Raw genomic sequence first — 72,089 nt, 5'->3', positions numbered from 1 at the left:
AGAAAGAACAACATTAAGCCTACCTAAATAAAAAAGCAAGCAATCAGCTTAAAAAGTAAACTATATTATTTTCATTTTTAACATTATCATCAAAACTTACCAAGAATTTATTCTACACAGAATATATTACTTGACAAAGTTACAAATATAAAATACATAAAGCATATTATCTATGCAGCCATAAAAATGAATGAGATGATGTCCTTTGCAGGAACATGGATGGAGCTGGAGGCCATTATCCTTAGCCGACTAATGCAGAAACAGAAATCCAAATATTGCATGTTCTCACTGATAAGTAGGAGCTAAATGAGGAGAACACATGGACACAAAGAAGAGAACAACAGACACCGAGGCCTACCTGAGGGTAAAGGGTGAGAAGAGGGAGAGGATCAGAAAAAAGTAACTATTGAGTACTAGGTTTAGTACCTGGGTGAGAAAATAATCTGCATAGCAAACACTCGTGACTTGAGTATACCTATAGAACAAACCAGCACACCTATCCCTGAACCTAATATAAAAGTTTTTTTTAAAAAACAGAGTATATGAACATTGACATTTCTAATATCAAAGTAAAACATATATATATATACACACATATATACACACACACACACATACACACACACACATATATATATTTTTTTGCTATTAATTAGTTTTACCTGATGTCAAGGCAGGAGACAATATAAGTTACCTCTCTGTGGCTACCTCCTTACAACCATGATGGATGTCCATTACTGGTCCAGTTTTTTTCGGCATAAAGTTCTCCTATCCCTCTCTATAACCTAAAGAAAGGGAAGCAATTGCAGAGTCAGGGGCTTAAAGATTTCTGAGACCAAAGAGGAAGCTTAGAGGGAAGGGCTCCAGTTTGGGATAAAAGAAATCTTATGATTCTTGAGCAGGCATAAAGGATGATGACATGTGGAAATGGGAAATATGGGCTATACAAGAAGAAATGTTATATGGGCAGTCAAGTTTTGACAGTTGGAAAAAAATACACACACACACACCAAGTTAAATGCCTGGACAATCTCACCAGTTTTCACGTGGATGGAGCTGGAGGCCATTATCCTTAGCAAACTAATGCAGAAAAAGAAATCCAAATATTGCATGTTCTCACTGATAAGTAGGAGCTAAATGAGGAGAACATATGGACACAAAGAGGAGAACAACAGACACTGAGGCCTACTTGAGGGTAAAGGGTGGGAAGAGGGAGAGGATCAGAAAAAGTATCAGAGCCCAGTAAAATATCTGTGATCTCTTCATTAATGATGATGTGAGGAGAAAGAATTTGACCTACTGAACTGATGTAGCTAGTTAAAAATATAACTAATTCCCCTCAATTCAGTCACTGTGTCCAAGAAAATGTACAAAATATACAAAAAGTAAAATTTAAATTAGTGTAATAAATGTTGAAGTATGTAACATATTGGACAATAGTTTTATTAGTAATAAAAGTGAATCATTGATAGTTAGAACATTTGAACATACCAGGCAGAAGTTAATTTACATAAAAAAATTAAAAATTTAAATTTTAGAATTAGAAAATAAAATATCAGAAAAGATTACATAATGTGCTCAATATTAGTAGTAAGAGGATCAAAGCCAGACTTTATAATTCTAAGAAAACAATTTACAGCTCCTAAGATGGTTGCCATACCTTTACATATTTGTTCAGTATAATGTATTGAGTGCCTATAATGTATCAAGTTCTGTTCTAGCTGCTAGAGATAAAGCAGAAAGCAAAACAAAGCAGTGAACAAAAATAAAGTCCCTCCGTTTGTGGAGTATATATACTAAAGGAAGGTTGCAAGATAGTATATAAGTGATAGTGGCAGGAGACAGACAAATTCCTAGGGAGACAGGGGCAGGTCCCCAGTGAAACCTGACCTTCAAACCAAAGACAATTTAAAACCTGAAAACGGAGCTGCCAGTTCTGGATAGAGTCCATGATCAGAATGAGAACTTTTATTCCTGTTTGCCTACTGTTTCCCAATTGGTTCTTTCTGAATGATGCCTTTTAACTAATTGAACGTTGCGTTTTCCAAGGCTATCCACAGTCCATGCCTCTTCATTCCAAACCTATAAAAACTTCTGGACTCAGCCACACAGACGGCTACCCCCTTTCAGTCCCCTGTCACACAGAAGACTACCCACTTTGGGTCCCTTCTTGTTGTCAAGAGCTTTTCTGTAACTCAATATTCTTCTCTGCTTTGCTCACTCTTCGGTGTCTGCATACTTCATTCTTCTTGGAGGGCCGTAACGCTCTCCAGGCCAGCTTGCCGAGTGGTGGGCAGCATGAATGAAAAGAGCTGTGACACGCTCCTGTTCGCCGGACTAGGGAGTGAAGAGCTGTGACCATTTTGGGGACCCAGACCTTGGGACTCCCTGAGCCAGAGCTTTAATATGCCCCTGTTCACCAAGCCGTGGGCTGCAGGAACAAACGAGTTATGTAACACATCCTCCCCATTGGCAAAGCTGCAAGTGACAGGAATGAGAGAGAAAACTGTGGCATTCAGACCTCGAGACTCCCCAAGCAGAAGCTGTGACACCCTCTTGGGGGCTCCGTGGTTGCTGGTTTCTCTAGGTTTACAGGTGTCACCATGTCCTCCTCATACTGACACTGGTGCCCAAGGCGGAAGGTGGTCGCAGCACACCCAGATCAGCCACGGGCTGAACGCAAATCTGTGGTGGGTGCCGTATCCCGGCTGGTGGCAAGAGTTGCGCACAGCCTGCTGGACTGAGTGGACAGAGCGAGACCGGGGGCTCCAGGAAAGCCCAGGCAGTGGTTCCACCAGCTGTGGAGACTTTCAGCTGTTGAAACAGCACGAAAAGGATCCTGTGTCAGAAGCATGTATTTAAAACATGTATTGTTATATAAATTAACTTCTGCCTGATAATGTTCAAATGTTCCAACTATTAATGATTCACTTTAATTACTACTACAACTACTCTTCAATATGTTACATACATATTTTATTACAAACATAAAATAAATATGTATAGTACAATGTCATATAATGCTGTAAGAGAATTAGAAAGGGTTCGAAGACAGGAAAAAATAGTGAAACATACTTTTAGACAGCGTGTCTAGGGAAGATGTCTCTGGAGAGTTAACGTTTAAGATTTATTTTAAATGAGATTTTAGACAGGGATAAGTGGGTATGGAAACTCCAAAGTGGAAATATGTGAAGCATGAGATATTAATGGCCAAGAGGTCAGTGTAGCTAGAGAAGGAAAAGCCAGGGAAAATCATTAGATTTGTTCAAGAAGTCTAGACATTTTAGGTAAACATATATAATATATTTATTATATTATGTCTAGACTTCAATAAATCTAATGATTTATATATATATATATAAGCATATAAATATATAAAATGTGTCATTATTGTTTAGAGAACCTCTCAATGCTTATTCCACATCCTCACAATTTCAATTTATGTTTTTTGACCCTGGTCACATTTCTGTGATACCTTCCTAACCTTGCTAAATAGCAAGCATGCCCCTCTATTTTTTCTTTCTACTGAAAGATATATTGATAAATTGATGGATAAACAAATGGTTGTATCAGTTAGCTGTTCTCATAGAAAAGGGTATTCTGTAACTTAGTGGTTTATGCCAATAAGCTTAATGACAGAAGTTTTTTCTAAATATTGAAAGACACAAATAACCAATGCTTACTCAGGAAGGAATAGTCCAAATACTCCTACATCTATGAAGACATTGCATTAATAGTTAAAACTTTCAACTAGAAAAACTGATTCAAATGGCTTTACCAATTAATTCTACACAATATTAAAGGGAAAAATACCAATCCTACAAAAAAACTTATACAAAATAGAAGACAGAGTACATCCTAACTCTTTTTATTTGGCCAGCATTACAGTGATACCAAAACTAGACAGTGATATTATAAGAAAAGAAAATTACAGACCAATTTCACTCATAAATATAGAAATAAAAATCATTTAAAATTACTGGCAAATTAATCCAGCATATTTAAATTGGTAATACAAGTGAGATTTATTTTGGAAATGCAAGATTAATATAACCTTCAAATATCAATCAATATAATTCACTTAGACAAAAAGTTTTAGTTCATTTATCAAATATTTTAAGAGGAAGGGTCCCACTCTGTCACTCAGGTGAGATTGCAGTGGTGGAAGCATAGTACAATACAGCCTCAAATTCCTGGGCTCAAGCAATCCTCTTACCTCAGCCTCAAATTCCTGGGATCAAGCAATCCTTTCCCCTCAGCATCCTAAGCACCTGTGACTACAGGCATACACTAGGCTAATTTTTATAGACAAGTTCTTTCTATATTGCCCAGGCTGGTATCAATCTCATGGCCTCAAGCGATTCTCCTATCTCAGCCTTCCCAGTGGCTAGGATCACATGTGTGAGCCACTATGCCCAGCTACACCAATGTTTTAAAAAAGAAAAGAAAATAACTTTGTCTTTTCATCTAATACATGCCTGAAAAACATTTGACAAACTTCAATATACATTTATGACAAAATCTCTCCTCAAGCTATGAACGAAATTTAAAATTTTCAATCTTAAGAAGGATATTGATTGAGAACTACAGGTAACATCATATTCTATTGTTAAACACTAATTTTTTTTTTTTCTTATGAGTAGAGTCAAAAGAAAAATATCCACTTGCACAACTCATCCTACAGCATACATGCCAGTGCTATAAGACAAGGAAGAAAACATAAGTGATAAAGTTTGGAAAGTAAGAAATAAAACTGTCTTTACTCAGAGGCAATGAATGTTTACACATGAAAGTTCCAAATAATTTACCAAAATTAATGAGTTTTACAGGTTACAGAAAACAAGCTTATCCTATAAAAACTGTTATCTTTAAATATACTAGCAATAAACAGTTGGATATTGAAATGTTAAAAATATTATTTGCAATTGCACTAAAATGTTAATTAGGAGTAAATCTAAATAACATGGACATGGTTTGTTTATTAAAAACATACATTTTGAGAACTATTAAAGAAGATATAAGTAAATGGAGAATTATATCATATTCATTGAGTAGAAGACTCAAAATTTTCAAGACATACATTCTTCTAAAATTGATCTATAGATTGTGCACAATTTAAAAGAATCCTGTATGGCCTTTGAAGAAGCCTACAAGCTGATTTTAACTTTATATGAAAAAGCAAGAGGCCTCATATCTCCAAAATCATTTTTAAAATGAAAAAGTTAGGAGACTCAGTACCCAATTTTAAGATGTTCTATGAATCCACAGTTATCAAGATAGTATGGCACTGGTAATACAAGTGTCACATGTAAGTTGAACAGAATAAAACACACAGAAATAAGCCAACCTGTATATGAGCAAATCACTTCTGATGAAGTTGGCAATGTGATTCAACAGAGAAAGTATAATTACCCAACCAATAGTTCTGAAACACATATCCCATGTGCATGGAAAACAGTAGTCTTAAAGTAAAACCTGAAATTGAAAACTTCTGTCTAGAAGAAAACATAACAGAAAAATCTCTGTGATCTGAGATAAGGCAGTCACTTTTTAGATAGGATTCAAAAGGTCTTTGCTTTTTAAAGAATAGTGTTTAAAAATAGAAGGCAAACCATAGCTTCAGGGCAAATATTTGCAAAAAACACTTAATAAAATAATGGTAACCAAAATAATAATGAAATACAAAAAAAATACTAATAAGAAAAATTAAAAATGGGTAAAATATATTTTAAAAAATTACTACATAAGAGATATGGATTTAAAACAAGGCCAAGTAACAATGCTCACTATCATTAGGCACCAGGAAAATGCAAATTAAAACTACAGTGAGACATCACAACATACCTCATCAAATGTCCAACAAACAAACAAAAACATGACAATAGTAAATGCTTATAAGCAGGCAAAGCAACTGGAACTTGAATAGATAGCTGTTGGGAATGTGACGTGGTATAGCCAATCTGGAAAACTGTTTGGTAGTTTTTTATAAAGCTATGTGTATATGAATATATAACATGGAAAGTAAATTAAGTTATGTTCACACAAGAGCCTGTATACTAATGTTTACAGCAGTTTTAGTCATAACCACCAAAACTGGGGGACATTCTAAATGTCCACTAACTACTTAAAGAACAAAGAAATCATTGTATATCCATATAATAGAATACTACTCAGAATAAAAAGGAATGAGCTATTATTTACACTATGACATGGATAAAATGCAAAAGCAATATCCTAAGAGAACTTAGACTCAAAAGACTACATTCTATATGATTCCATGTATGAAACATTTTAGGAAAGGCTAAACTATAGAGACATAAGTCAAATCAATAGCTGCCAGAATCTAAAGCAGTGATGATGTTTGGGGATTTGATTACAAATGAACACAAGGAAATCTTTCAGCATGATGGAAATAATCGTCTATACAATCGTTGTGATGGTGGTTAGGTTATTATATAGGCTTGTCAAGTGCATGGTCCTCCACACCCAAAATGGGTGGGTTTTATTCTTCATACATGCTACTTCATTAAATCTGAAATATTACAAAATTTAGCCAATTGCTTGAAGAAAATAGTCATTAATTATTAGTCATATTCCTATATGTTGTTGAAATGGGAGTTCCATTGACCCCATTGTGGGGCTGGAGAAGGGGTTGGCTCATTTACTCAGCCCACAGCTGTCAAACTCTCATGGGAGGGGTGGCACGCAGATGAGTGGGTGCAGGGTCTAGGTCGAGTACTTCTGGGCACTGGCAGAAGTAGCATTTTATGCAGCCCTGTGGCAGTGTCTAGGGAGTACCCGTGACCCCCAGAACCCCAGAAGGTGTGTGTTACAGTGTGTTCTTTTAGCTTTGCTGTCCACAGATGGCTTAAGTGTTTAACAGCTCAGTGGAGGGTCAGGGTGACAGCGTTTTGCGCCTGCCCTCTTGGTATCTGAGTTGTTGTCTGGCATCCAGGGAGAACCAGGTTGCATGAACAAATTGAAGGGTGGTGAATCTGGAGGATTTTATTCAGTGGTGGAAGTGACTCCTAGTGGGAAGGGGAGCTGGAAAGGGGTGGAGCGGGAAGGTGGTCTTCCACCTGGAGTTCAGCTGTCCCAAGCTGACCTCTTCTCTGAAGTCCCACTGTCAAGCTGTCCCTCTGAAGTCAAGTTGCTTCTCTCCGACATTCAGCTGCTTCTCTTCTCTCCTTCTCTGCCACTCTGCCCATGGAGCCTGGGGTTTTTATGCGAACAGAAGGCAGGTGGGGCAGACAAAAAGCAACACTGGAGTGGGAAAACAGGAACGCATGTCCTCACTTTGGGCCACGGGTCCAGGCTTAAGAGTGGGGCTGTGCCAGGGAATCCTACCCTTTTCTGCCTAGTATTTCCCAGTCTCCTGTCTGTATCATTATGTAGAACTTTCTTTAGGGATTGGCTGCACTAGGTTAATCTTGGGTAGCCTTATGTGTCCAAGGTCAGCATGTGTATATATATGGGGGCAGGCAGAGCTAACTGGTCTATGTGACCTTGCCTAAGATGGCTCTTTGACATGTGTTTTCTCATTCATACCAATATGTTTCACTTGATAATCTCAGGGTTTCCAGAGAGAGTAGAAAAGTCTTGGGTCTAGCTTTTGATCTTACACAGCATAAATCCTGCTTGATTTTATAGGGCATAGTAAATTGTAAGGATGAACACCAATTCAACAGGAAGAGATATACTGCCTTGTTATAGGAAATGAAATTATTTTGAAGTCTACGTAGTGAGTGAATAAATATGTCATCATCCTGTATCCTATCACCTAAATTTCTAATGTTTCCTGCCATTTTCTTCATATACTATAATAATATGTATATATTCTTCATATATATAATATATATTTACACACACATACATATATACACACACAATCAATCTTGACAAGTTATAATTCAAAGGCTATAGACTAAACTCTAAAACTTGGGTTTTAGAGTTTATGTAGTAAACTTAGTGTTGACAACTAACTTGTGTAATTAGTCTAAATTAAGAGCTTTTACTTACATTTTCTGAGGTATTGCAAAAAGAAAAAGGTGTTTTGTACAAAATGCTTTAGATTGCGAATAAATTGTTTTAGCATCACAATAAATTTTAAGAAAAAGTTGTTTTATGAAAGTTAGTTAGCCTGAAAAATATATGGAGTAGCATTTATACTAAGTGAAAAAAATCATAAAAAGCACCTTTGCCATAAGCAATTTGTGTGACCACGGATATTTCTAAAATATAAAGTTATATTTTGATTAGATAACATGTAACAGGTAAAATAAAATCACATGCTTATATGGTGCTCACTGTAGGCTAAAAAATACCCTAAGTAATTTACATATGTTATATATTTTACTCTTTATAACACTGTTATTGGTAGGTCTAATAATCTCTATTTTACATATAAGAATACAGTGGCACAGAGATGTTAATATTTCTTCAAGGTAACTTATATTATGAGATAGAGCCAGGATTTGAACTCAGGCAATCTAGCTCCAGAGTAAAAGCCTGTTTTGGCAGAGACTGAGATGAAGCTTTACTTGGGAATATTGTCCAGGGAACAAAATTGTGCTAGGGTACTGAGGCTAGAATTCTACCAGTATTTTGGTAGGTCACTGGCTTTGATAGGATAAAAAAATCAGGTATTCCTTCCTTTAGGGAAAGGCATTTTATTCATTGTCCTGTCTCCCAACTCTCATCAGTCAAGGGTAGCCTGAAGGATGTTAAAGCCCTTACACTTCTGGATGGCTCATGAATGTATCTCAGTCCTTTTATTTAGGCATCACAAATATTACATGTACATGAAATGGTCCCTAACAAGACAAGATGAGGTTGCATTTAAGTCAGACTAAAACCTATGTTCATCTACTTAACTTTTCTAGACAGTAGGGCCTTGAAATGAGGCATAGACGGAAACAAGGCTCTAAATTGCCTTTAAATTTAGAACATAAAAAAAGTGATCTAAAATAATGGCTATCTTGTCAATATATTTTCATGAGATTCATTTAAAATAAGAGCTACGAGATGTGTTGAATGCATAAATCATATTGAATATTAAATGTAAATAAAGGTACGTAGTTATTTTCTCCTAGTCTTTTCTGAATCTCTTATTCAATATGCAAATAACTTGGGACTAAAACTAATCATGAAATATATTACTTTCCTTATGAGAACTATAAATCAAAGAGGGCAGACTGCTCCTTATCAAAAAAAAAGGTGCATGGAGGGAGGATATACTGCCTTTAGACTAAGTGGTTCAGACTCCAGAAATGTACTACGCCATACGTTATCTCTAGTTAGAGATAAGAGATATTTTAATATCCAAAGCCTTATTGTTTTTTATTACTTTCTAAAATGCAAATAGATAAAGGTTATTATAAAATAAAATAAAGTTGACTGCATCCTCCTCTTCTACATAGAAGGAGAACATTTTGTGGAGAAGGTGTAGAGATTAATTAGACATATAAAGGGTTACTCTCTCTTCCAGCATACAGACATACGTTATATAAGAGAAATATATTCTATCAAAGGAAAGAGGCTAGGTTTTCTGTCCTTCAGAATGTACTAAGTGTTTGGAGGAACAGATCTGAACAGACCTGAACAATAGCTAAGATAGACAACCTTCTTCAATAACTCAAGCTGCTTCCACAATGGATTCAAAGTGCCTTCAACTTCAGGCACATTAAACATGCCTGGATGCAACAGCCTGTTTTAAAGAAGGCAGGAATTTTTAAATTGTGGTTTGGCTTTCCCTCAAATTAAGTTAGTGAATCTTAGAAGAATGAGAATAAAATACCAGGCTTTCTTTCTAGGTCAAAGTGAAGCTGTTAGAAAAATAGTAGCTATGCTTTAAAAATGTTCTCTTTCTGCTTGATTGATACTGCCTGGAAAATAATTGCTTGAAGAAGAGGAAAAACATTTAAAAGATAATCAAACTATTCATGAAAACTCCTTTTGTTTTTAAAAAGGACAAATAACAATATAAGAGAATGGGCTTCATTAAATTTATCAATCAACAAGCTAAAAGCCCAGCTGTGTTCCTTGCACTGCATGCCAAAAGGCATTCAAAAGCATCAAATGACATTATGTTTTCAGTATTAGTGTAAGCTGAATTTAGTCCTAGCTACATTCATTTGAGATAGTGTTCCCATGTATCCTTACATACTTTTTTCTTTCTCTCTAATTATCTTTTCAGGTTTTTGTTTAGAGGGGAATATATTTCTGATAAAAATTAATTTTCAACAATAAAATTTCATGTGTGCATTTTTGTTTTCAAATTTAACGTAAATAAACTCACTAAAAAAGAAAAAAAGATTTTGAAATTCGCTGTGTTTTCCTCAAATTAAGCTTCAGTTAAAACCATCGCTCCATTTGGGAGTATGTTATTAACAATAAATGAAATTGATAGAAATGCCCTGTTCTGTCATGAGCCTTCTGCTTAGGGTTGTTAGCTTTTCAATACATTTGTATTTAGAAACAATCTTTAAATATTGTGCTTCAAATAGTACAAATGTGCTATAAGACTTTAGCAATAAATGGTGAGTTTAAATGTTGGAAACAATGTGTATCTTTAACTGTCATGAAGGAATTATGGGAATATCATAATTACATGATTGCTTATAACACTTTTAAGGACATCTGAAGATCTAATATTTATTTTCCAAACATTTTGTAGTGAAAATATTTAACCCTTTAAAAAGTGGAGAGTAGTATAATTAACCCTTATAAAGCCATCACCCAAGCTCAAAATTAACCAACTTGTGGTGAATCATTTAAAATCTATACTCCACCAACTTCGACTTCTGTATTATTTTGAAATAAAATTGATACATATTATATCACTCATAATTATTATAGTCCATAATATAATTTTAAATGTCATCTCTTTCATAGACTTTGAGAATTCCAACAGAATTGATAGAATTTTCCAGGCAAACTATTTAATGAATATAAATATCTGGAATAATTTCTGGTATATAGTAAAAGATTAAAATATTTTTAAATTGAGCAAGGTTATCAATGAGTATCTTTAATATGTTAATAATACAGAATTATGTTATGTACATAATCAAAACATTATAATTGGTTGATTCACAAATATAAGTTGCTTTGACAAAGAAGAGATATATTACATTTATATTATAACTTCTGCTCAAGATGTCAGACAAAACCCATATAAGACATCATTCTTGATTCTCACACACAGAAGTGCTGTATTAAATATATTGAACATAGATATTTTAGGATTTAAGAACCTATGTTGGGAGTAATTGAATGTAGTCAGTGCTCTCCTTAGTGAAATACTCTAATTTTCTTTTTTTTTTTTGCATAAATCAGAAAGTATGGACAAAAATAATCTAGAAAAAGGAGACAAACAAAAGTGAGTTAACAATCCCAAGTCCGACTGGCAAAAAAATGTTACTTAACAAAAATGAGAAAACCAGGTATTATACATGAAGATGTACTGGGACCCACATGAACTGATAGGGGCAGTAGACAGAGAAGTTCTAGGCAGAAAAGGGCAGGGTCCATGGTGAGGGTCCCCACCCTCAAGCCTGGAACTGTAGCCCAAAGTGAAAATTTTATATCCCTGTTTTCCAATCGAATGTTGCCTTTTCCAAAAATCACCCTGACCCACTCCATCCCCTATCCTGTACCCATAGAAACCCCAGGCTCCACTGGCAGACAGCAGAGAAGAAGAGAAGAGAAGCAGCAGCTGGACAGTGGAGAGAAGCACCTTGACTTCAGAGAGATAGCTTGATGGCGAGACTTTGGAGAAGAAAGAGCCTGTCCAGGGATGGCTGGACTTCAGGGGAAGAACACCTTCCTGTTCCATCCTCTTTCCAGCTCCTCTTCCCACCAAGAGCCACTTCCATCTGCAAAAAAATCCCCTGCATTTACTATCCTTCATTTTGTTTGTGCAACTTGATTTTTCCTGTATGCTGGACAAGAGCTTGAGATACAGAAGGCTGTCACATTGACCCTCTTTCTTCACTAAAAGGCAGGGGTCCACTGAACTGTTAAACACTTAAGCTGTCTGCGGATGGCAAAACTAGAACAACACTGCCTGTAATACTCCTATTGGTGTTTTGGGGAATCATATGTACTCCCATAGATGCTGCCACGGGGCCTGCGTGAAGTTTTGCTCCTGCTGTCACCCAGAATCACTCGCCCCGGCTCCTGCACCCACTCAGCTGCGTTCACCCTCCTGAGAGGAGTAGAGTGCAGTGGGTCTGAGCTAGTGAAGCCAGCTGAAGCAACTGGCTAGCTCCAGTTCCTTCATTTCAGTTTCTGTCTGCAAAGCAGTCAGGAAAATTGTCCTGTTTCAAAACTAAACATACAGATATTAAACCCAGACTGAGAGAACTCGATGTGACTGGCTAAAAAAACAAAAACAAAAACAAAAAACTATTATTTAAAGATAATTGCTTAATCTAGATCAAAGGCATATCTGAGATTTTCATGAATGAAAACTCCCACTGATTTGATATCTATAGGCAATTTTTTTTAAAACATGTGACACAATTCACCTATGTGTTGTAACATAAACTATGAGAAAACAGCTGAAAATGCAAAGATTATGAAGACTTTATTCTTAAAACATGTGAAATAAAAAAAAATAAAAAAGAAAAGAAATTGGACTACATGAGCTGATACTCACGTAGTTGGTGCTGGAACATCAGTTGTGAACTATCAGTTGTGAACAATAATTTTGTGTAGCATTTGGGGAAAGCTCCACTGGAAAAATCTCAACACACTTCCTTAGGTTTACAAAGAAAGTCCATGACATCTACAGAGAAGAATTATATACCATTTGAAAACCAATTCCTGAATTTCTATTAGACTCTGATAAAGATGGAGTAGCTAAGCATTAGACACTAGTTGCCCATGTATCCAGAACTGCTCATTATGACCTCAGCACTTTCAGAACCTCAAAGACTTAGTGCTCAGGGGATGAAAAAATAATGCATTGTATGCTGGAAGGGATAAATCTGGGACTGAGTACAAGCAAAACAAGAAGACCAAAGGAAGTTAGCTGAGCAGGTATCCCAGATATTCATGTCATCCACCAAGGTTGTATCAGTGGCCCTTTCTCTGTGACACATCCATCCATTGGAAACTTTGTACAACTAGCTGAAGGAAGAGAAACATCCTATTTTATGGTATGTGGTTGTAGAGCAGAAGCAACTTAGAAAAACAGTAGAGAGGGAACATTGTCCCAGAGGGCAGAGCTTCTGGCAGGGTACTTGGTTGTTCACTTTGTGTGAAAAGAAATATAGCCCCAAATTAGAATATATATGGACAAATTGACAGAAGTAAATGGCCTGGCCACTTGTTAAGAGGACTGGAAAAGAAGCATTCGGAAAATCTGGGACAACGAGGGTTATAGTAGGAGGATGTGCATGGTCATACTTGAGTTGGTATGAAGCGTGAAGATTTTTGTATTACAGGTAAATTTCTACCAAAACATGTCCACTATGGTAGAGTCCCACACATCACTCACACACACACACACACACACACACACACACACAAATAAGTGTACTTAGTTGATGTTAGCCAGACTTTGTCATTGGCAACCCCAGTGTGGAACGATAGTCACATAAATGAAGAGGCTACAGTAGCAGAGATGGAGGCTATGCATGGGCACTATAGCAAGGACTCCCTTTGAGAAATCCTGTCCCAGTTGATTCCACTTCTGAGTAACAAACTTAGCAGCAACAAAAAACAAATGACATTAATTTGTTCTGCTCCTCAAGGGGAACAACTGAATACTTCTCAAGTTGACTACATTGGATTCCTTTCAGCTGGGAAGGTCTAATGGTTTGTTTCCACAGGAATAGATATATAGTTAAGGGGTATGTTTGTATTTTATACCTGTAAGATCTCAATCAGCAGTAGTGTCTGAGGGCTCACAAAGTATTACATCCGCTAAAGGGGATACTTTATGACCTTATAACAGACCAGAGGACATATTTTACACTAAAGGATGTTTGAGAGTGGATGTTGGGAAAAACCAATGTTTAAGTCCTTATTCATTGAACAAAAAACAAAAGAGTCCATTTGTTGGGTAAATAGGGCTCTATTAGAGCATTGGAATGGCCAGTTAAATGCAGAACTGAAACACCAGCTCAGTGGCATTACCTTGCCAGGACGGAGCATCATCAAGACACAGTGTACACATTGAATTAACATTTTTTATACAAAATGGTGCCCTCTATGAGAAGATTACATAGGTTCAAGAACCAAAGAGTGGAAATGTGAACATTGTTGCTTACCATCACTTCCAGTGGTCCATTTTGAGAATTTGTACGTCCTCTTTCCACAATTCTGGAATCAGCAGGGATAAAAGTTCTGTTTTTTAAAGGGGGCATACTGCCCCTTGGTAATACAGGAAGGGTCATATTGAATCCTATGGGGCAATTAACACCTAGACATTTGGTGCTTCTATGTCCACAAACCAATAGGCCAGAACCACAGTCAACATCCTGGCAGAGTTATATCCTTTGATCTATATAGCACATATAGCATCTATTTTCATTGTGTCTTTAGATGAACAGAAGTTTGTGTGTGTGTGTGTGTGTGTGTGTGTGTGTGTGTGTGCTTCCTTATGTGTCAATAATAAAATTGCAAACAATCCAATTCAAAAATACAAGCAAACAACCTGAACAACCCAATTAAAAAACAAACTTGAATAGGTACTTTACGAATGAAGATTTGGGAATGGCGAACAAACCCAAAAAACTAGTCAATATTATTCAATCACAAACTAATGTAGATTAAGTAAAACTGCATTCTTACTGAAATAGATGAAATTTTAAAAACTGAGGATATAAACTGCTGGATTAAATAAGAAAAATCTGGAACTTTCATACATTGCTGGTGTGGTTGTAAAAAGGTACAATTACTTTGGAAATAAGTTTTAATTTTTCTGACAAGTTAAACATATACCTAACCTAGAATCCACAACTCCAATTCTAGGAATTAATCCAAGAGGAAAAAAAATGTACATATATAAAACTTGAACAATAATATTTGTAACAGCTTTACTCATAATAGTTAGAAACTAAGAACAACCAAAATGTTCATCTACACCAAATGGCCAAAAAATTCAATGAAATAATTCTCAGCAATATAAAGGAATAAACTACCAATACATGCAAAATGAATGAATCTCAAAAACATAATGCTAATTGGAAGAAACCAGACAGAAAAGAGGATGTATTATATTTTTCAGTTAGGATGATGTTCTAAAACAAGCAAGACTATGGATGGTAAATGAAACCAGAACTGTGGCTACCTGGAGATGAGCATGAATTGACTGGGAAGTGACCTAAGGGATATTGCTGATGAAAATATTCTATACTTAGACTGATGTTTGGATTATATTAGTGTATGCAATTGTGAATACTCATGGAACTTTACTCTTAACATATGTACCTTTCACTTTAGGTACATTAAACATATTTTATTTAAAAATGTTATCACTGAGTATTATTTGCTAGACTATGTTAAGTAGAGTAAAAGTATACATTTCTGAAAAGAAGGATAGAAATTGTTTAGCAGATTCATCCTCCTCCACAAAGCATATTAGAATGTTGACTTTTTAAAAGTAAACTCTTAAAAGAACAATAATTATTTCAAAAATAAATGTGGAAGCAACAATTCACTTTAACAAGATTGAAATGTTTTTATTGAGTACAGATAAGTAATCATCTTGCCAAAATGCAAAGTTTCATATTTCTTTTTCAATGTCCCGGGAGGCGCTCCTCATTTTAATTGTTTAATTGAGGTCATAAGGAAAATAACATCTTTCAATGTAATTTGCAGAGGTGTTCCAATAAAAAACACAAGCTCTCTCAACATCAGTAAATTTAAAGGCTAAAATTTCTGATTTCTCATCAATAGCTTATGTACCAACAATGCTGCCTCCACCACCATTTAAAATATATTTAGGCTGACAACTGCTAGTATGAGAAAACAGTCAGTATGATTTCATTCATCTCTCTATTTTTAACAAAACATTGAGGAACTCCAAAGACCATTTTTATTCCTTTGATATTTATTAATTCTCTGAAAATCTGTTTCTCCTACCTCCTTTAAGTTGCTATTTTTGACAAATGATTTTTCATTTTTTCCTATCTTCAGAGATCTGTTCACACTCTTCCTTTATTTATGGTGCTTAGGAAAATGAGGAAATTTTTGTATTGCAAAAGAAATACTGTCTTGAAATATTTCACTGGAGTGGAAACTGTTAAAATACTAATACATCTAGTATATGTTAAAATACAAACAATAAAGAATAGAAAATTTCAGAATAATATCTCCATCACTCTTATTCCTACCATTTATCCTATCTGTCAGTGCTGACTACTAATAATGCATCTTTCTAAATGACATATGATAGACACTTTAGATATATTGAGGGACTGACAAAACATTTAAGAAGAATATTTGACTAAGCCATTATTCTTAGAAAAGTAGGCATGGCATTGTCCATATGAAAGTTTAATGGACTTTAAAAAAACCTCATGCTGAAGTAATGAAAAAATAGCACTGTGTGTACCAAAAGATACAAGTTAAAAATCTGGATGATTTCTTTTAAAAATAGCACAGAGGACACAATTCCATTATTCTGTGCTCAGTTACTTTGCTTTTTAAATGCAGATGATAAATCAACATGGCAACAGAAAGCAAAATGTAGAATTTAATAGCCAGAAAAGATACAAGCTCAACTACAGCATGAAGTAGCCTCTAAAAGTTTACACTACAATTTTGTAGAGTCAAACCTTCATGTCTATGTAATTAAAACAAGACGGTGTACTAATTCAGTCCTTTGTGTTATACTGCATTTTAAAAAGGTTATTTGAAATTATTATGAGAATATATTCAGCAAATAAAAAATGCTCCTAAAATGTGTTTTAGTAAATACATAGAAAAATTATATGAATATAATTTGCTATGCAAATAAATCATTGTGTAAAAGCCATAGAAAATTTTTAGAAAGATTATATTCTATGTGCATCATGATTTCATGAATGTTAGCTTGCCCACTGTAGTGAAACCTTCATGTAGGAAAGTGTATAAACTCATAAGTTGCACATCATCTACTCAACATTAATTTGATCAAATGACTATAATAGAGAACTAAGAGAAAAAATATAGCACTAATGGTAGCCATAAATATGACTGGTTTCCAATCCTGTGGAATTTATGGGCATGTTTTCCATGTGATGTGAAAGTGAGGGCATGAACCCTAAGCGCATACATAACTAGAATACAGGAGCTCAATCAAACGTACACAGTCTTTCAGGAAGATGCCTCATTTGTCCACTCACAAGAAAAGCTTATCTGGAATTAAGCACTTATATTGTGACAGTATTAGGCAATGGAGTTGGTTAAACATTATATTTTAATTTATTTTAGTAAGTAAAAATTTTAAATACAAGATAAATATAAATTAGGTAAGATACTTCAGTAGTATAAAAGGGAGAGTAATTAAATGAGTCTGAGAGAAATGAGAAAAAATAAAACTTCATATGTTAGTGATATCTACCATACTACATTATTTCTAAGAGAGTATACATAGACTATCATTAAGTCCATCAACTGGTCAAACACTAAACTTAGCAGTTATTATGCTAATATATACTTGTCAGTCAGAAAGGTGCGCAAAATAACATTATAAAGCAATCAAGTAGTGATCAACAAGCATAGGAAGACAGAACCAGAAAAAGTTTTAAAAATGTATTAATAGTAGTATATAAAAAATAACTAAAACTGAAGCCTCATACTGCTTCTGCTACTAATTGTATAGCAGAATAACAATGTAGAATACATTATTATATGACAAGTGAGTTAAACTTAGCCAAAACCTTACTGTTGTAAGTCCTCACTAAAAATCATCGATGGTTCTTAGAAACAGCAACTTCAAGCAAAATAAAGTACAGGGAAACCAGTTTCACCATAGTCTAAGTGATATAAACAAGAGTTAAGTTCCTACAGCACAATTCTGGTCACAGAAACATCACCAATATTCTAAATAAAGACTCAAAACACTTTAATGTAAAACACTGAAGTAAATAAGAACTATATATATGTTTAAGAAAGATTAACAAAAAAAAGTAAGATAATTATTTACCCAATATTTTGGAAATCAATGAGAAACTTCACACTTTTTTTAACTGGGACCTGTTAGACATGTGCACAGCTTATACACAATCTAACGGACACGGTCTTGGGATGTTTGAGGAAACCAGGGTACCAAGAGTAAACTCATGCACACATGAGGAAAACATGCAAACTCCATACAGACAGTAGCCTCAGCCAGTAATTGACTTTTCTCATCAACGTATAACCAAAAGACAATGAAACAAAGTTATTCGAAGACCTGCTGTATCTATACCTATCAAATAAATACATTGAGTCATATCATCTCTGGATCTTCTTTTTCTCTAAAAAAAACTTGATCTACAATCAACATATTTAGATACAGACAGAATGGCCCATGCTAGAGATGTTTGGTTAAGAAAATCACCTTTTGGTGTAATTTTGTGAGAAATTTTGAAGAAAATTAGAAAAAGGAGCACATTGTTTAGCCTTGAAAAGAGCAATGGAGAGCCATACTTATTACAGAAAAAAATTCTAAATTGGTTGATTGGGATGGAACACCCAGAAAGTGGATGAAGGAAATGCAATTATTGTTGCTGAATTATAGAATATAAAGTATAAAAAGATGAAAATAAGAGTAATTAGAGGGGAAAAACATATAAATAAAAGCTTTAATTGAGATGAAATTAAAACATCACAAGCTTCTGTGAAGTTATCTCCCAAAATGTTGTAGACTAACATTTGGAACATTATTCACTACAACTACCATCTCAGAAAATATATCTAGCCCCTTGATATTTACACCAAATTAGTAGAAAAGCAAGCCAACTTTAAGTTTTAATATGTTTAGGTTTTGAGTATTTTTCTCTTCCAAGCAATAAAACAATCACTAGAGAGAGTGTAGCAATTTTAAAGCTTCTCAGCAAAGGTCATGTCATTTTTAATTTATTCTATTGTCATCACAAACGTGTTATGCATTTAACTACCTTATATTAAAGATGACATTTACACATTGCAATCTTACAATATATTGCCTCTACCTTCATCCCCCAGAATGGTAAATCTGAGTCAATAAAATTGTTTCTTTCAAGGAAGAACATCCTTCTTTGGAGATTAAGAGATATATGTATATTTGATTATGAAAAGGAGGCCTCTGGGAGAAAACTTGAAACAACTGAGACTGAATGAACTGTTCTTCATCAGGAATTTGAAAATAAGGGGCAAACTGACAACGGAGGGAGTCTAGAAACATGGGAGAACAGGAATCCAAGTAAAAAACAGATCAAATTCCCTCAGGATCGCAGGGTCAAAGGATACTTTTTAGAGATACATCTACTCCTCTTTTCATGTTGCCTGCTTTTTTGCACTACCCCAATTAATTCAAATAATTCCAAAAACCAGAAGTGTCATAAATGTAGTATCTAAGAGTAAGAAAGGCAGTCCAAAGGTAGGAGACAATAAACATACAGGGAAATTGACATTCGGTTCAAAAGTGACAACTGAACCAGCGATGATTAAGCAGAAGTTCCCCAAGCTTCTGTAGAAAGAGGAGGAAGGTTTCTGTTTACCTTTGAAGACAAATTGGGTGTGTGTCACTTGTCCATTGCTGTGTTGCAACTCACTACAAATTTAGAAGCTTAAAACAACACACATGTATTAATATTTCACGATTTCTGTGTCCGTAATCTGGCATAGCATGGTTGCTCTGACTATGGTTTCAAAAGTTTGAAATCAAAGTGTCAGCCAGGCTGCTATCTCATCTGAGACTTCATTGTCTTCAAAGCTCATTCAAGTCATGGCAGAATTCAGTTCCTTGAGGTTATAGGACTAACGTCACTATTTTCTTGTATGGCTATTGATTCTAGGCCACTCTCAACTCCTAAAGCCTGCCTCTTGTTGCTTTGAATCACTGATTTTCTCTCTGTCTGACTTCTAGACCCAGATTTAAAAGGCTCATGTGATTAAGTCAGCTCACCCAGATAATCTTCTTTTCTTAAAACCGACTGTGCCATATAACATAATCTAATCATCAGAGTGAAATCTCATTATATTCACTGATCTTGTCCAGTTTAAAAGAAAAAGAATTATACAGGGCATGAACACCAGGGTGGGAAATATTTTGTACATCTTCAAATTTTCTTACCACAGGTATTCAATCCATTTTTACTTTAGTTTTACATGTCTGGACGACTTCCTGGAAACTGCAACACTTGGGACTACCCAAGGATTGAGACTTCTATTATGTGTAAGTAATTTATTCAATTTTTCTAATACAATCTTTCCATAATGGTTCAAATATTCTGGCTTCTGTTTCTTATTATATTAATATATAACTCAAACTTGAAATGTATTTTAAAGAAAAATATTCAATACGTATTATGGTTTTCCAAGCGCAGAATTTTGAAAAAGAAGTTTGTCTGTGACTTTTAACATAATTTTAAGTTTCCCTAGAAAAGATAGATATGAAAGAATAAATACCCTCAATTTTGTAAGAAGCAAGAGAGTGACACAAACTTACGGTAAAGAATTGAAGTTGTGAAAACACCTTGATCTTAAAGATATGCTTTAGTAGGAATCAGAAAACTTTTTTTTCTTTTCCATAAAGGGCAGGTAGTAAATATTTCAGGCTTGGAAAGCCAAGAGGTAAAATCAAGGGTATAAGTAGATGCTTAAATGACAAAAAAGTTTCCACACAATTTTTAATTGATGAAATTCAAATTTCATTTCTGAACACTAAAATTTAAATTTTACATAAGTCATCATGTGCCACAAAATATTTTTTTTGCCTCTTTTAAAACAATTTAAAGAGGTAAAAAAATTGTAGTACATTAGTTATATAAAAACAGACAGTAGCCCAAACTTCATTTGTGGGCCTATATATATATATATATACATATATATATATATATTCCTTATTTCTGTAGTTTTACTGAATGCTGCTCTAGAGTTCTTTTACAGAAGTCACTTTTGGCCCCATTAATAGCTAAATCCTTATTTTTTTTCTTACTCTTTTAAGGCCTCTCTCTTTCTCTGTATATACATATATATGTATGTGTACATACAAATATACATACATACATATATATACACAATTATAGTCAGATTTTTCTTGTTTCTATTAACTACCATTTGAACTTATAAATTCTCCCACTTATTTCCACAGTCATTACCTCATTTAATTTCATGTAACTAGATTTAGACAAAAGAAATCATTATAATGTAGATAGAATACATCCCCAATGATTTTTTTTTGTTCCAAAGGGACTTGGTTCTATTATGTCTTACAATTAAATGTATTATACTATGTATCAGTAATAATAGTCTCTAAAATTTATGATGTTCTTAATTTGTATGCTTTCTGTAACTAACACATAAAGATTTGTAAAGAGAAAAATGGTATTTTGTTGATGTAATGTTTGAAATCCAGTTCTTGGAATTTTAACAGTAGTAGTCTGTGTTCTGCAAAGCCAGAAGTTAGGTGACTGGAATTTACACATTGTGCATTTTGGACTGTTAGAGAGAATATGTGCTAAAAGTCCTTGATAGTCTAGGTAGCCCATAATCTAAAATCATTTTTTTGCTCTAAAAATTTTTTACAAAATGATTTATTCAAAAATTGATGGCTATTGTACTGAAAGGGTATTTTTAAGTTCATATTCAATAACGTTTTAAAAGATTAAATTATGGTCGGTATACCTGGAACCCATGTGGGTTGTTAAATACCTTTCTTGGAAAGTAAACATCAATGTTTGATGGAACCTTCTAACGTTAAAACCAGATGAAAAACAGGCTTTTATTCTATACTTTTTCCAAAGCAGTATTTATGATTACTTTTTTGACAAACTAGTATTTCATAAATACTTCAAAATAGCCTTTTATAGGTTTCCAGGAAGCTCCTTGAGAAAATGTTTTGAACTTTTGACCCAACAAAGGTTTCTAGACTGAAAACACCTCACCATCTTTTCTCACTTACCGTTGAGGTAGTGATACGCAAGGTGGTTACCAGGGGAGGACTCAGTTTTTTTTTTTTTTTTAATTAAACTAAAGAGATTCCTGACAGATAAGGAACTACATAATCAAAGCAAAAGACAGCTGTTATCTCCTCAGCCTTGGGGAAGACCTAAAGGACTTCTAAGAAACTGAATCCCAAAAAATGAGACAGTTCACAAACGTCTCTGAACTTGACAACAGAGAGGAGCGTTTCTCTTAATTTAGGTATTGAAAGGGGAAATGTGAAGGTGGTAAGTCAATGTCTAGGAAATAATAGAATGAACAATTCTGACTCTCAAAGTAATCGTTTCAGAGTATGACACACAGAATCTCTTCAAGCTAAAAAACAACCAACAAAACTATATTTATTTAAATTCCATTTATTATAAAAGTGTTGTGTTTTTTCTTTTCATGGTTGAAAAAATACAGGTTGTCATTAACTTGTGTTTCTTTTAAAACAGTGTTCCATATTTATTTAAAGAATATAAAGGCTCATGTCCCCATGTCTAGTAGAAGACTAAAATATTTAGCTTTAGCATTTTATTTATTTCATTGTAGAAAGCTTTTACGATTTGTAATTGTTGTTATTCACAACATCATTTGTTATGCTGAATAGATTATTTAGATTACAGATTCACAAATTACAGTATGAAGGCCAAATCCAGTTGTACATTGTTTTTGTAAAATTTTATTGAAACACAGTCGTGCCCATTCTTTTATCATTGCCTGCATATGCTTTCCCCCTACAACTACAAGAGTTGAACAGTTGTTTCAGAGACTACATTGCCCACAAAGGTCTAAAATATGTATTATCTGGACATTTACAGGAAGATTGCTGACCCTTGAATCTTTTAGATAATCAAAGCTGTTTCCAAATAAATATATCTAGTAGTTCAAGTGTTGATAATTTGAAAAACATATAGTAAATAAAAAATTAAATAACACTTTTAAGTTTATCATGTGATGCTCAAAGATTGCCTAACCAAAGAGAACATTTTGTAGCGCCTCATAATATTAACAAACTGCTGTCTTAGGTACAATAAGCAGCTGATTTATTGAAAGTGACTTGTGCAGTCAATATCTGGAATGAAACAGCCAGTTTCATCTTGTCCAATTTTTACATTACTCTTCATTTTCCCTGAGAACTACATAGTGGAAACACTTTTAGTAAAGCACTTCCTTGTAAAATGATCAGTTGTATCTGTCACCAGGAAGAAATGCATTTTCCTGCTTTATTACAGCCATCTGCATCCTTCATTTTCTTTTAATTCAGTCACTGGAGCCCTAATGATCGCAGCCATTTCAGGAGATGCCATCAATTACAGCCAGGAGCTCATTCAGAAGTGAAAGATGAGTTCCATTCTCTGTTACTTAGAGGTCAGTGATCATTCCCCAACCTCTTCGTAGTGAACAAATAGTACAGTAACTTTCACAGGCTCCTTCATTTTTCTCAAGTCTGCTTCTTTATGACTTTTTGTAGACCTTGGTTATAATAACTTCATATGTTTGATGCTGGCAGCCCTAAGACAAGCCTGACCCAATCATTTTCCTTGCATCCACCATGATAAGTTCAATCATATATAAGTCTGGCTTTCAGGAAGGATGTTTTGAAGAACAAGTATTGTTAAGGTGGCATGTAAAAAATTCCGAAGCAAACACAGTTTGTAAAATTTATATTCAAAGGTTTCCAAAGTAGTAATTGTTTTTCATCAATTAACTTTATGTTGCTTTCTATAAAATAATCATCTTGAAGGATTTAGTATAATTATACAATATTCAGATACTAATTTTACATACCCTAACTGAAATACTTTTAATAATTAGGAATACAAATCAATTGTCAATATTCTGTTTGGTGGCAAAAGGATTTATATGACTAATACAAAACCAGCAAACAGATGTTTGTAGCTGTTTTACATATAGTCACTTAAAACTAGAAACAACCAAGGTGCCTTTCAATGAGTAAATGAATGAACAAACTGTGATATATTCATATAGCAGAATATTATTCAACAATTTTGAAGAAAATGAGCTAGCAAGCCATAAAAAGACATGAAAGAATCTTAAAGACATATTACATAGTGAAAGAGTCATTTAAAAGGCTACATTCTGTATCATACCAATTACATGATATTCTGAAAAATGAAAACTAAGGAGACAGTTAAATGATCACTAGTTGCCAAGGAATCGAGGGAGGGAAAGATTATTAAGTAGATGAAGCAGGGGTATTTCAAGGTGGTAAAATTATCCTGTGTGACACTGTATTAGGGAGTAAATGACACTATTTCTATTGCCAAAACCCACAGAACTATATAGCATATAGAGTTAATCTTAATGTACCCAAATCAGGAAAATTTAATCACTTAGTAAGCTGGAGAATCCCAGATTGGAATGGAAAAGTTGACAAAATATAAATATACAATAAATGCATAAAATTACCTTGCTAAAGAGGGTTGGGAAAATGGTGCTTACCTATATAACTCTGGAAATAAATAGACTATAAAAATAAAGATAAAAGAAATTGTACTAAAGAACTATACTTCAGTTGATAAAATTGTTACCCTTAAGGGACCGTGATAATAATTCTCATACTTCTATATGGGTGTACTAGATGAGAACAATTAAGTAAATGGTGGATAGTAGGACCAAGTTTCACATATATATGTGTATATGTAGTTCTGTGTGTGAGTGTGCGTGTGTGTGTGTATTTATATATATGCTTTTTTTTTTCTTACTCTGTCAGCTGAAAGGGCCTTAAAACAATAATAGCTAAGAAAATTAAGATGATTCACAAGAGAATGACACAAAGCAAAAACTTAAGGAAGAGTCGAGTAACTCATCCTAGATAGAAATCTTTAAACAGCTATTTAAAAATGAGATAAATTGGCCAGGCGTGGTGGGTGACACCTGTAATCCCGGCACTTTGAGAAGCCTAGGTATGTGGATCACTTCAGGCCAGGAGTTTGAGACCAGCCTGGCCAAAATGATGAAATCACATCTCTACTAAAAATACAAAAATTAGCCAGGCGTGGTGGCACATGCTTGTAATACCTGCTACTCCGGGAGGCAGAGGTTGCATTGAGCCAAGATTGCACCACAGCACTCCAGCCTGAGTGACAGAATGAGACTCTGCCTCAGAAAAAAAAAAAAAAAAAGGGATACACGAAGTGAAAATTGAGACATCGATAGGGTACACTCTCTTTTTGTTTTGGATTCTAATGAGGAATTGTCTGTAATTCTTACACTTCATCCTATGTAGATAAGGTATTTTTTTCATCCTGTATAGATAAGCTGTTTTTATCTCTGATTTCCTTCAAGACTTTCTCTTTGTCTTTCATTTTCTACATTATGGATATTTTGATATTTGTCCTGTTTCATGTTCTCTGGACCCCCCGGATCTCTGCTTTGATGTCACTAATTTTAATAAAAATTCTAGGCCATTATTACTTCGAATATTTATTTTCTCTCTCTTTTTCTAATATTCCTACATGTATATGTTACACTTTTTGTAATTCTTCCCACAGTCCTTGAATATTTTGTTTCATCTTTCTAAATGTTTTCTATTTGAATTTCAGTTTTGAAAGTATCTGTTGACGTATCTTCAAGCTAACTGATGTTTCCTTGGCCATGTCCAATTTACAGATGAGCTCATTAAATGCATTGTTAATTTCTCCTACAGTATTCTTTATTTTGAGCATTTCCTTTTGTCTCTTAGGGTTTCCATCTCTTTGCTTACATTACCCATCTGTTCTGGCATGTGGTTCTTTTTTTTTTTTTTTTTTCATTAGAGCCCTTAGGATATTAATCATAATTGTTTTAAATAGATAGGCTGACTACTCTAAAATCTCTGCCATTTTTGAATCTGGCTCTGACATTTGTCCTTTCTCTTAAAACTGTGGTTTTTGCATTTTAGTATGCTTTTTGATTTTTGTTGTTGTTGTTTTTATTGAAAGTAGGATATGATGTACCAGGTAAAAGAAACTGAAGTATAAAGGCCTTTAGTGTGAGGTTTTATGTTTGCTGGCTAGGAGTTAGTCTGTTTGCCATTTGCCATAGCTACAGGTATCAGAGGCTAAAATTTCCTCTGATGACCTTGTTTTTGTTTCCCTTTTTTTCTTTGAGTTTCCAAAGAAATTTCTTAAGTAACTTGAGACTTCCAGTTTTTTTATTTGTAATCTTTTCTTATTATATAGAAGCCTATTGATATGGTTGTAAGGTGTGGGGTGAGGGGAAGTATACTACAGTTCTGTGATGAGATCTCAGTCTTTCAGTAAGACTGTGTATTCATAAGTTCCCAGCTATTTGGTTGTATTTTGTTTTGTGGGATAGGAAGACTACAGATGGATGGAGATGGGTATCTTCCTTCACATGGATGCCTAGGATGGACTGAGGTTGAGTATTTTCCTTTCCCCAAGTTGCTTAGGCTTGGGAAAACCCCACTCAATTTGTGTTTAGTAAAATCCTTTCCCTTGAGTGCAGACTTTGTTAAGGAAAAGAGAAGCTCTGAGTTTATTTCAGAATGGCTGCTTTTTCCCTCCTAGTGACAGAGAGATGGTATTGGGGCTTTTTTGTTTTGTTTTGTGTGTTTTGAGGCAGAGTCTGGCTCTGTCCTCCAGACTGGAGTGCAGTGGTGTGATCTCGGCTCACTGCAAGCTCCTCCTCCTGGGTTCACACCATTCTCCTGCCTCAGCCTCCCGAGTAGCTGGGACTACAGGCACCCACCACCACGTCCAGCTATTTTTTTTTTTTTTTTTTTTTGTATTTTTAGTAGAGATGGGGTTTCACCATGTTAGCCAGGATGGTCTCCATCTCCTGACCTCGTGATCTGCCTGCCTTGGCCTCCCAACGTGCTGGCATTACAGGCGTGAGCCAACAAGCCTGGCTGGTGTTGAGGCTTTTTATCTGCTCTTCACTGAGTCAACCTGGTAGAGTTCTTGGAGGCAAAACAGACACAAATGTGGTGACCTTCTTAAAATGAGTCCCCACCAAAATTTTAAGACTCATTTTGTGTTGTAAACACAAAAGCATCTAAGACAGGTCTCAATCAATTTAGAAAGTTTATTTTTGTCAAGTGACACAGCCTCAGTAGGTCCTAACAACATGTGCCCAAGGTGGTTGGGGTGCAGCTTGGTTTTACACATTTTAGGGAGATATGCGACATCAGTCAAAACATGTAAGATGTACCTTGCATGTATGGTACATATTTCTGGTTTGGTCCAGAAAGGTAGGCCAACTGGAAGCAGGGGCTTTCATGTCACAGGTAGATTTAAATATTTTATGATTAGCAATTGCTTGAAAGCATTATTATCAATAGAAAGAAATGTCTGGATTACAATAAGGGATTGTAGAGATCAAGCAAGGTTTTATCATGCAGATAAAGCCTCCAGTTAGCAGGCTTCACAGAGAACAGACGGTAAATGTTTCTTATCAGACTTAAAGAGCCTGTTCTATCAGCAATTCCAAAAGGGAGGAGGTTATAATGAGGCATGTCCAGCTACCGCTTCCCATCATGGCCTGAACACGTTTTTCAGGTTAACTTTGGAATGCCCTTGGCTGAGAGGAGCATTTGAAAATTTATTTTTGGTTTACAGCATATATGGAACCTCCAGCAATTCATTAATTACAGTCTTTTCTGTTTCTTTTTTCTTTCTTTTATCCTACCCTGGTCTGGCTCTGACTGTGGTTTCTCTTTCTGGACATTTGCTCTAATGAAATGTGATTCTCTATATCTACCTATCTGTCCCCCCACTTTTGGTGGGGATGGACAACAGTTTGCTCTGTGACCTCGATTCTCTGATGAATCTAAGCAGAGTTGCTTATTTCCAGTTTTTTCTCCTTTTTTTTTTTTTTTTTTTTTTGCATCTAGGACATGTTTGATGACTTCCAAGTTTCTTACATGTTGGATCCTAAGTTCACTTTAATGAATTCATCATGAGGAAATAATTAAGTATAGTCCTATATAAGCAAAATATTGTTAATCACAGTATTAAAAATTATAAAATATAGATTAAACACACTGTAGAATTTAAAGTGATAATGCATATTTATGTTTTGAACTGAGAAGTGAGAAACTGCAGATATAAACAAGTGAGAAATGGAAATTACAAAAGTGTACAGTCCCATTTTTCTAAATGTTATGGAAAAATGTGCACATATTAATACCAAAACTTTAACAGAAGTCATCACTTGTTAGGACAATAATAAGTTATATTTTTATCTTAATTTCCTTATATCTGTAGCAAATATAGATTATTTGAGTAAAAATAAAATAGCTAAATTTATTTTAATAACAGATTTGTTTACAAAGAAAGCTATATATTTAAACTTAATTACAGAGTGCTTTGCATATATGACAATTTGAGCTAGGCAATAGTGAAAGGAAACAAATAAGAGTGTACATATCCTCATGGATCCCCCATCTTCTGAAAAATGGAGATACACTGAATTTTAATGAAATAATGAGCAAGAAAGAAAAATTCTGTCTCTTTTATGCATATTTCATAGGCATCTATCATACTAAGGCATTTTTTATCTGCTTCGGAAAGTTAACTAACAGAAGCGATGTAGTCTATGGGTTTTGAGCAGATTTTTGTTAGATTTTTCTGTGTAGAGAGAAAAAAAAATGTGTGTGAGTATATGTGTATGATTGTCTTGTTTGTTATTATACTGTTATTTGTTTGCTGTCATTTTCCTAAGATACTGATGAAAAAATTAAGGTAAGTCATTGTATTATCAATCATAGAAGGCTGACTACATCCTGTTGTGTGATTAAATCTGTTAAATTGCTGATTCGGTAATACTTAAAGACTTTAACATACTTATGGCAAAAAATAATCCGTAGGTTAATGGAGGCATATTTTCATTTTGATATGGTAAAATTTATAAATAATATAATTATTTTTATTAGTTTATTTGTTTTGGTTTGTTTTTAACTCATTTTCTTCATATTCTTCTGCCTTCTCTAACAATTTTAAACTTTATAAAAGCCCTAAATAAATAAATCACAACCTATCTCTAAACTCCACTGCAGTTTACATACATTTACATAAATTCTCACTGATAAATTGAGGAAATAGCTCTAGAATAACAAATATCATACCCCAGCAGTAGAACAGCTGACCTTTATTTAGATTAAATTTTCCCGATGTACAGAAAGGATTATCATACTTTCAACACAATTAAGTTGAATTTTTTTTTATGTTTAGCTACAGATGTATAAAAATGGTATTCATTTTAGAAGAGGAAAAAAATAACTCTGGCTATATCAATTTGTCCTCCATGGATTTTCCTCTGTTCACTATTAGTGGTAATTTTTCACAATCTTTAAAATTAATAATTTATTTCATATTATTAGTTAATAATTTACTGTAAAATTTTATATGAGCTATAGAAACATATAGGAATAATAAGAACTATACAAAATAGTGACTGTGTTTTAGCATTGGGTTTAAAAAAAAAAACCAACAAATTTTATTTTTGGTTCAGACAATGAGTCCCCAGATATTCTGCTACTTCCAGACTGATTGCTAGTAAAGAAATAAATTGGGTTAGAACTCCAGCTGACTAAGTACTATATTCAGCACTTCCAGAGTACAGACTACATCCATAATAAATGACTTTAATTTTAATGTGATTTCTAACAAAAATCATTTTACCATTCTGACCGTATATATAGTAGTTCCTTAGGATAACAAGTATTTCTAATAATTTAAAACTTTGAACCTGCTGGCATGAACTTTATTTCCGGCACAGTTCAATATGAAACATTTAAATTGGGCAAAGTCAGAGGTATATTATAAGATTCTCTCTCTCTCTCTGTCTCTCTCTTTCTCTGTCTCTCCCCCGCCCCACACACACACTCCCTCCCTCCCCTCCATTCTCCTCCTTTCTCTTTTTTCTTCTGTCTCTCCATTTCACAAATTTTGAATGATTAGTGTGAATATTGGGAAACCAAGATAGATATTTTGGGATGTAAGTGTAAATTCTCACTAACTCTTTCAAAAATACTTGTCAACTAGAGGCTCCAAAATATAAAGGGAATTAACTGATGCATCCTGCCCTCTGGGAGAAAATGGTTCAAAGGGGAACATAAGGGTGCCTATAATAAAGTTTTACATGAGATAGACAATTATTTCAGCTCCAAGGAGGGTATATATTTTTTAAAAGGGGGGATTCAGAGGAGTAAGAAAATTTGTTTAGTTGATGAGATTAGAGAAACATACATTGAGCATATGATGGTTAAATTAGTTTTCTAAGGTTATTGAAGAAAGAATTTCTTGAGAGTGATTGTAGTCTGAACATGGAAACATGACTGAGACTTTAATGCACATATAGAAAATATAATTCAATTTGTGTGTGCATGTTTACACAAAATAATGGGTCAATAAAATTAGAAAATAGCTCATACTCTAATTAAGTACATCAGCTATATAACCATTACAAAGTATGTTTCAGCAAAAAAAATACAAATAAATCTTTCTCCTTTCTTGTTGATTTTGATGTTAACTGCTTTCTTGCCACCTTGAGTAATTCTATACATACTCTCATCCCAAATCCTTGTAAACGCAAGATGATTACAGAAACTAAATTGTGTACCATTTCTGTATGAAAAGAAAAACATGAAAAAATTTTGATAACCAAAATGGATTTATATCATTTCTATCTATCTAATTAATTAAATGTTTAAATAACTATAGATGCACAGGAAATATAGCCTATAATTATTTAAAATTTAAAGTTATAAAAATTCCCAATAAATATCTATTTGAGGACTGGGTCCTCAACCTACACATTTCTACCTAGGAGATCTATGAATGCCAAATCCTCATCACCTTAAAAGTGGCTCTAGAGAGCACTATGCCTGTCATGCGCGTCCGTGTGAAGAGACCACCAAACAGGCTTTGTGTGAACAATAAAGCTTTTTAATCACCTGGGTGCAGGCGGGCTGAGTCCTGAGTCCAAAAAGAGATTCAGCCAATGGAGATAAGGGTGGGGCCATTTTATAGGATTTGGGCAGGTAAAGGAAAATTACAGGCAAAGGGGGGTTGTTCTCTGGCTGGCAGGAGTGGGGATCACAAGGTGCTCAGTGAGGGAGCTTTTTGAGCTAGGATGAGCCAGGAAAAGGAATTTCACAAGTTAATATCATCGCTTAAGGCAAGGACCAGCCATTTTCAATTCTTTTGTGGTGGAATGTCATCGGTTAAGGAGAGGCAGGGCATTTGCACTTCTTTTGTGATTCTTCAGTTACTTCAGGCCATCTGGGCGTATAGGTGCAAGTCACAGGGGATGCAATGGCTTGGCTTGGGCTCAGAGGCCTGACAATACCATTTTATGGCATCATTGGAATCCACTTTAATTTGTCTGCTGGCTGTACCGTTTTTATTTATTTATTTATTTATTTATTTATTTATTTATTTATCTGTTGCTACATAGCAGAAGTCTACGAGTAGTAATCTGGATGGAAAATAGGCTATGGAAATTTCCCTGAGGTTGCATATCCAAACCAATCTTGAATTTTTTATGTAAAATATGTTTATTTGGAGTAGCCTAGGGAATTGACGGAGTTTAATAGGGAACAAAAACCTATTCAGGTTAGCACTTGGAAATACCATTGTCCACTCATTCAACTCATATACACTGAATGCTAACTGTGATCCAGGAACTATGATAGTACACTATCATATGAAGATATAGTAACATGAAAAAGATAAAGTCTACTATGTCCCCAGGAGACATTGGATATTTGAGGAAGAGAGAACATTCAATAAGAATAAATAGCACTTTTAAATGAAGATAATATGATGGAACAAAAAATACAATATTGGAACACAAATATAAAAATATTTTATGAACTCCAGAAGTGGATATACCTGCCTAACAGTATCATTCCCTTTTCAACTACATCAAAATTATGTATTCCTAGGGTTGGAAAGTTACTTGAGGATCAAAAGAATTACTAGTTGAAAGGAGAGAATTTTATATCATCTGAACATTAAATAATAATCTCCAAGCTCTCAGCTGGAAATTCCTTACAGTTCCAGAGTACATACTGCTGACTGACAATCACAACTGCATCCTAGAAAGTACTTCTTTGCTATCTTCACTATATACACAGGAAAATTCACAGTTCAAAAATATTTGAGGTGGTCGTCTATATAAATAAATCTGACAAAGTGTGTGAAATTATAAAACAGCTCTACCGTGTTAATTAGGTCAGTATATTCGCATACGTGGAGACATGACAACATAGCTGTAGGTCTACTGGTTAAATTGATGCAGTGAAAGTATATACTTAAAACTAAGGGTGACACTGAATCAAAATATTCACTGTAATGAGTTGGTTGAGGGGGCTATTACACATTTTGTGTTTTAACAGGACAATAGATTATGTTGGATGTAGATGAAGTTTGGGCAGAATCAGGGATCAATGACTCCATTTAAATTGTTACACCAAAACACAGGCATATGCCTGCTTTTAGATTTGAAGAGGGAATCCTCTCTGGAAAATGTAGAAACTACTTACAAAAGGTTGGAGGACCAACACTTCTAAGAAGCAGGAGGTGGGTGTTGTAATTCAAATTATATGCTAATTCTCATTGATCAGACTATTTAAATGGTAATGAGGCATAGATAGTGCTTCTGGTCCCTGTGTTTGAAACTCTGTGTAGAGCGTGTCTGTAAGCAAGAAAAAATACCGCTCCTTGCTTGAAAAGTTGTGGTTGCTTTAGGGGCATGTGATTGTAAAAGATATTTAACTTCCAGCCCTCTGACCTGTGGAGAAGGAGATCCTATCGAGAATTTTTAAGACTACAGGTACATCTAACTTCTACCATCCTTCCAAATTGTCACCGTTAGCTGACCAGGGCTGTATTCTTCTGTAAACCAGAAAGAAGAACAGATACAGCTATAACTGCCACTTTTGTGGTGGAGATGGATGACCACATCACACATCATTTTTAGCAGAGTGCAGAGGAAGTCTGATTGCTTTTCCTGTTCAGCAAAATCTTAGCTACACAATATGGATGCAAAGTATTGATTCAGGAAACAAAGCAAAATTAAGATGTAATCATTTAGATAATGAAATGTTGTATAAAAGGAGGTTATGGCCCAACAGGGAAGGAAGGATGTAAATACATGGTAGCAAGCAATGCCTTTCAACAACAGTGTAAGAAAGGGTGCCAGGGAACAACACAGAAGCAAGAAATTGCTCGAGGCTGGATGATAGGGAGCACTTATCTGAAATGCTGGTATGTGAAATAGGTGTTGAAAACTGTACAGAATGTGAGAATTGAGGAATAGTGAGCTGGAGGAGGAGTGGAAGACATTTGATATCTAACAGAGTAGGAATCAGCTTATGAAAGCCTCTTGGAAGCTACGGTGCCAAGAAATAAATATGGCCTGTTGCCCAGGGTGACCTTGAAATAGTTGGAGGAGTAATTAAAATAATTTTTATCAAATAACTGTTTGATTTTAGAGTTAATGATGAATAGGTAAATTGTAAAATGAGTGTGTGTGCGCCTCAATTTTTTCTCATTTGTTTATAATTTTATAATTATTATCCAATTCATACTTAGTACTAATGTTTGTTTCATTCATAGGAAATAACTAATTTTTTTTGTTATTTTTTAAATGTTTACTGTCAGGCAATGTATTAAGCACTTAACCTACACTTAATACATACACAGTCCAGTAAGCTGTCACAATAAAACACAGATTTTGCTAACCCTGAGAAAAAGCCAATGTTATGTTACCGATCATTTGGAATAAAATAATTTGAATGATTTTCTGGAAGATAATCTGGAGCCAACCTGATTGTTAGAAGTGATGAACCGAAAGTTCTGGGAGGTTAGATTACAACCGGGACAGCTACTGGGCTTGTTCTCAGCCCCAAATCCTCAAATCAGATATTTAAAGTCACAAGATCCTTTAACCAGTCTAATCACTATGCTAATAGTATAAGCAAATTCTTCCCTTCTTGTAACTATGTTAATTTAATCTAGTATCTTCCCCCCCCACCCCACAAAATTCTCTGTCAAATATAAAAATTTGAAATGTTTTTTTTAGAAGTATATTTCCCTAGTGGCAAATTTAAATGAAACTTTGGACAACATGCTCACAAACATTCTGTCTTGAGAAGTTGCTTTATCATATTTAAAGAAAAATCACATATGTCTTTATGTGGTTAGTTTCTTCACAAAAATACACAAAAATATATTCTCATTAAGTACAACACAGTCCTTTAATAGTCTCTTGTGGCCATTACTGTCAATCTTTATATTTCTCTTGTATCACAAGTACTCCAAAATCTTCTCAACAATTTAAATAAAGAAATAATGACCCTCCCACTGGACTACATCTTATAAGGCTCTCCATTATTTCACCTGTCAGTTCTCTGGCTCAGCTCTTTTTAATGTGCATCAATTTAGTTCTTCTTGCTTCTTCCAATCCTCCTACTTGACAATGTCCCGGACTCCTCGCAATAATGAAGAGCACAAGAGTTGATTAACAAAGTAGAACTCTTTTTCCTCCTCCTCCTTGAACACTTACATAATAAATAGTTTTAGTTTTCTAGCATATGTCTGGCTAGATATTTTTCATCCTCTGCCAAGAGAGACATAAAGTATAATTTTCAAAATAGTAACATTGTTACTCTCATGCAAATATAAAATGAATGTGTGTCTGAGGTTTTATTCAAGTAATTAAACAAAAAGAAAACTAGTAAAATGTATTTAAAACACACACGCACATAAGTTCAAAGAATATTTAAGGAACTGGGCATCTATGAGCAATCTAGCATAAAATTGTTGGGTTAGATACAAACCTGTTTAATGTCCTACCCTTGGGGTTATCTCTCCTATCAAAATTAATTACTTTCATCTTTTCCAGACAAAAATCTGCAAGTTAAACTCTACTCCTACAGAGTTGTGGAATAGTCCAGTCAATATAAAATAAATCAAAGTTTCAAACTCAGAATCACAATAAAAGAACACCCAGGAATTTCTTCTGCTCATTTCCAACATTCAGATAATTTTTTTTTTAAACTTAAGTTCTTCCCATTTACAGACATTTCCTACTTTTTCTCACCCTTCTCTTGAGTACAGGGTTTCCTCTCTGGCACTATGAAGTTGCTGTCATGGCAAGTTTAGGTATGTCTATCAGAATATTTCCTAGGACACCAGAGTTGTGATAGCTAAGAATTGACTCAGAGTCTTGAGATGACTGTGCCAGCATTGTCTCAATTGCTTTCCATTCTAGTTTCTGCCCATTGAAATATGAGAAAAATAATACATTCCTCAGCTTTTTAAAAATTTTTTTCCACATTTTGGACCAATACTTAACATTCTGGTTTATATATACTGAAATTATTATAGGCTCACATTTTACCCCCTGTGATTCTGAGAAACACAAGTACTGTATATCTGTTCACCATAATTATATTTGTAAAAAATATATATATCATACTAAAAGCAAATTACGGGACAAACTCCTGCCTGAGAAAACAGTTATATTAAATTTATTGTATTTTGATGGTAAAGTGGGGGGAGGTAATGGAGGTGAACAAATCTATGACTGTGGGTGGAAAACCTGTTAATCGTCTCTCACTAGAATCTTGCTCATTGAGCTCTTACATGTTGCATTTTTATACCTCAAATATACCCTAGCATCTCTGTCTGAGCTGAATTATTTATTGTTACTTCCTGAGTAGAGCCACGAGGCTTCATTTTTTTCTTCCCAGTTCTGATTAGCTACAGAAAAGAATTAAAATTCAAGGGCACTCGTGGTTCCTGATGAATTATAATAATGTTGGATAAGTTGTTGCAAAAGATTCCTCCAGATACATGTCCAGGCATTTCTTATTCCCTGAGCCAAGTTATTTTGCTTCATATTAGATAGTTTAAGTGTATTATCCATTAGCAATTGTATGCACTTACTGAATCTTTATAACAACAGTTTAATGTCTTTCCTAATATTATCAATTTTCTAAAGATACAGAACCTGAGGGGCAAAGAAGCTAAATAGGTTGACCCTACATCACTATGAGAGAACTAAGATTAAAATTTGGATTTTCTTGTCACAGGTGAATAGAAAAAAATTTGAGTTACTTTAGTGTCCCACTGTCTTATATCATAAAGGATTTTAAATATTTCAAAATGTATCATAAACTTGATTTTAAAGTAAGGTAAAATTATTGGTTAATTGGTTAATATAGGTGAGATATATAATATGAACAAATCACAACTACAAACTTTATTTCCTAAGCTACTAAATATGATACTATATCTGCCAATTTTTAAAACTAAGGAAAAACAAAATGTATATTATAAATACACAAGTACTGAAGATACTGATTTTATCTTTATATTTAAAAGGTAACTTTGTTTTAATTTATATGTTTCAGTATTTTGCTAACATTTTGCAACATGCTGCATGTTTGTGGTAAAAAACTACTAAATTATGCACACAAAAAATGTCAGTTAAATAAATTTAAATGTCTTATCTTTTTTTCTAGGAAAATAAGTTTGAATATTTATTTGGTAGTTTGTTAACTATTGTTCCAGATCAGAAATGTTGCTTTGTTCTTGTTTTGATTGATTTGGTTTTGATTTAGCATTTCCAACTTTGGGTCTGCTTTCAAACTTATGAAAAAATAATTATGTGATCTTATATAAATACGATTACAGCTCATGATAGTACAGGCTTGTGGAGTCAATAGCACTTCATATTTGTGAAATACTTTAAAAGATCACCTCTGTTTTGAAGAAAATGAGGGACTGAATCAAATGATCTTGAAAGTTTCTTCTAGTTCTGAGATACAATGCTAACCAATTGACCATTACATATTAGGTATGATTTATAGGAAGTGACCCTTAACATTTTTAACATATAGCATACAGTTGCCTGTAGTTGAATAACTTATAATTATATATTACAGGTTATTATATTATTATTAATAATATATTGAATATACAGTTGAATTATCTATAATAATATAGGTAATTCAACTCTATATTCAATAGTGTTATATAATTAATAATAGCAAATTAATATAATATTAATAGCTATATTATATAATACTATTAATAATTAATAATAACATAAATAATGATTAATATCTATTATATAATTAATAATATATATTAAATATATGTTGAATAACTTATAATAATATAGATTTTATTTAACTTATTAAACAAAAAGAAAACCAGTAAAATATATTTAAAATAATAAAATATAAATGCATTATATTTAAAATATAATAATATAGATTATTCAACAGTATTATTATTAATACTTTTCCTATTATATTCCCCACCCCAGAGGCATTGTATTATTTTATAACATTACAAAAAAACTTACATTGCTGTTTACATAAACAAAATATTAAATTAAATATATATTATACTGTTGGCTATCAACAATTTATGTTACTGTCACGGAAGAAATAGAGAGATTAAAAGAAGGTGTACCAGAATATATTCACTCTGGACAATGGACATATATATAGAAACATATATATGTAGGACATATGGACATACATATAGAAACATGCATATATGTGTATATTTTAGACTACTACAACAGGCCTCCGATAGTACAGATATAGTCCATTATTCCAAAGAAATAGAGAGATTAAGTGTACCAGAATATACTAACTCTGGACAATGGACATACCTATAGAAACATACATATATAGACATATATAGACATATAGGTTTGTTTCTATAGCTATGTCCATATGTCCTATATATATGTTTCTATGTATCTGTCCATATGTCTATATATATATATATGTTTCTATATATATGTCCATTGTCCAGAGTTAGTATATTCTGGTACACTTAATCTCTCTATTTCTTTGGTGACAGTAACATAAACTGTTGATGGACATATGGACAGATACATAGAAACATACATATATATACACACACACATATATATGTGGAAACATACATATATACATATGTCCATATGTCCATACTTACAGAAATTGGTTTTTGTGCAGATGGCATATCCACATGCATACCCATGTATATTTCTTTCTTGTATCTGCCTCTAATGTTGTATTTAGTTTGTATATATGTATATGAGTGTATATATGTATGTGTGTATACATATGTATGTGTGTATATATATGTATGTTTCTATATATATGTCCATATATACAGAAAGTTGTTTTTGTGCAAATAGGCATGTCCACACATATATCCATGTACATTTATTTCTTGTATAAGTCTCTAATGTTGTACTTAGTTTGTATAATGTTAAACAAGAAAAAATTGCTATTTTAGAAAAAAATTTAGGGAATAAGCATTTAAGACAGTTTGGGTGTCCACCTGAATTTTTCATGACAGTGCTTAAAACTTTGAACTCAAAATTATTCAATGTTAGTTTATAGCTTTAGGGACTACCTACATATACCTATATGTGTATATATACATACATGTGTACATATACAAATATGTGTATATATACATATGTGTGTACATATACATATGTGTGTATGTGCATGTAAGTTTTTCAGTTGTTTTCTGCTGTGTGTCAGTATGGAGTTAACCAGAAATGGTTTTACAGGAATAATGGACTATATCTGTACTATCGGAGGCCTGTTGTAATAGTCTGTTTTCACACTGCTGATAAAGACATACCTGAGACTGGGAAGAAAAAGTGGTTTAATGGACTTATATTTCCACATGGCTGGGGAAGTCTCACAATCATGGCAGAAGGCAAGGAGGAGCAAGTCATGTCTTACATGGATAGTGGGAGGCAAAGAGAGAGAACTTGTGCAGGGGAACTCCTCTTTATAAAACCATCAGTTCTCATAAGACTTATTCACTGTCATGAGAACAGCGTAGGAAAGACCTGCCCCCATGAATCAATTACTTCCCACCTGGTCCCTCCCACAACATGTGGGAATTGTGAGAATTACAATTCGGGATGAGATTTGGGTGCGGATATAGAGCCAAACCATATCATTCTGCCCCTGGTCCCTCCAAATATCATTTCCTCACATTTCAAAACCAATCATGCCTTTCCAACAGTCCCCCAAAGTCTTAACTCATTTCAGCATTAACCCAAAAGTCCACAGTCCAAAGTCTCAAACCAGAAAAGGCAAGTCCATACCACCTTTGAGCCTGTAAAATCAAAAGCAAGCTAGTTACTTCCTAGATACAATGGGGGTGCAGGTATTGGGTAAATACAGCAATTTTAAATGGGAGAAATTGGCCAAAACAAAGGGGTTACAGGGCCCATGAAAATCCAAAATCTAGCTGGGCAGGCACATTTTAAAGCTCCAAAACCATCTCCTTTGACTCCAGGTCTCACATCCAAGTCACACTGATGCAAAAAGTGAGTTCCCATGGTCTTGGGCAGCTCCACCCCTGTGGCTTTGCAAGGTGCAGCCTTCCTCCCAGCTGTTTTCACAGTCTGGCCCTTGAGTGTCTGTGGCTTTTCCAGGTGCATTGTGCAAGCTGCCGGTGGATCTGCCATTCTGGGGGCTGGAGGATAGTGGTGACCCTCTTCTCACAGCTCCCCTAGGCAGTACCCCAGTAGGGACTCTGTATGGGGGCTCCAACCCTACATTTCCTTTACGCATTGCCCCAGCAGAAGTTCTCCATGAGGGCTCTGCCCCTGCGCAAACTTTTTCCTGAGCATCCAGTCATTTCCTTACATTTTTTGAAAAACAAGTGGAGGTTCCCAAACCTCAATTCTTGATTTCTGTGTACCTGTAGGCTCAGCATCACGTGGAAGCTGCCAAGGCTCTGAAGCCACAGCCCAAGCTGCACGTTGGCTCCTTTCAACCATGACTGGAGGGCCGGGACACAGGGCAACAAGTTTCTAGGCTGCACACAGCACAGGGACCCTGGGCCTGGCCCAGGAAACCACTTTTTCCTCCTGGACATCTGGGCCTGTGATGGGAAGGACTGCTGTGAAGGTCTCTGACATGGCCTGGAAACATTTTGCCCATGGTCTTGGGGATTAAGACTGGGCTCTTAGCTACTTATGCAAATTTCTGCAGCTGGCTTGAATTTCTCCCCAGAATAAAATGGGATTTTCTTTTCTATCGCATAGGTTGCAAATTTTCCAAACTTTTATACTCTGCTTCACCTATAAAACCGAATGCTCTCAACAGTACCCAAGTCACCTCTTGAATACTTTGCTGCTTAGAAATTTCTCCTGACAGACACCCTAAATCATCTTTCTCAAATTCGAAGTTCCACAAATCTCTATGGCAGGGGCAAAATGCCACCAGTCTCTTTGCTAAAGCGTAATAAGAGCCACCTTTACTCCAGTTCCCAACAAATTCCTCATCTCCATCTGAGACTACCTCAGCCTGGATTTTGTTGTCCATATCACTAGTGGCATTTTGGGAAAAGGCATTCAACAAGTCTCCAGGAATTTCTAAACTTTTCCACATTTTCCTGTCTTCTTCTGAGCTCTTCAAACTGTTCCAATCTCTGCCTGTTACCCAGTTCCAAAACTGCTTCCACATTTTCGGGTGTCTTTTTAGCAACATCCCACTCTACTGGTACCAATTTATTGTATTAGTCCATTTTCATGCTGCTGATAGAGACATACCTGAGACTGGGAAGAAAAATATCTTTAATTGTACTTATAGTTCCACATGGCTAGGGGGGCCTCAGAATCATGGCGGGAGGTGAAAGGCACTTCTTACATGGCAGCAACAAGAGAAAATGAGGAAGAAGCAAAAGCAGAAAACCCTGTTATATTCATCACATCTTGTGAGACTTATTCACTGTCGTGAGAATAAAACAGGAAACACTGGCCTCCATGATGTACCTCCCCTTAGGTCCCTCCCACAATATGTGGGAATTCTGGGAGATAGAATTTAAGTTGAGATTTGGGTGGAGATACAGCCAAACCAGGCTTCATCTTCAACACTGCCTTTTCTTAAAACAAGTTTTCCATATATAAATTACTGGTTTATTTAGGGCATTATTCCTATATACCTTTCGCAATGCCTCGGTGAGTTTACCATTCTTTCATCCCAACTTCATCATAAATTTTTATGTTATCCTTGCTTCAATTCCAGCAGAATCAATGTTGCTTTGATAGGAATACTTTTTAAATTGATGCCTAAGCATCATCTTAGTACCTTGACTAACTCTTGTTCAAACTTGTTATAACAATTTAGTATGAGCTTAATCCGGTGTAAGAAAATTTTGAAATCCATGCATAGTTTTTTTTTCCATAATATGCATTTTTCATGAGCTTTCTGAAGACCCCATGATATTTAAATAGCATGTTAAAAATTAATATAAAAGTTATAGGATGGCATGTGAATACCTGATGTTGTCTTGCAATTGTGCTTTTAGACAAATCCAAATTAAATATTTGAAGTGGATGAAGAAAATTTCAGTTTTTTTTTCACTATATATCATAGATATTACATAGTGTCTGTTTTAATTGAAATGTTGTTTTTACTGTCAGTAGATAATTTACCAGATACAGGAGGGTTGCCCAGAATGCAATTACGTGAGCTTTAAACAACAGTTACAAATTTTTTGATGCTTTTCCCATGGAATATCCCCATACCTTTAATCTGGGTGAGCTTGTAGCTGTGTCAATCAATAGATTACAATGGAAGCATGCCATTAAAATTTTCAAGTTTTCTTTCAAAAGGCCATGCAATCTCTGCTATGTTTCCTTGAATACTTGCTCTTACCTTCCTGAGCCACCATCTAAGAAGGCTAATTTCTTCTGATAGCCAGGCTGAAGAAGGCTACTATGGGCACTTAAGTTAATAACATCAGCTAAGACCAGTCTGCCAGCCATCCCTGCCAAAGCACCGAACATGTGAGTGAAGCCATCTTGCACTTCCCAGACTAACCTACCTATCGGCTGAATACCACTGCATAACTTCTGTGTACACCACGTGGAGCAGAAGAATTACCCACCCAAACCCTGCCAGAATTCCTATCCCACAAATAAGGGGACTATATGAAGTAGGTTGTATTTTAAGTCATTATCTTTTGAAGCAATTTGTTATACAGCTATAAACTGATAGAACACATTTCAAACATAGTAGCAGAAGTCCCACTTTTCAGAGTCAAATATCCAGAGTACATAGTATCTATAAAATGGTTATGAGCAAATCCAAAAGCAGGATTAATTAATTATTAATGATAAATTATAGAAACCACAATATTTACTAGTATTTATTGAATGTTTAATTTCACCAACCATGGGCTATAAATTATTTATGAATAACTGACATAAGGGTCACGTTACCTAGTCTAAGTGTATTGCATGTGACAGCAAGCTCAAGGCATAATATCAAATACAATACATCTAGGTCAAGGAGCTTATGGAAGATATGGTATGGGAGTATAATAGAAGTTCTGTTTGTTTGGGGATTTTAGCAATGATTAATGATGACATGCACTCTATATGACATTATCACGTTATTAGCTATGAAAATCATTGTGAAATATTCTTTTCAGATTAGATAGCCACACAACTGATATTTCTGAAAGTTGTGTTTGAATACAAAATGTAATTATTTTATAGACAAACATATTTCCACCATTACACAGAGAAATAAACATAAAAACCTTTTAAGAATTAATGTCCAAGGCATTTTTTTCTAAGAAATAAGAAAAAGATTTCTACAAAAGGCTTTCTGAGTGTTTTTGAGTTTATATGGGAAAACCAATATCATTTAGATTAAAAATATTTTACTAACTCACTTAGTTGAGACAGAATATTTTGTAATAAGTAAGTAAGGAAAGTTACTTAAGCTTTGATTACTTTCAGTGTGTTTAAAACCTCTTATATATCGGTGAATTATTAATCCACTCGGGCAGTACTAAATACTCTGCTCTTCATTTCAAAAGATCAACTACTATACTATTCAAAGATAAATGAGACCTTTGAGGATCTTGCAGACTAGTTAGGAAGACAGACAGGGATTTTAAAAAGTTACAAAATCTAGTAAAATAATAAGTGCATGAAGATAATACACAGGTTGCAGAGTAACAGATGACTAAATTTGACTGAGGTTGGCAAAAAAGGTGATTATGGATAGTTTAGATTAAATTTCTATTGCTACCATAACAAATTATCACAAATTTAGTGTTTTAAAGCAATACAGATTTATATAGGTGAGAATTTAGGTTGGCCTGGTAGATTTCTCGGCTCTTGATTTAACGAAGAAATTAAGATGGTGGCAGATGGGGCTCTTATTAGGAGCCTCTTGGAAGAATTTGCTTCCACACTCATTCAGATTGTTGGCAGAATTCAGTTCTTTGAGGTTATAGGACTGAGGTCCCCATTTCTCCTGGAGGTATCTTTCTGGTCCTTACACTGAACCCTCTGCTTTATAAGGTTCATGTGATTAGTTTGGGCCCACACAGATAACCAAGAATAATATCTCTATTTCAAAGTTCATAATCATAATCACATTTTGCCAGGTAAGGTAACATATTTATAAGACTATACACACACACACACACACACGTGCAAGATTAATGTATAGACATGTTTGGGAGGACATTCTATCTGGCACAGTTCGTGAACCTAATAAATGCATTTTAGAATGAAAGATCAGTGTAGATTTAGAATCAGAAAATGAGGATATCTAGTTTGAGAGTAAATTATCTAAACTAATATGTAATCTAAAAATAATTTATAATATTGGAAACAAATCTTCTGAGAAAATAATTTTCAGGCAGATGAAGACATGTCATACACTTTCTTGTGTGAAAAAATATGACAGTAACATTAATATACACAGATGATGTTAGCTTGAGCCTAACCCAACTTTACCCAATGGAATAGCTTCATACACAGGTTCTTTTTGTAGCCTACTAATAAAGATAAACAAATGATAACAAAGAGAAAACAACTTTAACAAGAATATTTTCCCCACTTCTCCAATTACTGCCCAGTGTTTGCACCACGCAGAATACAGTGTCACATTTGCAATGCTGGAAGAGCAGCAACTCTTGAGAGGACAGACTCTGAAGTCAATAACTCATAGATGTTTAAGATATTATACTGTTAAAGTGGCTTTATTCACAGAAGTTAGTGGTTGGTAGGGTCCTTTGAATTATCTATGCATGCTCAGATTTTCATTCTCAACAAATTTTCTTTTCTCCAACTGATGATACTAAGCGATATTTAAGCCATATAAAAGGTATAGATTGTGTATGTGTATGTGTATATTGAGAGGGACAGATGGACAATCACAGTCATGCTTATAGATACGGGTATGGGAAAAGACTTATTTGCCATCTGAGAGGAACTCTGAAACTGGATTCTTGGGAAACGGACAATTGTGTCCATCTACTTTTACCATGTGAATACCTAATGAATAAAATTACTTTATAGAATTTTTGGATGTGTTTATTAAAACACTAGTCCAGGAAGACGATAACTAGCTAAAGAGCAGGTTTTGAGAGTATCAAAATGTCATACTTGTGGTAAGAACTTAGTTCAGCTCCTCGAAGAAGCATATGCCAAAACAGGTTTAGAAGTGCAAGAGACTTAGTTGCAATTTAAGAGGAAATGCCCGTGAAAGAAAAGGGGAAAGAAACTTGAGTGGGAGGGAGATCTGTCAGAGCATGATGAAATCCTGACACCTGTGAAAGAGAAAGAAAAAGTAGGAAGAGTCTCAGTTTGTAGCATAGCTTTAAGAAAGTTTTGATAAGGTTGATGGGAGTCCTTGAGCCAAAACTGGTGTTCAAGGAGTCCTTGAGCAGCTACTCCTGTTAGAGGAGTTCTGCAGAAATTGGCCTTCCTTGCTACCACCCTATGCTCAGCCATTGGCTGGGAGCAGCCAGTGAAAGCCATAGTCTCAGCATGAATGTGGTGAAAAATGAAGAGTACAGAAGTCCTTCACTTATATTTCCCACAGCAGGAGAGCTGAGTAGAATCTTAAGTGTCTGCCACAGTCCACCCCTTGTGCCATCATATGGTTTGGTTGTGTCCCCACTCAAATTTCATCTTGAATTGTAATTCCCATAAATCCCTTGTTTTGTGGGAGGAACCGGGTGGAAGGTAATTGAATCATGGGCAGGTTTTCCCATGCTGTTCTCATGACAATGAATAAGTCTCATGAGATCTGATGGTTTTATAAAGGACAGATCCCCTACAAATGTTTGCTTGCCTGCCACCACATGAGATGTGCCTTTGCTCCTCTTTTGCCTTCGGCCATGACTGTGAGGCCTCCCCAGCCATGTGGAACTGTGAGTCCATTAAACCTCTTTTTCTTTATAAATTACCCAGTCTTGTGTAGTATGAAAATGTACTAATATGTACCATAAAATCACTTCCAAATTCAGCTTTGGGGAGCACATCCTCCTTGGTTCTTCCAGGCCTCACTTGCTGAGGGGAAAATACAGATGGTAAGTGGAGTCAGCTACAGCCCTCTGCTATGTGATAGCTAATGGCAAGCATCATAACCTGAGATCAACTTCAGTAACAGGACCAGTTTCCTCCTCTGGGCCTCACCCAAAGATGGCCACAATCAATGCCATCTGTTATATGGGTGAGACAGCATTCGGAAGTACAGAATATGTTGCCTTCAAACCCCTAAGAGCGTTACCATATAAAGTGCTTCCTTCTTTGTAATAAAGGATGAAAGATAAGTCAATTTTCCTTTTCTCTTGTGGGATTTTTGACACATCCTGAACACATCCTGAACACTGGACTCTGAAAACATCACTAAAGTAGAATGTTCCTGAATCTTTGATAGTTTATTTCCTATATTAGGTAACACTTATATCTTACTAAGGCTGCCAGTGAACTAATTATCCAATATGAGGAATTTATTGACTATTTGATGGAATCCCCAGGCTGTTCTTTTCAGACTATAACAGAAGTTATGAAAGAGGGTAAAAAGAATTAATGTACCTCTGAAACAAAACTTCAGATAAACATTCTCTACCTTCTCATATGAACATAAGCTTTTAAAAATCCTGTCTTATTATCAGAAGGTAAAAGAATCCAATCTCCATGTCAATAACTATATACCATTGTATATGCCATGTACCTGAAACCTAATTAAATTATTGTAGTAATGGTGCCTCTGTCAGCAAAACATCCATAACTATAGCAGCCACATGGTTAAGTCTGCAGTAGTCTATAATCATTCTCTAGATCTATGCAGTTGTTTGTAGGGGAAGACTAGTAAATTAATAGAGATATAATAAAGATGACCTCCCCTGTAACCTTTAGATCTTTAGTGGTAGTAATAGCCTGCAGCATCCTTCTGGGGATGTGATATTGGTTTTGACTCAATCTTAGCTGGAGGGAGGATGTCATTTCAAGAGGTGGCAAGTTGTCCTTCTTCATAGTCATATCTCTCATTCTGCAAGCCAAAGACTCAATGTGAGTATTACTCCAACTGCATAGTAAATTCCAATTTGTATTTTGGTACCTGGAAAACAACTACTGGGTGGATCCATGGACAGAGTGGGCCATTGTGGGTTAGATTTTAGTCAGTGCTCCATTTATTTCCCACTATACTTAAGCCTCCAATCTTACATAGGGTCAATGATGACACATTAGGACTTCAGTTGTCAATGTCAAGTTACACTCAGGCTCTGTCCAACTGTCTTCAAATATATGAGTGTTTCCCATTCTTTAGTGTACAGCGTTATGACTAGGGAAATAATCACAACTTCTAATGTTCTGTAGTGTTGCATGATGCTTCTTCCTATGAATCTGACCACCTCTTCAGTCAATGGCTTCCAAATCTAAAACTTGACACAGGTCTGAGAACTCAGCAAGTAATCATGACTTCTTTTGAAAAATTATGGATTCAGAATGTGTATATTCATATATGTTACCTGGATATATTGCATAATGGTTTGGACTTCTTGTGTCACCCAAATAGTGACCATTGTACCAAATAACTAATTTTTCAACTCTCATCTCCCTCCTACCCTCCCCAGTTTTGGAGTCCCCAAAGTCTATCATTTCCATGTTTGTGTCCATGTGTACCCATTGTTTAGCTCTCACCTGTGAGAACATATGATTTTTGATTTTCTGGTTTTAAGTTATTTCACTTATGATAATGGCATCCAGTTCTACTGCATATTACTGAAAAGACATGATTTCATTTTTTTTATAGTTGCATAATATTCCATGGTATATATATACCACATTGTTTTTCCAGTCATCAATCACTGAATGCTTAAGTTGAGTAATGGCTTTTTATTGAGGGTGACTGTACTAAATATCTGTGTCTTGATTCTTGTTTTCTTCTGTTTTGTTTTTGTTTTTGGAAGGGGAGTTGTAGATGTCAAGCAGCTTCCTTGTTGTCTGCCCATCTATTTTGCCTTTAGGGGCTTCCCACTCTTTTAATCATCCCAGCTCCCTGTAAGTCAAACTCCTTTGGCTGCCTATGTGTCCTTGCTAGACATTAGAGTAATTGCTCTCCCTGCTTTCTGGTGTTCAAGTCTTACAACTGGCCTCTAATATTTTGGGGTGTCATCATCTCATGGGTATTACAAAGCTCAAATCTGAGAAGACCTTGTCTACCATTAACCCTGACCTACAGATGAGAGCCACCCCCAAATTTTTTAGTGATCCTGCCCCTATATATTGGCACATCCTGATGACCTTGATCTCTAGTTCTTCCTGTGGAACATAACCATATGGTAGGTCTTCTGGCCTCACATAATAAATCCATTCCACATTCACATGTGCTTCAGCCTCTTCATTCCTTTCACTATTTTCTTCCAGAGCAATTCAGGAATTTCCATTTTGCTTAGTATTAGGCATCACTTTCTCCAGGTTTCTAAGAATAACACTTACAGAGAGTTTTCCTCATTTCCTAGGTTCTTTGCCAAGATGTGAAGACCAAAGTCGGTGAGTGAACCCCATGTCGATGAATTCTTGCTTTTCTGATCTTACATTCCATCACTTTGATCCAGTACCCTCAAAATGCAATCACAGTTGTACATGCCTTGTCCTGTCAATAAATGCTACCTTATTACTGCAGTTCCTTAGGTGTGTTGTTTCTTTCTTTTCTTATCAGGCCCAGAACACACTTAACGTAGATCATGGTAAGATTTAACTCCAGTTTTCAACCTAGCTGCAAGGAGAAATGGGACTGTTTAGTATTTTAAAATTTTATAGTCTTTTTCTTTCTTTCTTTCTTTCTTCTTTTTTTTTTTTTTTAGACAGAGTCTTGCTATGTAACCCAGGATGGAGTGCAGTGGTCAATGATGCAATCACAGATTACTGCAACCTCTGCCTCTCAGGTTCAAGTGATCCTTCCACCTCAGTCTCCTGAGTAGCTGATACTACAGCGTACATCACCACGCCCAGCAAAGTTTTGTAGTTTTTAGTAGTGATGGGGTTTCATCATGTTGCCCAGGTTAGTCTCCAACTCCTGGGCTTAAGTGATTCACCCACATAAACCTCCCCAAATGCTGGGATTACAGGTGCGAGCCACTCTACCCAGCCTGAATCTTATAGTATCATAGAAGAGTGAAAGAACTAAAGTTGACTGCACAAAGGTGCACCATTTCTCCAAGCTCTGCCAGTTCAAAGGTGTCTGTGAGTCACCATCTACATGAACACTTGTCTAGATATTCCCATCCCAAGCTTCAGAGTCCCAGATTTTTTTTAACCAGGGCCTTGACTTTAGCACACAAAAAATCTGTCTTGAAGGACTTTCAGATATCTCTGAAGCTATGCAAATATAATTATCAAATTTTCAACTTGCTGCTGTGTCTGCTCTTCTCCAGGAGATCTGGATATCTATTTAAACTACCAAAAGGACCCTCTGGTGCTCACATTTTGCTGTTAAATGCTTGTTTACATCCATCAGTTTGTCATTATTTCGCTGCAAGCCACCAACATAATATAGAAGTCCTTGTCTTTTTGATGCTGCCTCCTAAACTCTTATCATTCAAATGCCTGAATTATTGAATTTGAAAGGGTATTTTATTGCATTGTATTGTATTTTCATGTCTCAAGTGGTGAAATCAATAGCAATTAGGCTACCATCTTGTGCCAGAGACTCTCTATGCCTCACCTACCACTTAGGATGGCATTCGTTTTACCTGTGGGCTGGTGATTGAACCTGTCTCCAATTCCCATCTTGCTACCTATTTTTGGACCTGTTTCAGTATCAATCATGTTAGTTCAGATCCACTAAAAGATGCTCAGAAGAGTTTATGCAAGAGATTTATCGAGGAAACACATGTAAAAGAAAATGGGAAGTGCAGAGCCAGAGAAGGAATAAGACAGGTCTACTTCTGGAAAAACAGCAGCAAAGAGGTAAGATTAGGAACAGTCTTAGACTGTAGCACATCTCTAAGAAAGACTAGCTCACATCAATAGAATGTCCTTGAACCAAATTCAGCATTCAGAGAAGACATATTTTGCAGGAATAGATCTGCCATTGTCAATGCTTGGGTTATCTCAAGAGAAGCATGACTTTGGCATAAACACTGGTAGATTCAGAGAACAGAAACAGGGCTACGAATCAACTGTTTTTTCCACAGCAGAAAGTCTCTGTATTGTATTTTCATGACTTCCATAGAAAAATAAACATTTGTGCTGGGTTTTCAGAAGCTATAGCAGGTGGAATGTAAAATAGGAAGCTGTCAAAGTGCAAATGCATGGACATGTGAAACAGAGTTATGATTAGGAAGGATAAGTAGAACAAGTATTACTGATGTGTGACTTTTGAGTGGGATTAGAAGTGAAGGAGATTCAGTCAGAGGCTCAGCTAGAGGCAACATAATCGTGGAGAGTGGAAATACAACGTGAAATGAACACTTGAGCAATACTCATACCCAACACTTACTTCTGGAGAAAAATCTTTGTGAAACTTGGTTTTGCTAAATACTCAATAACCAGGGCTCTCACATTTGCTTGAATAGTTTTTGCATTGTTTGAGGTTGTCTAGCTGAGGAGGTGAAGGAAACTGAGATCGGTTCAAGCTGTATGACATGGTGCAAGGCTACACCTACCTGGAAGGAAGGATGCACAAAGATGCCATCCACTTAACAAAGCCCTATGCTTGCTCAGAGAGTGTCATTTTTATTTTTTTGTCACTGGAAGCACAGCATTAGGCTAGTAATGAATTACTACCATCACTTATTAAGATTCTTTCCATAGAATATACTTCAGTTTGGAATTCTTTGATATATATTCTTCCTTGTCCTCCTCCTCCTTCTCCTCCTCCTCCTCCTCCTCCTCCTCCTCCTCCTCCTCCTCCTGCAACACTAGGGCTTTAAAGTGTAGCACAAATTTCAGAGAATCATGATCATGTAATATACAGATGAGTGACCATCAGAATGACTTCAGACAGATCTACATAGGATATGTGAGTTTCTGAGTTTAAAAATGTGAAAATGTATTATCTTGTGTCACAAGTTTAGCCATCACATCAATGTTTCTGGAATTTAACTCATTGAAGATAAGGTACCTGGTCTATAATTTAGTCATTTCAATGACAACATGAGATTTTCAGACCTTTCTGTTGCTATTACATTTATACAAACTATGTTTTCCACCTTTATAAAGATAATCATTACTATAATATTCTATGACATAGTTGTTAACTGCATTTAATGTGTTTTCCAAGATGATGGATAAATAATCAAGCTTTTTAAAAATTGTATACCTGTATTACCATTTTAAAATATATATAAGCTACTCTTTATCACCACTGATGTTGTATCAAGCCTAGCAGATAAAAGATTGGCTATAATGTATTACATGACATCATAATATTATTGCCTGAAATGTTCCACCAAAGTGGATACAAATATTACACATCATATTATTTTGGTGTCTTTTTTGTGGTACTCCTGTCTGTGAAAAGCTCACATGTTCCCACTCTGCTGTAATCTGTCATGGCCATGAGACTTGGTTTGGTGTGTGTCAGTGCCAAGTAAAATATTATTTTTAAATGCCAAATCTTGGTTTAAAATATCCCCATCCTGTGATATAGTGATTGACAATACTCCAAATGGAAACTACTTTATTAAAATGGATCTCAGAGTAAATATGCTGTGAAATAAGGTGTCAGTTGGTATATAATGTGATGAAAAAAATAAAAAGAATTTAGCTTATACTCAAATTTAAATACTTAAAAAATATCTATTTTCAACACAGGCAAACCAAATATCCTGATTTGTCATGAAAATTGACCAAAAACTATTGGTCAAGATTCCATCTTGATAGAGTTGCACCAATTCAGAGATAGTATATATTGATTATAATAGATTTTGCCTCAAAATAATGGAAAATGTATCTAACTTTAGCTCACACTACAATGCTTAACAGTTCTGTTGCAGTTATGTGCAACACATGGCTAGCTAGCAATTAATGGTTTGGACAAAGAGTCTACATTTACTCTAGTAGTGTTTAAAATATTTGAGTGCACAAACCTTATCAGAACTATCACAGTTACATCTTATCACCCTCAAGCAAATGGCTAGTCTGAGGCAATGGTATTGACTATGAAAGTTACCCTAACGTGATGGTTACAGAAGACTACTGAAAGGATTTTCATATTTCTTTTTGTTGAACATGTTATCCTATGTTGAAAAGCATGAGTGGAATATGCTGAGTAATACATAGCTCAATGTCTCAAAAAATGCTAATTTAAACTTTAACCAGATTTAAGGGAAAAAAATAGTGCCTATTTGTTTATTGCTTTTTCTGTTTCAGCATTGTTAGTTGGTCGTTATAAGATATCCTAGAATGAAAACAAGTAAGTTCACAACCATTAACTTAATAGTCATGATCCAGAGTGCAAATTAGCTAGGGCAAAGTTCCAGTGTTGCTCACTAGAAAAGTTCTAGAGGAAAAATAAAAATACCCATATATCTAATAGAAGGTAAGCTGTATAAATAACATTTTACCATAGGGAAAGGCATTTGTAAAACCGTGCTTACTGCAAGAGCCTAGTGTATTTGTTGACAAAATAAATAGCTGACAAATAACTTCTGAATACAGAAAATTAATGTCCTTGAAGAAAGAATATTAGTTCTTTTTCAGGGTGGATATCCTCCTCCACTGAATGCAAACTATTAAGTAATGAAAAGGACAGCACTCCAAGCAGTATAGATTTATTGGCCAACCTGGCAATCAAGGTTGACTGACAGGAAAATTGATTGCTTCACATTTTAATTACAAAGGTATTAGCCCCATATAATTTTTCTTACAACAGAAGATCTATTAGCAGTTTTTCCATCTTACTGATTAGCCATATTATCTTCTAGATACTCTTTAGTACCATAAATTAAGGAAAGCACTAACATTTTGTGGCTACTGTAATTATCAAAGTATAATTACCTGTGTTTTCTCACCTACGTATTTGAGATAGAGACGAAGCCACCTAAGTTAATCCACTTATAATAAAAATGTCTTCTGAGAGTATATTTGTGCTACCTTTTCTGAGGATAACTGTGGTTCAATATTGGTGATTTGGGTTTTTTAATTTTCCTTAATTTCATATGATATTTTAATAAAAAGAAGCCAGCTTAGTTTTGAAAGTAAAACATTATTGTCCATGAGACTTCCTTTTTCCTTCTCTGTATTTTAAAAATTCATCTATATATTCGGTTTACTACTGTGACTACTTTAGACATGGACTGTCCTCACCCCTATTATAGAAGAGATCTTAGAAACAGTGACCTTTAGTTGCATTTCTAAATGACCTATGTCTTTTCTAAAACTGAACTCTCATATGAGTTCTTTCTGCAAATGGATGACAAGTTAAGTTTAGCAATTTAGTCATGAATTCAGACTTCAAATAATTGTTTCATAAATTTCATTATGCTGTGGCACCAAACCAATAAATACAGCCCATACAAGATGTTTTAAGTCACTTACTAAAGACTAGACTTTTCAACTCTATGGCCTTAAAATTGATGGCCTCAATTCTCCACTTGCCTTGTAACCCTGATGGAGCTGATACAAGCATGATGCTCCTTGATAGTAGAAGTGCTATGCTTAAATTAAGTCCTGTGATGGTGCAGAACAAGTCATATATTTAAGTGAAACTGTTTCTCGGGTGAATAAGATATCTTGACATGTCAATGGAATATGAAACTCAATTTCACAAGATTTTTCTAGTGCCTAAAGAGATTTAAGTAGAGCTATCATTTTTAGTCTTAACAGAAAGAATAAGTCTTCCTCTATAGACCTCTGCATTCCTGGCTTCTAAAATTTAATTTTATCATTCCTTTTAAAGCCCATTATTCTTTAGGCCTTCATGAAAGCAAAATTATATTTCATCATTGATTTGTTTCCTGTTTCCACATTTAGAAACTCTTTATTACTTCCAATCATTCCACTGTTCATCCCTCCACCAAATTTAAGGTTCTCTTAAACTAACCAGACAGTTTTCATAGACCTGAGTTCATTAGAGGGAAAAAATGGAGAATTACAGCATTTTTTTTAACTTATATTATCTTAAGAAGGCTAATAAATACTTCTGCAATCAGTGAAACACATGTTAGAAGCACACCCAGCTGAGTAAAATTGAGACCATTTTCCCTCAAAAATAGCATCAAAATCCCAAGAGGACTCAAAAAATTGAGAAAAAAAGCCAGAAATCAGTTTCTAAAAGTTCTTAGTAGGTAATAAGAGTTATTCAGCAGTAAGAATTTTAAAATGAATGAAATTTTTCTTTAATTATTCTAAAATCATTGTTTTATTTTGTCATCGTTGATTATTTCCTAAAGAGTGATGATTTCATGAAGTATTATATGGTACTTCAAACTTTTAAGTACCTTTTATTCCCAATCTTCTGTGATAACTCTTAAGTGTCTTTAGCTAAGAACCATTCTTCCACTTACTACACCAGACATTGGTTCATTTGCCCCAATCAAACTTCAGATGTTATCTGCTTATTTTTAATCAAAATTGGAATCAACATACCTTCCCCAAAAGTGCTTACTAATGAACCTGCAAGCAATCAAATTAATATGTATACAAACTATCAAATATTCTTTAAGTAGAAACGAACAAGTGCAATTTCAATGCACTAATGAGAGCAGAAAAATATTTCACAGTAGAGAAGAGTGGAGAGTGCATGTATATGATTTTTTAAACTGAATTCCCTTCATTAATTAGCATATATTAAAGAACCTCACATTATTTTAGAGCATTACCATTTGGGGCAACGAGTTCATGGGCTGATGTTTTGCCACGGCACATCACTGCATGTTATTTCTTCTTCATTTCCTTGATAACTAAAGTTTTTGTAATTCAGGATGTTTTAATTATAAGATATATATGCCAATAATGTGATAATAAAGGTTCAAGGGAAATAAACGTGGTGGAGCTGATCCTGGTGGTGGTAGTGCAATTATCAAGTAGAAGAGGTGGTGCTTTTTTATAGTTCAATTAAAGTTTGATCTCTCATTACCTTTAATTACATCTGCCTTTTCTAGTGTGTCTTTTCATCCCAGAAGCACTCTGAGAGAAAAAAAGAAATCATTGAATAATATTCCTCTGTAATTCCATGACTTCTCATTATTGTTTTCACATTGTATCACCCAAGCCAGCACTTGCTTTAGATCAGCCACTGCGGAGAGGTCCATGCACAGATTAAATATCTTGTTCAGCCAGATATTCAAACTTCACTGCTATTTCTGACGTATGTTGAAAAAATAGAAGAAAATAGTCATATTTCGTTTTACTGTGCTTTGCTTTAGTTCACCTCACAGATACGGTGTTCTGGTTTTTATTTTAAAGAAATTGAAGCTTTGTGGTAACCCTGTGAACAGCAAGTCTATCAGTGCCATTTTTCCAATAGCATGTGCTTACTATGTGTCTGTGTATGTCATTTTGTTAATTTCTGCAACATTTCAAATTTTTGTATTATTATTATATTTGTTATGATTTGTGATCAGTGTTTTTTGATATTATTACAGTATTTGTTTTGAGGCACCACAAACCACATCCATACAAGACAGCAAATTTAGTCAATAATTATTTATATTCTGACTACTCCAGCTACAGGATGTTCACTGATCTCTCTTTCTCTTCTTAGGCCTCCCTATTTCCTGAGAGAACAATATTGAAATTAGCCCAATTAATAACCTATAATGTCCTTTAAGTTTTCAAGTGAAAGAGTCCCATGTATCTCATCTTAAATAAAAATCCAGTAATGATTAAGCTTAGTGAGAAGGACGTGTTGAAAGCCGAGATAGTTCAAAAGCACGGCCTCTTGCAATATTTAGCCTAGTTGTGAATGCAAAGGGAAAGTTCTTGAAGAAAATTTAAAATGCTACTCCAGTGAACACATAAGTGATAAGAAAAATAAACAGCCTTATTGCTGATAGGGAGAAAGGTTGAGTGGTCTGGATAGAAGATCAAATCAGCCACAAAATTCCCTTAAACTATAGCCTAATCCAAAGCAAATCCTGGTGAGAAAGCTACAGAAGAAAAGTTTGAAGCTAACAGATTGGTTCATGAGGTTTAAGGAATAAAGCCATCTCCAGAGCTTATAACTGCAAGGTGAAGCAGCAAGTGCTGATGTAGAAGCTCAGCAAGTTATCCAGAAAATCTGAGACAATTGATGAAAGTGGCCACACTAAACAGGTTTTCAATGAAGATGAAACAGCCTTATATTTGAAGTATTGGAAAAAGATGCCATCTCAGACTTTCATATCTATAGAGAAGTCAATGGCTTGCTACAAAGCTTCAAAGGACATATCGAACTTGTTGGGGCTAACGCAGTTGGTGCCTTCAAGTTCAAACCAAAGCATTGACTATTCCACATATCTTGGGGCCCTTAAGAATTATGCTAAATCAATTCTGTTTGTGCTCCATAAATAGAATAAGAAAGTCTGGATGACAGTACATCCATTTATAGCATGGCTTCCTGAATATTTTAAGCCCACTGTTGACATCTACTGCTCAGAAAAAAAGAAAACAAAACAAAACAAAAAACAAGTTCCTTTTTCAAAATATTACTGCTCATTGACAATGCACCTGGTCATCCAATTGCTCCGATGGGGATGTACAAGGAGATTAATCTTGTCTTCATGCCTGTTAACATCCATTCTGTAGCCCACAGTTAGAGGAGCAATTTTGCCTTTCTAGTAGTATTGAAGAAATATGTTTTGTAAGGCTATGGCCGCCATGAATAGGGATTACCCTGGTGGATCTGAGCAAAATACATTGAAACCCTCTGGAAAAGATTCACCATTCTAAATGCCATTAAGAACATTCATGATTCATGAAAGGAGGTCAAAATACCAACAATAACAGGAGTTTGAAAGATGTTGAGTCTAACCTTCAGGGATGACTTTGAAGGCTCTAAGACTATAGTGGAGGAAGTAAGTGTGATGTGATAGAAATATTAAGAGTACAGCTGGGTGCGGTAGCTCACACCTGTAAACCCAGCACTTTCGGAGGCTGAGGAGGGCGGATCATGAGGTCAAGAGATGGAGACCATCCTGGCCAACATGGTGAAACCCCGTCTCTACTAAAAATACAAAAATCAGCTGGACATGGTGGCGCTTGCCTGTAGTCCCAACTATTCTGGAGGCTGAGGTAGGACAATCTCTTGAACCCAGAAGGCGGTTGCAGTGAGCCGAGATCGCGCCCCTGCACTCCAGCCTGGGAGACAGAGTCAGACTCTTTCTCAAAAAAAAAAAAAAAAAAAAGAGAGAGAAAGAAAGAAAGAAAAAGAAAAAAAAGAAAGAGTACAAACACTAGAAATGGAGCCTGAAGATGTGACTCTGTTGCTACAATCTTGGGACTAAACTTGAACAAATGAGGAGTTGCATCTTATGGATGAGCAAAGAGGGTGGTTTCCTGAGAAGAAATCTACTCTCGGTAAAGACATTATGAACAATGGTGACACGACCACACAGGATTTAGAACGTTATATACACTTAGTTGAGAAAGAAGTGGCAGTGTTTGAGATGATAGACTGCAGTTTTAAAAGAAGTTCTACGGTGGGTAAAATGCTATCAAATACAGCACTTTGGGAGGCCAAGGCGGGCGGATAACGGGGTCAGGAGATCGAGACCATCCTGGCTAACATGGTGAAACCCCGTCTCTACTAAAAATACGAAAAATTAGCCGGGCACAGTGGTGGGCGCCTGTAGTCCCAGCTACTTGGGAGGCTGAGGCAGGAGAATGGCGTGAACCGGGGAGGCAGAGCTTGCAGTGAGCCGAGATCGCGCCGCTGCACTCCAGTCTGGGTGACAGAGCAAGACTCTGTCTCAAAAACAAAAACAAAACAAACAAACAAACAAAAACCTATGAAATTGTGTTGCATGTTTCAAAGAAATCTCATGTGAAAGAAGAGCCAATTCATGCAGCAAACTTCATTGTTGTTTCATTTTAAAAAACGCCACAATCACCCCAACGTTCAACAACAGCCTCCCTACTCATTCAGCAGTCATCAACATCAAGGCAAGACCTTCAAATAGCAGAAAGATCACAGCTCGTTGAAGGTTCTGATGATTGTTAGCGCTTTTTAGCAATAAAATACTTTAACTTAAGGTATATACATTGGTATTTTAGACATAATGCTACTGCATGTTTAATAGTCTATAATATAGTATAATCATAACTTTTGTATGCACTGAGAAATGAAAAATTTTGTATGACTGAATTTACTATAATATTAACCAAACCACTGAAATAAATATCTCCAAGTTATGTATAATACCTCCATGTTATGCCTGCTTCGCTGATAATTAGGTTGTCTGCATTGTTTATTGATTCCTAGCCGCCTGATAACTTGCCTGCTGCCCCCTACAGGAGATCCAAAATCTATTTCACACATTTCTCCCCATGGAATCCTTGAAGGGCTGTACTTGATTGAGTGTCATTGCTAATAGTGTAAGCCAAGGAACTTGCTCTGGGAATATGTCTTCTGTGAACACAGTATCATGTACTTGTGTTGTGCAGAGTTCCTGATTATTGTACACTTTAGACAGAAAAATTGTAAAGGCTCGTTTGTTTCTTTAATATTTTAAATCCCCTTCACAGTGAAATTCCATCGAATTGGAAGGCTCAGCCCAGGAAGAAAAACAACAGATTTCACCATGACAATGAGTATTGGCTTTGTGATGAGAAATGATATAATCCAATTACTACTATCAGTTCACAGCTCATGGGGACTACAAACTCTTATGTCTCCTTCCAATTGTCTATTTGGTTTATATGCTTTTCCTTTTATGTCATTCCCCAACAGATTATTATGTCATAATCCTTAGCTACATTTTGTGGATTATATTTATAACATCTACAAGGCCCAGCTTCCAAGAATAATGTCATATATCTTACAATGTATATTTGTAAAGGTACAATGCTAAAAGCATATGCTAACATATCAGAGAAAACTATGCATACTCACATAAACTGCAAGGACTAGCTTGCACTTCTCTTTGTATTTTTTCATGCCTCAATTATTTATGGCCTGTTCAGCACATCTTTATTTCTACCATCTGCTTAGTATCCCAGTTACAGAGTTGAAATTATTTTAATTAGACTTGTCATAGGTGATTCACTAGCTGCTTGAAAAGTTGAAAAGTAATACCTAGGCTAGATTCTGCCAACTTTAACCCTCCATGACTGTTTATTTTTTTCTTGGCTCTTTAAAATAGAACATATTTCTCCGTTAAAGATAAATGTGAGCCCGATTCCATTCTTGGCAATATACTATTCTGTTGTTGGGGTTGGATTATAATCATTATGTTATAAATTCTACAAGATGACTAATGCTAAATAGCTATTTCCTGCCAACAATTTAAAATAGTGGATATTGTGTAGCTGAACACAAACTAAAGCATGAAGGTTTTTCCTCAAAGGATGTGCAAATTCACCATGAACCGCATCCAAATGAAAACCACAGGAGAGTTATAATCTGTTCTAAATGTATGTATACTACTTCTTATTTAAACTAATTAACATGGCAATACTTTAAAGTAAAAGTAGATATTCATGTTAGATAGATATCTATGAATTAACAATCATGTTAGTCAAATTTATATGGACCATAAAGAGTAAATGACGTTAGAGCATTTAAATTGGATAATGCTGTCAGTTGCAACATGACGTGTAACAGACAGAAATATTTCAACCTCTAGTATTCTTTCCTTTTTTTAATTGAGATGAAATTCATGTAATGTAAAGCTGACCCCTTTAAAGTATACATTCAATGACATTTAATCCATATAAAATGTTGTGCACCCATCGCTTCTTTCTAACTTCCAAACAATTTTATCACCCACAAAGGAGACTCCATATACTTTAAAGCACAATATCCTACTTCTCTGTCATCAGTGCCTTGCAACTACTAATCTACTTTCTGTCTCTATAGATTTACCTATTTGGGATATATCATAAACATAATATTATGCTGTATTTAATGTTTTATGTCTGTCTTCTTTCACTTAGCACAATGCTTTGACGGTTCATTGACATCCACAATGTAATATATATATTAGTAACTCATTCTTTTTTGTAGCTGAATTATATTCTATTTTGTGAATATACCACATTTTATTTATCCATTCATCTATAGTGGGCATTTGGATTACTTCCAGCTTTTTGCTCTTGTGCATAGTGCTGCCATGAACATTTGTGGGCAAATAATTACTTGAATACCTATTTTCAATTATTTTGAATCCTACATACCTAGAATTGAAATTGGTAGGTCATATTGAAATTCTATGTTTAACTTTATTTTGTTACCCATGTTTTATAGATGTAGAAACTAAGTCTTAATTTCAGTAATACACACAATGTTGTTCAAAAATTTCAGCAAGATTATATCTACAGTCCACTCTAAATCTGAAATTCGGTTATTCTAAAATCCAAGATGTTCCACAAGGTAGATTCCTCATATACCTTTATTTTCACAGGTGTTAAAGAAGACAACATCTCCAAGTCATCTAGCTATGCTACACCTGCCCATTTCTCGCTGCTTTTTTCTTATAACATGGAGTAACTTAATATAAAACTATGCCTATTTTTTTTTCTTAATCTCAATCCCAAAACTTGTGATTAAATTTATTGGTGGGACAAAGGAAAAAGTTGAACAGGCTCAGACTATTCAAACGATAAGAGCTAAGAATAGAGAATTCAATGGAAGACTAAAATGTAAACACCTCTTTCAAGACAGGAATTGTTATAAACTACACTTAAAGTTGTGAGTATTGAAAAAGAGTGAGGATATAACATGTGTGGCCCAGAATTATGAATGAATGGAAAATGTGAAGGGACACAGTGCAGGCTGAACTCCTATAGCTGGCATAGTTTCTGTGTTTTTCTATTTTTTCACTCAGGTTATTTTCTGCACTAACTTGATTTTTGGACAGACTCCCTGCTAAACACTTCACATTTCAGTTCTCCTCTGAGCCTTTAGTGGAGATTAAAGTAGCAGTTAAAGCTGGCTATGCCCAACAGTCAAGACAAATTTTGTTTATAGGATGCTTCCTGTTACAGTGTTTGCATTATCTAAAAAAAACAGGCAATAAAATCTATCAACTGGAAAACTCTCGTTGTAAATGACTGTTTTAATCAGTATCTTCTGCTGAATAATCTTTCAAGGGCAGTCCAGTTTTGATATTAAGAAAGCTATCTGAAACCAGTCTCTAAGTATTTATTGAATTAATGATCAAACACCCAGAACACTGTTGGGCCCCCCAGTGGATACAAAAGTAGTATAAAAAGTCCCTGCCTGCGGGAACTTAACATCGATTCGTGGGGACAAATTAAGCCAATCTTTTTCAAATGGGGAATTAATATGTATGTTTCTGGATATAAATGTATCATGAGATCAGAGTTGGAGAAAAGCTGGACCTAATGTACTTTAATTTGGTGTCATGAAAGAACTAGAACTCGAATTGAGCCATAAAGAATTTTGAAAATGTGAAATTATAGGAGAGATAAAAAAGAAAATGATAAAGACAATATGGATAACAGAGAAAAAGTTGAATGAGATTCATACGAAGTAACAATTAGAAGTAACAATGGATGAAAATGTACAAAACACACTTAAGGCCTTGCAAGCTGAACAGAGTGGCTTAACTCATTGAGGAAGTCATTGTAGCTTAATGAACTGAGAATGAAATGAGATTGATTTTGCATATACTCCTGATGGATATAATTACAAAATTGTTTCCAGAGATAACTGGGAAGCCTGGAGATTACAACTTGCTGTAGTCTAAGGATAAAGAGATGAGATTCTAAATGAGGCAGTGGTAATGAAGTGGAATATAAAAGAAAGGAAATATATAGTTTATACTTAATATGAGTGATATTCATAGTAGCTTTTCCCTATTTTTCACTCCATCAACTGGTTGGTATTGGATATGAGTAAATTGAGAGGTTTTATGACCACCTTTGAAATTGGACAGTATTGTAGGTAATTCTGTTTTCCCTCATACCATGGTATCATGTCCCCATCTCCTTACTGTTGCCATTTTGCTTTTGTTATCTGGAGATAGGGAGCCCACTTTTCACCAGGTAGACTGCTTATTAATGCTCATGCTGCCCTCAGTTTCTGTCTTGGTCCCACAGAGTTCTACAGGCCTACATTGCTGCCAACTTTTAAATGCTTTTAGTTACTTTTCAAAATCCAATAGTAATATGCAAAATTTTTCTCAGGTTTTGATGTAGAAAGAAGTCTTGAGTTATTCGGTATCATCATCTTCTTTCTTCCTCAATCATATCTTTTTTTTTCTACCCAGAATAATCTCTCCCCCAGTTCAGTATCTCCTTAAAATTGTCTCACTCAATCTGCCAAAGATCTTTCCCTGAAGTCAGCTCCACTCCTAACTACCTGTGCATGTTTCTATACTATAGTTTTATAACAGTGTCGGTGATTTTTTTAAAGGCCTCTGTTCTTAGCATACTTATATATACTTGCCTTTTTCTTTAAGAACTTAAAATATCTCTTTGAGGAAGGCTGGTGTGCAAATGTCAAGTGCTTTCTTATGTAGTAATTTGAGATTAAATGAGAAGAAAAGAAACCTCTAGCAATATTGAACATCATTTAGAAAAAAATCATGTTTAACTAGATCAAGCAATTTCAGCTTTCTTTCTTTTTTTTTTTGAGAGCTTTTCTCCTCATATTAAACTATTCTGATAAACTGTGGCAATGAGAAGAAAAGGAAGATGTTAAAAGCTACAGCCAATAGGAGCTCCTCATTTTGGAAATAATTTTTGCTTTCAAGAATCAATACTAAAAATGTTCTTGTGAAAACTCTATGATTTAGCTGTCACAAAAAAACTGTTTTTTCTCCATTTTGTGTTCTGTAGATTTTTTTCAATGCTGTTCTGGTTGAAAGCTTGATAGTCTAATAAAGTTGTCATATACAATCTGAGTGTAGAACTACAGAAACACTGATTTTGTAGAAAAGCATTCTGAGAACATAGACATTACTTAAATTAATATAGAGTACTGTAAGAAATTATGTCTTTTTATTAGACATTTAAATAATATATATTTTGAAGTTCAAAGTTCATATCTCTAAGAGTATCAGTATTTTCTTCAAGTTGTAATGACACTGAAATAAGTTATAGAATCTCAGCTTTCAGACTTATTAAATTGAGATATTAAAAAAAACTTTTCACAAATGAATTTCAGTGTAATCTTGTGAGGCATCAATAGTCAGAGTAATGCTACATGAGAATCTTCATTACTTTAAGAAAAATTTGCAGAACAAGTAAATAAGCCTTCAAAGTCTTTAGATAATTGGATATCAATACTACCATGTGAAACAGAAATGAATAAAGGCTTAATCTAAATGATTTGTGGCAATATTACTGCTATTAGGACTTAGGGATATCCCTAGCCCCTTTTCCTATTGTGCAGCCTCACCTATTTTCTTCCAGCTAGACAATTCACATACATTCTTTTCTCTGCAGGGCATATTTTTTAGCTGGACTCCTCATCTTGCATTCTGTTTAATGCTACTTCTTCCTCAGAGATGCCCTCGCTCAATCTCCCGATTAATTATTATTTGTCAATAGCTCTGTGCTCTCTGTAGACTGCTAAATCTATGAGGACTGAAAGGAAGTCAGCTTTAGAGCTCCACGGTTGGCACACAGTACATTTTCCATAGGTGCATCCTGAGTGAATATTTAACAAATAACCAGCATATTATTATCATCATTTTTCAGCTTCATTTTGTCCTTAGAATTATTTATGAATGGAAGTTTATAGATATAAATGCCAGCGTTTTTCAACTTTCTTTAAGCATAGGGCTCTTTTAGCATTTGGCAGCAGAAGTAGTCAGAAGTAGGTATACCTTTTCCCTGATTAACTTACTATACATAACTTTTATTAGCACAGTAAAATCTGTTGTATTTTGAAAAACAACTCAAATATAGAATAATGAATAACAATATAATTGGATTAATGCTTGTGGACTAATTTTTTTTATTATCACTTGAAGGACACTTTCTAGATTTTCTGATCATTGTCATTTGGTTTATTATATTTTACCATATGACAAGCCTGCATATTTCCTTTCCCAACACATGCCTAATTTTCTCATTAGAATATGAGACCAGTCAAGTTTTGAGTCCATGACTATTTTGCTTACCAGAACCCACCATGAGCCTTAAACAAAGTAGAGGTTCAATCATTGTAGAAATGATAGTATACATTTCATGCAAAGCAGAGGAAATAGACTAAAAAAAAACTTTCTGGGAAAACTCTTCAACTTTGCAGAGGAAACCATTTAGAACAGTCATCAGGAAGACACACTTGCAAGTGGCAAGGCCAAGGATCTAGTAAAGTGATTGTATCATTGAAGAAATGGCATTAGGTTACTCTGCAACCTAAGGCAAAACTTAAAAGAGTTTGGCTCATAAGGTTTCAGAAATCTTAGCATGGGCTCAATGTAGAGCAGACTACTCATTCATTCTATCATTCAGCAACTCTTTATCAACCATCTATCATTAGTCAGATGCAGTTCTAGTTGTGGGGTTACAACTGATTATTATTGCTGTTACAAATATAAATTGATTATATGTTTAATGCACAAATTACTCAATACTACAAATGTAGTCAGAGCAACCCACATACATTCCAAAAATTGTACTGTATCCATGTTGTTGTGGATTTCATTGCTCCTTTGGCCTGACCCTGCCCTGTTCTGTCAAAGAAGATAGGAGAACAATACCTTGTGGATTGAAGGCTTTATCTTATTTTGTTTCCTTTTCCCGGAGCCAAATACAAGCCTTGGCACACAAAAGCAGTTCAGTAAATGTGACTTTATAAGCAATGAATTTTTCTAGTCTTGCTCAGTTAATCAATTATCTGTGTAACCTAGAGGAAATCATGTTTCTCTCGGGTCTAAGTTTCTTTATCCAATAGATAGAATAGATGTCTACTTTATAGTTTTTTTCTCTTTCTGAGGAATAAATAATTGTGCAAATGGTTTGGTACAATTCCTGGAGCATAGTAATTATACAGAAACTATCCATTAATATTTTATTAGAAATAATATTAACACTTTCATGATTACTAAGTTTCCATATCAAAGATTTATTTGAAAGATAAAATTAAATTGTGAATGTGATTTCTAAAACAAATTCTAAAAAGCAATTGATTATTCTGACGCAGGTGACTCATGAATCACACTTTGAAAACCCTGACTTTAAGACATGTTATCGAAACCCTGAGGGTTTCAATTGAATTCTTTCCATGGAGTTTAAAGCACCACTGGGTAGTAAGTGAAGCAATTGAATGGATTCATTAATTCTGTCAGATGACTAAGGAATCATGTGGTGCCTGCCACCTATGATTGACACAGCAGCAAATACAATCCACCACAACAACGGCCCTGCAGTAGTTTTCCAGCTAGAGTAGACTGTCTTATTTCAACTTTTGTGGAATAAAAAATTTAATCTCACAGTTTATCAATACACTTTTATAATGCAAAGAAAAAAATATAGGTGGGCCAGAAGTAGCAGTTGGTACCTTTTATCATTCTTAAACAGAGAAGAAATAACATTGGCTACATATTATGTATAAGTACTTTAGACCCTTTATGTATAATTTTTTCAGGATGGAGGCTGATTCAGTTACAACTTAATAAAATATAAAAAATAGTAATAACTACCTTTTATGCAGTATATAATGTGCCAAGAACACTATATATTATTTAAATTGTATTATATTATTTAATAATTTGTATAATATTATTTAGTATATAGTACTATTATCTATTTTGTATCAAAAATTAAAATTAAGAACCAGAAAAAAATTTTAAAATCCCCAATATAAAATATTTGGTTACTAAATGGTAGATTGAAATAAAAAATAAAAACAAGTATCAGCAACATTCAAATCTCAGATTTTTACTATAGCCCTGCATTGGCCCAAAGGAATAGCAGTGCTTAAATATATGTTACTAAAAGCCTGTTTATAAGTAACCATTGGGGATTTTTTTTCTGTTTAAAAAACATGATTTCTAAAATCTTGAGATATATTAAAACTGCAAAAGTGGCTATAAAATCAACATGTATGTTCTTGAATTTGTGAATTGACTGATTTGTCAGATTTATCATTTTTTTTCCATGTATTTCATTCAAACTTTCTAACAAGAGCAAACTCATGAAAACAACATGACAGTTCTGACAGGCATCTGTTTACTTCTCAGTTTGTTTCCTTGTTCTGATTCACTGGTCTGAAGAATTCTGGATTTAAGTAGCAAAGGGGGGCAAATGTGAACAGCACACTAAACTTCTCATCTTATTAGAACTCTTATCATTGCATACTCTTGGTTGCATTTACAGGATGTAAATGAAATTATTCCAGAATCACTCCCTTTTAAAACTCATTATAGGGTAGAATGAATGTTACTGCATGTTGAACACACCCGAGGGTAGATGAGCAATCAATGAGTTATCATCAGCCCACAATATTACCTATTTCATTAGGACAAAGAAACAAAATAGAGAAAAAAACAAAAGTAGCTGATAGAATAAAGAGGCCAACATAAATTATTAAAAATAACACATAAATAAAAAATACTGAATTTTATCAATACACAGGGTCCTGACAGGTAAATTCATATTTCTCTCATCACTACTTTACATATTCTCAGCAGAGTGATACACTTTGATTAAAAGAGTAAAAATAAAAAGAGTTTAATATTAAATGTTTATGACAGTTTTTAAGTGGAAAAATTACATCAATATCGATTGGTATCATGGAATTTTATACAAAAAATTAGGTGAGATGTTCTGGAATTAGAGGTCACTCTCTATCTCTTGCATTTTTGTTAAAAGGAGATTCCATGTTGTGAAGGCTGATGCTTAGAAAGAGTAAAGATTCAATTATTCGTACTCTGCTGTACTTATAGGATTTAAAACCTGGATAAATTCTTGGAAACTCCTCTTCTATTACCCTTTTAGATATAGAGAAGAAAACTGACGTCCGAAGGTAAAATGACTTTTTTGAATTAATTGGCACAGTACTTCTAAAACTAGAGCCTTCTTGTTCCTATGCTAGCATTTTCCAAAGAGTGACCCATAGAATTTTTGTTATACCAGATTATTTAAGGAAATATAAAGATATGCCAATTCATGACTCTCATTTGAAGTAACCATTCACTATATATATAAATGATATAGATTATTTTAATAGGTAAGATGTTCCCAAGGAGTAAATACAAAAACACTTAACAATAGGCCTCGTGTGGTGGTTGACGCCTGTAATCCCAGCACTTTGGGAGGCCAAAGCAGGCGGATCACAAGGTCAGGAGTTTGAGATCAGCCTGGCAAACGTGGTGAAACCCCGTCTCTACTAAAAATGCAAAAATTAGCTGGGTGTGGTGGTGTTCTCCTGTTATCACAGCTATTTGGGAGGCTGAGGCAGGAGAATTGTTTGAACCTGGGAGGCAGAGGTTGTGGTGAGCTGAGATAGTGCCACTGGACTCCAGCCTGGGCAACAAAGCGAGACTCCATCTCAAAAAAACAAAAAACAAAACAAAACAATAAAACAATAAAAATCTGTCTTCTACCCTAAACTTAATTAGTTACCTAGATTCCCTTCCATGCTCAACCACAGATGCTATTGTTGCTAATGTCTTAGGTATTTTCCTAGAGTGCCTTTATACAAAAGCAAATATAAATATTTATTTTGTTTTATCACTCATACACTCATACACGAATAGTGGCTAGTGATTAAAATGTTCTGCACTCTTACTTTTTTCACTAAACTATAACTTTTGAATTACATAATAATTGTAACTTTTGCTTTTTTTTGCAATGTCTGATAGATTGTTCCCTACTAATACATAGAGAGCTTCCTTGTTGTTTTATACAGATATGTATATAATTTTTGCTAGCGTGCATGTACTGAGCATTTACGTTACCTCCAATTTTTTGCTAATGAATATGATTGACCATAAAAACCATTGTACAGTTCATCATTAGGTACTTGCATGGCTATATCTAGAAAAAGTTCTAGAAGTAGGATATCTGGTTAAACATAATCTATAGCGGTTTTAGTGGTTATAGTGATAATGTATGAGAGTATCCTGTTTCTCCACAGGTACATAATTGACACATATTAGGATTTTCAAATCATATTGTTTCTAAAAAAGGATATTTAGGCACTGTTTTAATAGGCCTATTTATATTAGAATTGTGGTTAACTAGCTTGTCGTATGTTTATGAGCCATTTTTCTCTCTTTCACTGTGAATTTCCTAGTCAAAATTAAAACTTATTTTTCATTGTTACTAACCATCTTGTTATACGTTTGCAGTTCTTATATATTAGAGAGAATAGCACTTTGTATTTGACAGAAATTGGGAGTATTGTCTTGTCCTCAGTTTATCATTATGCTTTGAATCTGTCTATAAATTTTTCTTAATGCAAACTTTAAAAAAATGTGCTGTTTCTCTCTCTGTATATATATATATACACACAAGCACAAATATATATATATGCTGCTGGACTTACAAAAATCATTAGAAAGGATTACCTGGTTAGATTAAATCTTTGACTCATTTTTTATTTACCTCATTGTACAGTGTCAGATTTATATTAATCCTATTTTTTTTGCTCCGATGTCTCTTCATTAATCAGAGTATGATACGATAAATAACTTATATTTTCCTACTGAGCTGAGATGCCATGTTAATAACTTACTACATTCTCATATGTGACTGGGTCTATTTATGATTTTTATTTTCTTCTATTGTCCTCCCTGAAAGCTTGTGTCTCAACACTATACTTATCTAATTATTAGAAATTTATAATGTTTTATTGCATGAAACGATTAGGATGTATACATTATTTTTCAAAAATGTCTCTAATTTTCTTAGTTGTTTCTTCACATAAAATTTAGAATTAGTTTGTTTAGTAAAATAAATAAACTGCCAGCTAGTGTTTGGTATTTTCATGAGTATCATATTAAATTTATGAATTACCCCAAAAAAAGATCTATTTTAATATGTCTTTCTATTCAAGAATGTGTTATGTCTTGCTTTTTTTCAAGACTTCTTTTGTTTAGTGAGAATTCTTCATGTTGTGCACACTCCTAAATATGTTATTAATATTTTAATAAAAGTTGGAAATTCCTTGCAGCATATTGTATGTGGAAATTATTAATTTACATACATTAATTTTACATAAAAAAGAATTATAACATCATTTTATTTTTGGATTAGTGTTTTAACTGATTCTCTTGGGACTTCCAGGCATACAGTTGTGTCATATTCACATGTATATCAACTTCCTTTTTTTTCTATGAAGTTTTTTTTCTTTTAATTGAGTTGACTAGTATTAAATACAATATTTAATAACAGCAATGAGAGTAGGCATTTGTCATTCATTTTTTACATTAATAGAAATGTCTTTAATATTTTCCCATAAAACATGATGATGGGTTTGGGCCTGAGAATAATCTATTTTATAAAGTAAAAGATTATATATATACTCATTTTGTATTTTTTATCCAAAATTTTGCTGAATTTTTAGTTTCTATAGCAATCATGTATTTTTATAAATACTAATATTTTAGATTATATGAATACTGATACTGATATTAAAACATTTTTAAGTTCCTAAAAAAACTTATCTAATTATGAGGGCTATCATTTTAATAAGCTATGTATTAATTTTACATTATGAATTTTCCTATACCAAAGATAAAAGTGCCCTATGATTTTTTGGTAAAGTTATAGTCAGGTTTTTAATCAAGATTATACTCATTTGTATAGGATTTGGGAAAATTTCTTCTTTAGGATAATTTTAAGCCTTCAGTTGACACAAAAACCTCAATTTACAATTATAGCACATCTATCTTGTTTTCTACTTAATAAAGATAAACTATAATTTAATTGGCAATCAAAATGGTTCCTCTTTTTTATTAACATCTGAGACAGTTTTGGACACCAGGAAATTATCTTTCCAAGTAGCATTATGAGAATATTAAAAGAACTTATCCCTTTTTAACACACATTTTAAGTTAATTCCTAAAGATGATAATGGGAGAAATACATGCATCTACTTAATATTTACCATGGTAGATAAGAAAGGAAGAGGGTGTTTAATAATTCAATGATGACTTAAAAGAAAATGGCTCTAAACTCTGTAACTGAAAATGGAGTACATATTTCTGTTAAGTTGTTTAATTAATCAGTGAGCTCTAAAGTTAATTCTTCATTCAAATAATCAGTTTTTTTTTTTTTTCTTCAAGTTTTATGGCCCCTGCATTTTGAGAATGCAACTGCATATGAGAACCAAACTTCTTGGAAATTCTAACGGGCATGTCATAGGCAGCCTAGCTACTTTAACAGAGCATTTCAATCAGCCTTTCCCCACGGTTTGGCCAAATAATTAATATGTTTCCTGGCAACATACTGAGAAAGAAAGCTGGTATAGAATCATTCTAACAACAGACCAAGATGAGAGAAGAAGCCAAATCTACTCCATTTCTCAACCTTCAGTCTTCTTGCATATGGGAAAAAGGTATGTCCTCAATTTCAAGTATGTTTGAAGATTTAACTGTCACTCATGTTTAGAAATTTTAATTTTTGGATTGACACTTTGTTTTACTCTGGAATGATCAGAAAAGTTTGAAACTGCACAATTACAATTCACAAAAAGGGGAAAAACAGTTTTAATTAGTAAATTTAACCAGAAGTTGAGCTTCATGATATTTAAAAGGATAGTGGGTTTTATGATTACTCTTCATAGATTCTGTCTGTTCAATTTTTAAATTACTATATCTGATATTTTGCATGAGTTTGTTCATTAGATAGGATCTGGACATTTAAAAATAAAACTAAAAAACACATTGTTCAATATACAAAGATACAAAACCAACTTCTAAGTTTGCCTTTTGGGTTTTCCAGATAGTCCTTTAAAGCAATTTATTTTCAACGTTTCTCCAGACATCAATTTTCAAGTTATATTCAAGGAGTGGACAATGCTCCTTAACAATGTGTTTTGGCGCTGATACTAGCTTGATTTCTTGGGTGTGGTGTGGCAAATACTGATTTGGGTGCTATAAGAGATTATTTTAAAAGTGTACTGTATATGCTTTTAACTTCCTCAAATACAAATCTGTATCAAGAAGGATACAGCAATAACTGTAAACTTTATAGGATGCTCATAAATCAGTACACATTTTTAGTTATTTCTCTATAAAAGCATACTTTGGTAATGATGAATAACATTTTCTCTTTTCTGTTATTTTGTGGGGCCATGTCTGGCCATGAATGAGAAAACACATCTAACCTCTCATGTATTTTGGCAAGAAAAGTATTGACCATTGGAGTCAGGAGCAGGCCACTGAGAAAAAAATCAATCCATTTATTTTTTGGATAGTATAACTCAGTTGGTATGGCCATAATGTCCAAGCACTTATATTTGAGCAGGAAACTGACACCAATGAAAATGCTACTGTTACAATGCATATCAAAAACACATATTGAAAATATTGTTAATGGAGATTTATATGAAGCTCTTTCCTGACTTACTCCATTTTTTAAAATCAATAGCTTTGTTGTATCCAACAGAGGATTTAGCAGGAAGGATAAAATTATAGATGAGAGTTTTGAATATTTCAAAACAATGAGACAAGTGAAACTCTCATACATGTTAGCAGGAGTGTAACTAGCTCTACTTCCTTGTAAAGCACTCTCACATTCACCTATTATTGGGGGAACCCACCCCCGATAGTTAACATGGGTTCTTTTCTATTTCCCTAAGCGTCAGCTGATCTGAGAAATAAAGGGAAAGAGTACAAAAGACAGAAATTTTAAAGCTGGGTGTCCAGGAGAGACATCACATGTCAGCAGGTTCTGTGATGCTCCCTGAGCCATAAAACCAGCAAGTTTTTATTAGCAATTTTCAAAAGAGGAGAGTGCACAAATAAGGTGTGGGTCACAGAGATCACATGCTTCACAAGATAATAGAATATCACAAAGCAAATGGAGGCAGGGCAAGATCACAGGACCACAGGACGGGGTGAAATTAAAATTGCTAATGAAGTTTCAGGCACGCATTGTCATTGATAACATCTTATCAGGAGACAGGGTTTGAGAGCAACTTGTCTGACCAAAATTTATTAGGCGGCAATTTCCTCATCCTAATAAGACTAGGAATGCTACAGGAGACCAGGGCTTATTTCATCCCTTGGGTCATAGAAGACAGCCTCCCAGAAAGGGGCCATTTAGAGGCCTACCCTCAGGGACGCATTCTCTTTCTCAGGGATGTTCCTTGCTGAGAAAAAGAATTCAGCGATATTTCTCCCATTTACTTTTGAAAGAAGAGAAATATGGCTCTGTTCTACCTGGCTCACTGGCAGACAGAGTTTAAGGTTATCTCTCTTGTTCCCTGAACGTTGCCATTATCTTGTTCTTTTTTCAAGGTGCCCAGATTTCATATTGTTCAAACACATGTGCTCTACAAACAATTTGTGCAGTTAATGCAATCATCACAAGGTCCTGAGGTGACATACATCCTCCTCAGTTTATGAAGATGATGAGATTAAGAGATTAAAGTAAAGACAGGCATAGGAAATCACAAGGGTATTGACTGGGGA

At 34.6% G+C, this 72,089-nt stretch overlaps 1 long non-coding RNA gene across 3 annotated transcripts; it reads left to right on the top strand.

Annotated features, from left to right (window-relative positions):
* Positions 1 to 12,970: 12,970 nt before the first annotated feature.
* LOC106998876 (uncharacterized) lies at positions 12,971 to 70,353 on the top strand. Of its 3 annotated transcripts, none has more exons than XR_013418122.1 (5): positions 12,971 to 13,163; positions 23,375 to 23,478; positions 52,093 to 52,232; positions 52,317 to 52,436; positions 69,738 to 70,353. It is a non-coding gene; the product is annotated as an uncharacterized LOC106998876 (long non-coding RNA). The 3 variants fall into 3 exon arrangements; XR_013418120.1 differs by lacking the exon at positions 69,738 to 70,353 and adding an exon at positions 46,369 to 46,452 and having other exon boundaries at positions 52,317 to 52,473; XR_013418121.1 differs by lacking the exon at positions 69,738 to 70,353 and adding an exon at positions 32,477 to 32,660 and having other exon boundaries at positions 52,317 to 52,473.
* Positions 70,354 to 72,089: the final 1,736 nt, after the last annotated feature.

Source organism: Macaca mulatta, chromosome 6, assembly GCF_049350105.2.
Source record: "Macaca mulatta isolate MMU2019108-1 chromosome 6, T2T-MMU8v2.0, whole genome shotgun sequence".
Classification (NCBI taxonomy): Eukaryota; Metazoa; Chordata; class Mammalia; order Primates; family Cercopithecidae; genus Macaca; species Macaca mulatta.
Note: the sequence above shows the minus strand (reverse complement) of the source record. Positions and strands in the feature narration are given on the sequence as shown.